We start from the raw sequence: 72,089 nt of genomic DNA on the forward strand, positions 1-72,089 counted from the left end.
TAATAAAACAATGATGGTGGCAAACAGGAATACGGCCCGCCCGATGGTAAGTAGTAACCGTAGCCCATGGATGCCTGTGACGTCAGCAACAGTGATTTTACAATTGTCGCACCTGTCACCGTGGTGAAATTGGGGCCTGGTGTCGTAATATAGCACCAGATGTACTGTAAATCATAATTTATGACACAGTGCACAAACGAGCATTAAAATCGTATTGGAAACAATAGGATATTAACCAATGGCTTGCGACGGTTATTCCCACTAGTTAGTACCTATAGTCTGTATCTTTAGGTATTTAAATACATTTATCTAAATATATAAACGTGAAAGACCTGACTGACTGACTTAAATCAACGCACAGCCCAAACCGCTGGGACTAGAAAGTCCAAATTTGGCAACTAGATTCCTTATAAGGTCTAGGGGTCCACTAAGAAAGGATTTTTCAAAATTCAACCCCTAAGGGGGTTAAAAAGGGGATGAAAGTTTGTATGGGGTTAAAGTTTTCTTTTAAGCTAGGAATTTGATCCTTCGTAAAAAGATACATTATTAAAATACAAGAAAACTTATTTCAGCGTTTTTGAACATTCATCCCCTAAGGTGGTGAAAAAGGGGTTGAATGTTTGTATGGATATCAAACATTTTTTCGAGTGTGGGACTTGAATCTTTGTATTTATGGATATTATTAGAAGACAGGAAAAGTAATTTCAGCGTTTTGTAAAATCCATCCCCTAACAAGGTTAAAAAGGGGTTGAAAGTTTGATTCCAATACAAATGGTTTTGAAACTTCTTAGAAAGACATAATAGCCGACTACAAAAAAAAAAGTAATTGCAACGTTTTTGGAAATTCAACCCCTAAGGGGGTTAAAAAGGGGATGAAAGTTCGTCTGAGGGTGCAAATTTTATTTTAAGCTAGGAACTTGAAACTTTGTAAAACAGTATCAAATTCAAATACAAGAAAACTTATTTCAGCGTTTTAGAAAATTCATCCCCCAAGGTGGTGAAAAAGGGGTTGAAAGTTTGTATGGATATCAAAAATTTTTTCGAGTGCGGGACTTGAATCTTTGTATTTGGGGATATTATTAGAAGACAATAAAAGTAATTTCAGTGTTTAGTAAAATTCATCCCCTAACAGGGTTAAAAAGGGGATGAAAGTTTGTATGGGGTTTAAGTTTTCTTTTGACTTGGAATTTGAAACTTCGTTAAAAGATATATCATTAAAATACAAGAAAACTGATTTCAGCGATTTTGAAAATTCATCCCCAAAGGTGGTGAAAAAGGGGTTGAAAGTTTGATTCCATTACAAATGGTTTTGAAACTTCTTAGAAAGGCATAATAGCCGATTACAAAAAAAAGTAATTGCAACGTTCTTGGAAATTCAACCCCTAAGGGGGTTAAAAAGGGGATGAAAGTTCGTCTTCAGCTGCAAATATTATTTGAAGCTAGGAACTTGAAACTTTGTAAAAAGGTATTAAATTAAAATACAAGAACACTAATTTCAGCGTTTTTGAAAATTCATCCCCTATGGTGGTGAAAACGGGGTTGAAAGTTTGTATGGATATCATACATTTTTCGAGCGCGGGATTTGAATCTTTGTATTTGGGGATATTATTAGAAGACAATAAAAGTGATTTCAGCGATTTGTCGAATTCATCCCCTAACAGGGTTAAAATGGGGTTCAAAGTTTGAATCCATTACAAATGCTTTGAAACTTCTTAGAAAGACATAATAGCCGATTACAAAAAAAAAAGTAAGTGCAACGTTTTTGGAAATTCAACCCCTAAGGGGGTTAAAAAGGGGATGAAAGTTCGTCTTGGGGTGTAAATTTAATTTTAAGCTAGGAACTTGAACTATTTGCAAAAAAAGGTATTAAATTAAAAAACATAAAAACTAATTCAAGCATTTTTGAAAATCATCCCCCAAGGTGGTGAGAAAGGGGTTGAAAGTTTGTATGAAGATCAGATATTTTGTGAGTGCGGAACTTGAATCTTTGTATAAGGGCATAGGCACCTATTATGAGAATACAAGAAAAGTAATTTCAGCAACCAACATCAAAATTCACTTGACTTAAAACTTGCTAAAAAAGAAAGTACTTAATTTCAACATTGCTTGGGTATGAAAATTATAGTACTAAAGATGTAAAATGTTGAAGATAAGATTCCACGCGGACGAATTCGCGGGCAACAGCTAGTGTTATTATGTGACGAATGTTGTCAAAAGAAATGATTATTAAGATAGCAGTCCGAACTACAGTATAATTTAGTTATAATGTCCATTTGTGCATCTGGTTGCTAGGCACATTTATAGTATTTTTACCCCTCAATTCAAACACTGAAATCCAATGTAAGGGATCAATTTAATAAGGACTCTAGCGTTATATCTAAATAAATTTGTACATAGTTATTGCTATAAATAATTTTGCGATTGTATACAATATATATAATTATCATAACAATTTTCGCGTCATAAGTTTGTAGGCGCACCACACGAGCTGAATGCTTACAGAAACACAGCCTGAATTTCCATGGTATTGATATTCCTTGTCGAAAATTATCTGGCGGTGCAACTTTTCGCACAATCTGATTAAATTGACAGTGTGGCCTGGCTGGACGTAAAAAGTATATTCAAGGATGAAAATTGATGCGTCCAAAGTTAAAACGGCCGTTTTTGTTTTGAGGTCCTAGTTCGACGAATCCAGCAACATAAAAACTAGTTTGATGTATTCAAAAGGTACTTAAATACACAATACAGTACGTAGCGGCCTCCTTTTTAAAATACCTGTCGTTAAATTTAAATAATCACGATTATTTAGCAGTGGCGCTAGTGTGCACGTTGATGGGCTCTTCTGAAATTTATTTAATGGGGTTGGCCGGTGGAAGTTTTTAGCAGATGGCGCCATCATAGCTTGCCCCGTCAATCCCTAGAATTGTGTCAAATTTTTGGTTTTTTTAATACCCTGCCAGCTCTTTAAGCCAAATCTCATAGAAAAAGGGGCAAGCTATGATGGCGCCATCTAGGCAAACCTTTGACAGTTGCCAACCCCATTTTAGGGTCATTTGCCCTTAGTACGTATTTTCTGAAATTATTGTTTTAGACTGATCTTTTTCCAAACACTAAGTATTAGAGTATATATTAAGTTCTGTTGTAAATATTGATATGCTTGTAGGTATATTTCAATTGTCAAATCATTTGTCAATAATAATTGATATATCTAGTCGTCCCTAGTCCTCTTATTAAATAGCGGCAGTGTAGTTTGTCCATCTGACTACGTTGTCAAAGTGAAGTGCGAAGTGGTACAGACGTAGTGCATAATTGTTTTCCATCGTATTTTCTCGGAAACGATCGTATTTGTCATGCTGCTTCAGTCTTCCTCAGTACTTTTTGTACCGAGACTGATTGAAATGACACGTTCGTACGTTTCCGTGAAAATACGATGGTGAATAATTATGCAAACCGTACAGAATTAAATTTCTAGATTGTTAACTGATAACTTTGAAAGTTTAATTTATTTTTTCTTATTACCTTAGTGCGAGAGGGAGATATACAATCTATGAAATCATCTGATTGTAGTAGTCCCTATGGCCAACGACTTCCATTCCTTGAAAGCAGCAAATTAAAAAGAAAATTACAAATTACAATGAATATTTCTTTTGAAAATTTTCTGACATAGTTCCTCCAATACATTATGCCGTAATATTATATATAAATTACGCTAATATTGCCTAATAATAATTATAATGTACATTTTGGGGCAAGGACTTCATAAACATGAATTATTTCTCCGCGTATTTGGAATTCACGGCCAAATCTGAACAGTCACCCAAATATAGAACTTTTGACGTATAGGTAACCATGTGGGTACATAATATATATTATATATAATAAAGCAGACCCTAACACCGCATTGACTTATGACATTGTCAAAATAAAACAAAACATAAGTGGAGATATAAAATACGGTAGGTACTTTTATTGCTTTTTGGTGATGCGGTAAGTGTAATATAGTGAAATTATTTTATCAAAAGAATATGGCAATGTCCAGTTTCCATCACGTTATTATAATTTGAGAGTATCACGAGACTACTATCCTCCGAGCCTCCGGCAGTGAATATACGTATTCCGGAGTCGTAGCAGTGCGTGTAGATGGCGGGAACTTATTGAACTTGGTGTGTAACTATCACTGTCAGGCGCCAACGCAGTTTAATACAATTATTCACCTAAAACATGCCAATGCCCATTTCCATCATAATTTTATTAGAGTAAGTATCACTGCCAGATGCCGGCGTAGTTGCCTATAAGGGGAGCCGGTAGTGGGCCGCCGGCAGTGAATATACGAGTTCCGGAGGAGTCGTAGCAGTGCGTGTAGATGGCGGGGACGTATTTCACTTGGTTGAAGCCGTCCGCTTCTTCATCTGGGAACTGAAAAAAAAAAGTTATTTTTGCTGCCTTATAAATTGGATACAGATGTCTACATGTCACAATTTCGGACACACGGAAGCACGCCGCAGTCGGAAACGGACACTAAAAAAGTCCGGTCTTATAAGAAACTCAGCCTTCGGCCTCGCCCAACCTTGACTATGGTTTTTATTCCAAGCCCTGCTTTACTGCAGCTCAGCATTTGGCCACGCTACGGAAACACAAAAAGATCAGACGCTGTTACTTTTAGCCCCAGGCGTAGCGAGGATTCCGGCCTCGCATTTGGACACAAGTCCAACCAAATTTTTGACCTGACCCCTGTCCCGAAGACGTCTCTCGTATTCCATTGCCGCTGCGTTCCCAATGGCACAAACGTATTCTCATCCGACGATATGTCAAAAATGGTTGATTAAATTTATCTTGCTAAGTGTTTGTTATCAATTATAGATAATATGACAACTTACCACATATCCCCTGGAAGCCCTGAGCGTGACAGTTTTGGACGAGTGTATGTGGCTCTCTAAATATTTCGCCGCTCGCATGTCGTAGAACATTAGCAAACCTGTCAATGGAAATAATATTTTGACAAGAATTAGTTTTGGTCGTAGCTGCTCGAGGTTTCGCTCTGTAATGAGTAAGAGCGAGTATTTGGGGGATTGCCAAAAAGCCAATCGCCATTGCATATTGGTTATATGTTTATATTGTATCTGATATTGTTGAGTGTAGTCTTACCTAGACCAGTCCCAATGGTGAGCATGTTGCCTCTAAAGCTGGCAGACCTGATCCCGCAGCCGTTGTACCGCGAAGTTATCTTCCGGACGGACTGCAGAGTGCGGCAGTCCAACAGTAACGTGTAGGATTTGCAGCCTATCGCGTAGATGCCGCTTTCCTAGAAAACATAACACAAATTCATACAAATACGTTTAAAATAAAAACATAAAAACTTAGTTTTATGGCTTTTTGAAACTATAATGCAAAACGTAATTCAAGACCAAAAAAAGTAAGGCAATGTTGCCACTTTTTACTAGCGCATCTTGTATTTATGTAAAAATAAGTAAATAAAAGTACTTTTTTCCATCGTAGTAGTAAAATTACTAATAAATAAATAATCTTAGCGTGATTATTTATCAAAAGGAATTTACAATTTTACAAACAAATTATTGTAGTGGCAACATTGTCTCACTTTTTTTGGTCTTGAATTACGTTTTGCAGTTTAGGACCCTTGACTCAATTAAATTAAGAAAAAAGTGACATTTAAAAAAATGCTCAGTTGAGCGTTTCTTTTATTTTTTGCCATTTTTATTTATTATGACCTTTTTTGCCACTTTTGTGTTATTTCTACTCAGAATCACGAGCTTTTTCGATCCTAATGGGATAATAAAATGATCCAGAGTTTTTTTTCCTATTGTGTTACCATTTCCCCATACACTGACTAGAAATAACACAAAAGTGGCAAAAAAGGTCACAATATATAAAATGGCAAAAATAAAAGAAACGCTCAGTTACAAGGTAAAGTATGTACCTGTGTGGCAAGGCATACAAGGTCCTGGCACGAAGGCAGTTTCCTGGATAAGGTCTGCTTGAAGGTCTCTGCGTTGAACACGTGGATGTAGCCGTTGAGAGTCAAAGCGGCGATTTCGCGCCAACGGGGGTTAAAGGTTAGCGCGCGGACTTTTTGACCTGAAGAAGAACAAATGTAGAATCATTTATTTAAAAAACCTAACGCAAAACCCGTACACTCTACCAATATGCTTATAATGCGCCTTTTTTGCAAAATGAATATTAGCATCCGATCCCCATGAAATAAGGCCGTAAGTAATTATACTGTGAGAGTAAGCAAAATAGACCAATTTTGCTGTCCCTACCCTACATTGATAAGCTGTCGCTACTAAAAAGTACTTTCATATTCAAATTGGTAAAAATCTGCTGCTTTGTAATTTGCCGGTAATTAGATAGTAAATAAGTAATGTTAGTATCTGGAATATACGGCGCAACATGGTGGTGTTACCGGAGCGGCACTCCCTGGCGACGACGGGCTGGATGTAGGCGTGGCTGGGCGCCGCCTCGCCCTCCGCCGGCGCGGGCGGCGCGCGCCACAGCGCCAGCTTGGAGTCGCGCGACCCCGTCACCAGGAACTCGTCGTCCAGCCAGCACATGTCCAGGATCTGGGGAACAGATTAAAACTTAAAACACATCACGCAATTCACAGTCAGCAGCAGAAGTGGCTAAGCGAGTAACATATATTAATATGTGCATCGAATTAAGCCTCTACGTATATTATCTTAAGTAAATAATCCGAGCCCGGAATTTTCGCGGCAAAACAAAAGACTGTCGCGATCTTACTAGAGTTAGAAACATTTCTTTATCGATATCGATAGCGAAAACTCCGGGCTCTGTACATAATATTTGTATTACGCTTACCCAATCTTTGTGCGCTTCTCCGACGCAAACGGGGTCTAACGTAGGCAAGCTGTAGATGGCGAGTTCACAGGAATTCTGCGCTCCCGTCGCCAGCAGTGTTCTATAACAACATTATTGCCTTTAATTCATCTATTCATATAAAACAATTACAAAGATACATAATTATGTACAATAAATGCGCCAAACTGGAGTAACCAGTTTATTGACGCGCCGCGCTCAACTCAGGTAAATGTTTACAATCGTGACTATTAAGTATTCTATTGTTAGTAGAAAAAAAAGCATGCAATAGGGTATTATACTGTATTTAATAGTAGTTTGTGTTACAAGGGATCAAAATGATACATTTCCGTTAAGGGCGTACATTGAATCCTGAATGAAGCGATGGATTCTACAATAGAATCCCGAACGTAGTGAGGGATTCTAAAGTAGAATCCTGAGCATAATGAGGGATTCAATTGTTAACGCCCTAGGGTGGATTTCATCACAAAAAATTTCACCATACAAAAATATATTATTTTTTAATGTTTAATTTAACACGATTCTAGCTGGGTAAAGTAATAGGGGGCTGTATATTGAGGATATTTATGGTATTTATACAATCATTTGTGGCTTATATTTGGAGTTATCGCTTTCGGAAAATAAAAACGCAAGATGGTGATGACAACCATGGTATGGTAATGACTCTTTTATAGACGGTAATGACACTGCATGTACGGTAATGACGATTTGGGAACTAATTTATATATGTATTAAAAACGTATTAAAAAAACAAAAACTTTTTTTAATTGTAAGGCTTTAGAACTTTAATAAACATTACAAATAACATGTTTTTGAACATAAGACTAGCTACATAAATTATTTTTAGAAAATTATAAAAAATACATTTTATTCATATAAATAAATATATAACAAGTATTTTTAGTGTATAATTTTAAATAATTTATATTCCGAAATAGGCAATTTATGTATTCATTTATTTTTTTGGGTTTTTTCAATGTTAAATCATATTAACAATATTGTACTCTTATTATCAGTTTAAACCCGCATCTTCTTTTATCTACTTCTTTTAACTTGGTATTTATATCATATTATAAAATTGATGGCTTACCAATGAGCATAATTTTTATGATATATTACTTTTTTTTTTGATAATTTGATTCATTGCATAAGATTGTATTTTTGTTGTTTTATAAATTAACTTTAAAAATAGCTATAATTATTTAAATCCATATATATGTTGTTTAATAGCTAAACATTAATATATAATCAGTGTTTTATAAGTTGCAAGACCCCTACTTGTAATGCATGTCATAAGTTAAAAGATGTTAGGTATTGGGTCCGGTGACTACCCAATGGTATAATTATTAATTGCTGTAATTATATACATCAATTAATATAATATTATCAAAAAACATAAGGCCATCACGATAGAGAGCCAGTACCGTAGCCTATGGTCGCTTAAAACTTAATATATATTGCTTGTTTAAATACTTTGTTTTAACACGACTAACATGCAATTACAGACTCTAAGTTGCACGATTTACATTATTAGATTATAAAAAATAACATTTGTATGTTCTAAGTGACCTAAATTTTGCCTACTTCAGTCAAAATGTTATTTAAAAACTAACCATCCTCTAGTGTGAAAGAAATAGTTATATCTTCTTCTACATTTATTGTACATTTATAAGGTAGTGTCGTAAATAGCTATTAGGGTTCATGTATGTGTTTAATTAGTCTCTACGTTTAGGTTACTATTTTTACTTTTGTATATCATGTTTTACTTTGTGCTCGTATATTATGTCAAATGAATTGCGTGGAATGTTTTATATCTAGTTATAAGTCTAGAAATTCATGCTCCTTTCATACGTGCTTAATATTGTACCTATTTATAAGTCTAGGATTCGTGCTCCTTTCATACGTGCTTATAATTAACGAGATTGGCAAAAATATACATTACTGACTCTGCATGATACACCCACTAGTTGAAGAAGGTACCAAACGGCCTTGTGTTTTACTATATAAGGCAGAGCCGTTTCGTGGCTTATTCAGAGATATCAGAGACATCAAGAGAGCTTCACTCATACCAGCCTGAACACTCTCCAAGTGAATAAATCAAATATATGTGTTTTCATTTCACACAACACATATACCGGTAAATGAAGGTATAGCGGACTTCGAGACAGCACAGCGGCCAGCGCGTTCCAGCGGCGAGTTTCTACGCTTCTCCCAACGAACCCCCATCACGAAAAGCTACAGTCTACACTCCACAGTTTGGTCCTTTTGAAGCCGGATGAAGATAGAAAAACGTACGCGCTGAGTTTCAAGCGACATAGCTTAACTCAGACATCAAGATAGAAAAACGTACGCGCTGAGTTTCAAGCGACATTGCTTAACTCAGACAGCAAGAAAGAAACAAGTACGCGCTGAGTTTTAAGCGAACGTTGCTTGACTCAGACGGCAAGAAAGAATAAAGGACGCGCTGAGCCTAGAAGTTCGCTTCGGTTTAGACCCAAACCCTATACCTTTCCGTAACCCATTTACCGGCTTGCCGGACGGACCGTGCAGCGTCGTAGGACCACCTCCGCTCACGTGTCCTGGCAACTTTCGTTGCAAGTGTCACATGGTTGATACCCACACACTGCTTTCGAACGTTCTAGGCATAGCACTTTGCCATTGCGGGAGATTCAGTGCCACGAGGGATCCACGCTTAGGGCACTGACGTTGCGCACGGCAACGGTCAGTCATAGGCATAGGCAGGTCAAGTTAGGGACCCCCCGCGTGTGTTAAGTGAAGTGGTTCCAGCCAGAAAGATGTCCGAAAAGGAAGCAAGGAGCCTACGACCACGCACCAAGGGCCCACCCCTTTACGGCTGCAGATTGCGCAATTGAAGGCGCAGTCTCGCGGCGGCAGTGACGCGACCGTCGAAGCTTCTAAGACAGGGTCCGTCACTGCAAATTTGCGGCCGCAGGTTGCGCCACTGAAGGCGCAGTCTGTCGGCAGCAGTGACGCGACCGTCGAAGAACGTACTAGAAGTTGGGTAGAACGACAAGCTAGGTCACAGCACGAGGTCGCGAAAGAAAACGTTAAATTCCCGCCGCCGAAAAAGACCGCGCAGCCGCCGCCGCGTGCCGCCGCCGACCGGGCTAGCAGACCGCCCCCGCGCGTTTTAGAGGTACCGCACGGTACCTACGCGCCAATGTACCATAAACCGCCGGAATTACCTGCATTCGGCGGAGATATCACCGAGTGGATATCATTTAGGGCAGAGTTCGAAGATACGTCGCCCATGTTTAGTGCCGTCAATAACGTCAGTCGGATTAGGCGCGCACTTAAGGGCGAAGCTCGGACGGCCGTAAAATCAATAATGTACACGGTTCAGGATCCGTACGAAATAATGGAAGCGCTGGAACGGCAGTTCGGCGACCCTGAGGAGATTGTTCTTACGGAAATTCATAATATTAAACGCATGCCGCGTTTATCCGAAGACAATTCGAATATAGCCTCATTCGCCGCGCATGTAGCGAATGCCGTCGCCACCATTAGATCCTTGCGTCAAGAGAAATACTTGCACGCGCCTGAGCTCGTGAATAAAATCGTGGATAAATTAAATCTGATAGTGCGCTATGAATGGGCCAAATACTGGCAGTCTAACGTAGAAACACCCGGGTTAGTAGCAATTTCCGAGTTTCTTAACGAAATTAGTACTGCGGCCAAGCGCATAAACCGATATAAGCCGTCCAACAAATCACGGAATGCAGTGAACGCGGTTTCCTCTGCGCGCGAACCCAGAAGATCGAGCCAAGCTCTCTCTAGGTCTCGCGACCCCGCGTTCTACCGTGATGCGTATGATAGATCGCGAAATGAACGAAACGCGGTTTCTTCTGTGCGCGAGCCCAGCAGGTCGAGCCGCGCTCTCGCTGGGCCCCGCGCCCCCGCGTCCATTCGCGACTATAGTTCGGGTTCGGAGTCAGATTTCCGCGAGTCATACACACGTGATACGGGAAATAGATCGCGTACTAATAAATCGACCGTAGCTCAAGTAAAGCACCGCGATGGCAATTTAAAGAAAAAGCCAGCGTCAACCGGAGCTAAGCCCAAGCGACAGATAGCGTCTGTCTCTGTCTCGCACGAAGCGTGCGCCATATGTAACAACGGCAAAGAACACGAAGTTAAGGAGTGTTCGAAATTTCTAGCCGCGACCATACCTGAGCGCTGGGACTTGGCAAAGGGAGCTAAATTGTGCTTTAGATGTCTAGGCGCGAATCACCGTAAACTTTTTGGATGTAAATATGTCGCGTGTGGCATGAATCAGTGCGAAGCCGGACATAGTAGACTATTACACGGTTTAAGCGCGGCCAGGTCCGCGAACGGTAATAGTGCGCCGGCAGCACGCAAAGCAGTACTCAATGTTAAACTGCCGCAGACGTATCTCAAAATCATGCCAGTAGAGGTGTCGGGACCGTTAGGTACCGTCCAAACCCTCGCGCTACTCGATGAAGGCGCGGCAATGACGTTGATGTTACATGAAACTGCGGATAGAACCGCACCTCGTGTGCGCGGTGAAACATTAGAGATAGAAGGCATAGGCGGTGTAGTACGGGACCCAGATTCGTATGCGTTACGAGTCGCAATACGGGGTTTTTGTAGTCGACATATGGAAATGATGGAGACTTACACGGTTTGCGATATAGGTTTAGGAGCGCAGGGCGTGCCGCGAGACTTGGTAGATAAATGCGATCATTTATCTAAAATCGCGGACGAATTAAGTTACCCCCCCGCAGTACCTACTATCGTGATAGGCCAAGATAACTGGCATCTCATCATTAGTCGGCAAATTATAGACGGTCCGCCTAACCTCCCAGTCGCGAGTTTAACCAGGCTAGGATGGGTTTTGCATGGACCAGACCGTACGCGTCGCGCCGCGGTACAATTTGTTGGGCACGCAAGGCCTAATACCGCGGATGACGAGGCCTTACAATTGATGAAACGACATTTTGACATAGAGTCATTAGGCGTTTCACAAAAATTACCTCGGGCCGACCCCGACCAACGTGCGCTAGATTTGTTAGAAGCCACCTGCGAAAAGATACCGGGGGAGCAACGGTATCGCTCGGGCTTACTTTGGCGGTCAGATGACGAGAAACTCCCCGATAACCGAGCGCAAGCACTGAAACGGCTGTACAGTCTAGAACGAAAGCTAGACCGCGATGCGAAACTTAAAGCCGAATATGCAAAGCATATGAATAACTTGCTCGACAAAGGTTACGCGGAGAAAATGAGCTCGCGACCGCCCCCCGAGGCACCCCGGACGTGGTACCTAGCCCACTTCCCAACTTTTCACCCGCAACGCGGGAAAATGCGATTAGTTTGGGACGCGGCCGCAACAGCTTATGGACGCTCGCTCAATAGCGCGCTGTTAGCTGGCCCCGACCTGTTAGAATCACTTTTCGGCGTGTTAGTGCGTTTCCGCGAGGGTAAAATCGCGGTAATAGCCGACGTCAAAGAGATGTTTTTACAGATCGAAATAATTGAGCAGGATCGTGATGCGTTACGTTTCGTTTGGAGGGGAGAGGACCGTACCTCCCAACCGCAAGAATATAGGATGAAGCGGCTTATATTTGGTTCGGCAGCGTCGCCGACAACCGCGCTATACGTCAAAAACGAAAACGCAAAATCGCATAGTAAAGAATTTCCGATCGCAGCGGAAAAAACAATAAAGAATACGTACATGGACGACATGTTGATCGCCCTCGATACGTCTGAAGAGGAAGCGAGACGCGTAGTAAACGAAGTTTACGAGCTGAATATGCGCGCGTCATTCGAGCTTCGCGGGTTCGCATCGAACCATCCTGCGGTAATTGCTGACGTAGTTAATAGCAATCAGGAAACGTCGCTGTTAGGCGCGAACGACAGCGAACGTACCTTAGGTTTGAAATGGAATCACAAACGTGACACCTTAGGTTTCAACGTAAACTTTCGTAATACGCCCGAAGACGTACTTAACGGTCAGAAATTACCTACAAAACGACAGGTAACAAGTAGCGCGATGTCGATATTTGATCCGATCGGTTACGTAAGCCCCATATCCGTCTTAGGCAAGGCGTTAATGCAGGAAATATGGAGGACAGGAATCGATTGGGACTCGCCTATACCCGTCTCACTCGCACCCGTTTGGCGATCGTTCATTGATAACGTACAACAATTACGAGACTTAGAGATTCCGCGACACGTGCCCGCATTTAATAGGGAGGCATATATGCATGTTTTTTGCGACGCGAGCGAAAAAATATATGCCGCGGCCGTGTATTTAGTTAGCATCAACCCCGAGGGGACTAGAACCTCCGCGTTAGTGGCCGCTAAGGCCCGCGTTTCACCTCTCCGGGTAGTCAGCATTCCGAGGATGGAATTGCAGAGCTGCGTACTAGCTACTAGATTAGCGGAAACCATAGTCAAGGAGTCAGATTACGTAATAAAGGACAAGTATTTTTGGTCTGACTCTAAAACGGCGCTCACGTGGATACGTTCGGACCCACGTAGGTATAAAACGTTCGTAGCACATAGGTTAGCAGAAATCGAGAACACTACCACCCCCGCCAACTGGCGCTGGGTGCCTAGTGCAGCTAACGTGGCTGACGACGCGACTCGTGGAGTACCTGCGCAATTCGGAGTGAACCACCGATGGTTCATAGGGCCCGATTTTATACGTAAATCCAAAGAGCATTGGCCGACCGAAAAAGTGCCTACGCCCGTCGCCGATACGGGCGAGGAACGCGTTAATAAACTCGTATGCTCAGTAGGCGTCGCGGAGAATAGGTTTGAGTACCTGCCGGAGGTGTGTAGGTTCTCAAAGTTCGTGCGATTAGTTCGCGCCACCGCTAGTATTCTGGTTGCCGCCGAGGTTTTCAAAGCCGCATTGTTCGCTAAGAAAACAGATATAGAGATAAATAAGGGGCATTTAGATTTAGCAGAGATATTGCTAATCCGACGGAGTCAACATGCTGCATTTCCGGAGGAAATGAAGCTTCTGGAAACTGGGCGGCCACTCCTGAAGAAATCTCCGCTATACAAAATCGCTGTACAACTTGACAAAAACGGAATCATCGTACTAAATGCTAGAATCGATAAAAACACGCATATGCCTGTTTTACATGCGAAAGAAGATTTCGTCAAGTTATTAGTACAGCACTTTCATGCACTCTACAATCACGGCAACCACGCGACCGTCATCAACGAGTTGAAACAAAGGTACTACATTATCGGGCTGCGCGGTAGCATTCGCTATATAACGCATAAATGCCAATGGTGCAGAACCTATAGGGGAACGCCAATCAAAGTTCCCATAGGTGACTTGCCGCCAGAAAGGCTAAAAGTGAATCAGCCGCCATTTACCGCTGCAGCCGTAGACCTGTTTGGCCCCATGCACATAACGATAGGCCGCCGCCGCGAGAAAAGGTGGGGTGTATTATACACATGCCTCACAACTCGCGCTGTACATCTGGAGCTTGCCGCCTCACTTTCGGCATCCTCCATGATACTGTCGCTACGCCGAATGATAGCGCGACGCGGCACGCCTACGGTTCTCTATTCCGACAACGCCACTAACTTCCACGGCGCGGAAAGAGAACTGGCAGAGGCCAAAAACACGCTGCCCGACAGTCTCAAGCCCTTCTTGACCGAGCGAGCCATAAAATGGAAGAAAATTCCACCCGGCAACCCCTCCGCTGGCGGTGCCTGGGAACGGCTCGTGGGCAGCGTTAAAACCGCATTAAAAGTAGTACTGAAAGAAAGAGCACCCCACGAAGAAGTTCTACATACTTTACTGCTAGAATCAGAGCACATAGTCAATTCCAGACCGTTGACACCAGTGAATCCAGATTTAGACATCGAAGCCCTGACGCCGAATCACTTTCTAATCGGTCGATCAAGTGCCATGTCGCCACTGGGTGTCTTCACAGACGCAATTATGTCGCTCTCTTCGTGGAAAACAGCGCAAACGCTAGCCGACCAATTTTGGAGGCGCTGGCAGCGGGAATACCGACCCAGCCTCCTCCCCAGGCCTGGTGCTCACCAAAACGTGAGAAAACTGCATGAAGGTGACGTAGTCATCATTGCGGATAGCTCCATGCCACGAGGAACGTGGCCCAGAGGCGTAATCGCCCAGCTATTTCCTGGCCCAGATGGTCATGTGAGAGTGGCCATTGTTCGCACACGCGCAGGTGACGTCCGCCGCCCAGTTTCTAGACTTATCCCCATTTACTCCGCGCATGAAGACGGTGTTGACACACGTGGGGGAGACTGTCGTAAATAGCTATTAGGGTTCATGTATGTGTTTAATTAGTCTCTACGTTTAGGTTACTATTTTTACTTTTGTATATCATGTTTTACTTTGTGCTCGTATATTATGTCAAATGAATTGCGTGGAATGTTTTATATCTAGTTATAAGTCTAGAAATTCATGCTCCTTTCATACGTGCTTAATATTGTACCTATTTATAAGTCTAGGATTCGTGCTCCTTTCATACGTGCTTATAATTAACGAGATTGGCAAAAATATACATTACTGACTCTGCATGATACACCCACTAGTTGAAGAAGGTACCAAACGGCCTTGTGTTTTACTATATAAGGCAGAGCCGTTTCGTGGCTTATTCAGAGATATCAGAGACATCAAGAGAGCTTCACTCATACCAGCCTGAACACTCTCCAAGTGAATAAATCAAATATATGTGTTTTCATTTCACACAACACATATACCGGTAAATGAAGGTATAGCGGACTTCGAGACAGCACAGCGGCCAGCGCGTTCCAGCGGCGAGTTTCTACGCTTCTCCCAACGAACCCCCATCACGAAAAGCTACAGTCTACACTCCACAGGTAGACATTATATAGTGTTAGAAGACATAGAGAACGTTTTTCAAACATACAGCTTAATTTCATAATGAATTATAGCAAAATAACTAGAAAAGTTTCTGAAAACCGTCATCACCATACACATGAAATCATCACCGGTCGTCATTTTTTCCCGGTGATGATGGGTATGGTGTTGACGATTTGAGAGATTCTTGTTTTTATTTCTACAATACGAATAATAGTAGTTAATGTCTATGCTACACAATGAACTTCATGTAGTTTGCCATTCATTTCAGTAATTATTTCTAATATATCATTTGTAACTTTTTTAAACCAAAGCATAACGGTGATGATGCTCTGTTGTGACTACGTTTTACAAATTTGTTCGTAATATTTCTCACGATTCAATGATGTGACTTTATAGTGAAATCATTTTTGGCATTCTATATTAAAGTGAAAAATAGGGCAAGGACCTTTAGCGGTATTTCGTTGTTCATACACGGAGATAAGCTCACATTGACATTACCATGACGGTGTTGACGAATATTCGTGACAAAATTTTAAATATTTTTAAATGTACTTTCTCGGTAAAGGAATTATTGCATATTTTTTCATGTGTTAAACAACAACATGGAAAAGATATAAGTAATAGAAAAATCGCAATCGTACGATAGGTATGCTATAATTTTCACTGCAAACAAAAAGGTTCAGATTTTTCCGGTAGACGGTGATGATTTTAGACACATAAAACATTTTATATAAAAAAAACTATTAAGTTATCGGAGATGGTAATTTAAGGAACATGAAGATAATAGTTCTTAAAAACATATAAAAAAGTTGCAACTCGCACAACCTACTAGTTTTTTTTATAAAGACCGAACCATAAGTTTTCGCAGGATTTTGAAATCCACCCCCTAGACGAAATAATTTTGATACCGTGTGACACATACTGCTTTTCACATCAACTATGAGGAAAATAAAAAAATCTTAGTGTTGACACAATCTGATGCTCAAACAAATTATTTAAGCTAAAAAAATAATGTGCAAAAAAATTAAAAAATAGTGTGCTAGAACAGAAAAGTGTTACTTTGATCCCTCCTAGCAGGGAAGAAAAGTGCCACTTTGATCCCTCCTAGCAGGGAAGAAATAGTTATTTGTACAACAAGAGATCAAAGTTTGATATTTCTTCGAGTGCTTATTTTGAGTCCCGTGCAAGCGAAAGATTCTATAATAGAATCTAATTTAGAATCTTGAGCGTAGTAAGGGATTCAAAAGCGCACGAGATGTAAATAACTTTAATCTCGTGTAGTACACAAAATTTTTCACCCTAAGCAGTGAGAACATACCTAGAGGGACAGAGATAATAGAACCCAAGTATATCGAACTTGTATTAGACCCCGCATGTTGAAATGTCTATAAAGGTCACTTGAATGTCATTTTGTCTCACTCAGTGAGCAAAATCGCATTTTGCTCACTGAGTGAGACACAATCAGTGAGCAAAATGCGATTTTGCTCACTGAGTGAGACAAAATGACTCAGTGAGCAAAATCGCATTTTGCTCACTGTTTTTAAGAAGCAAAGTACCCTTGTTCGAGCTGCTGAGGTGAAAATTATTTTACACCATCCATGAAATAAAGCACCAGATAATTATTAGAAAAACATAGATAGGAGTTATTTTTAAATACAAGTTCTATTTAATAAATCGAATAGAAGTATAAAAAGTATGTGTGTTGACCGTGACGTCACGATGTAATGTTTCATATAATTTCCATATTAGCAAATCGTTTTGACAGCTCTAAAAAAGTAACTGATTTGACTAATAGGAAAATACCCTATTATTTATGTTAGAATGACATGATATAGACATTTTACGCCGTTATTTACGTATATCTTACGAGCTATAACTGCTTACTTACTTAGGTAGAATATATTTCGTCTTTTCCCCGATATGGTTTGGTCCACTTTGATATTCTATTCACGTTCGTTGGTAGAAGCTATTGTAGTTAAGTTAAGTTTTGAAGCGGCGATAACTAGATTGGCAAAGTCTGACTATGTCGCCGTCTAACCTTACCTGGAGGGGTTGATCTGTAGCGCGTGTATGCCGGTTTGATGCTCGGCCCCGGCCCAGGGCGCTCGCGGCCGTAATGTGGGTATGTCATCTAAAGACCGTGTGCGGACGTCGTATACTTTCAACTGCAAAAAAAATGGGTTTAGATGGATATACTTAAAAGTTGTACATACCCACGCTTTCACTAGATGGCAGCACCGTGACGAGAGGTCTTTTTGACAACTGCTGTCAAAATCCACCAATAAAAAAAACATGGTTAAACATGATTGGTGGATTATGACAGCTAGACCTCTCGCCACGGTGCTGTCATCTAGTGAAAAACTCGATCGCGGAAACCCTCATTATAGTCAGACTAAAATAACATTGAAATTGAACAGATCTTTGCAATGACCGAGTGTAGCTTGGATAGTATTCTAAGTGGTTGCTATAAGTGATTGTTATATTAGGGAATGCAATTTTGAAAACGAGACTGGAGATTCAACGTCTCGTGCGAAAAATCTGACTAGAGATTGTATGTTTCGAGATCTCTTCAGTCAGACGATTGAGATCGAGATTTCTCGACGAGAGGGTGCATCAAATACTACCCTAATTTTAGTGTTTACATAACATACCTTGTTGCATTTGGTCCCGAAGACAACCTGTCGGTCTGAGAGCCATTGTGAACAAAACACCTTGTTCATATTGCCCAGGTTGAGAGGGGTCTCTCGGAACAGATCCCGAGTGAGCATGTGGCGGGTGGCGTAGAGGGGATCCACGGATCTAGGCTACAAAATCGGCGCCTAATTAGTTTCCTTATCCCTTAAGTCATAATTAATTGAGGTTTTGCATTTATGGAGTTTCTCGGAAATTACTATAACAATTTGATAGGATTTAGCGTATCCCTACTGTAATATTATAAATGCCAAAGTAGCTATGACTGTCTGTCTGTTTCCTCTTCATGCAACCATTGAACAGATTTAGATGAATTTTGGATAAGATACGTACACAGTATTTGTTCGTAAAAATACTATAAAGCCAAAAATGTTGGCACATTTTGAGCCACTATATTATTTTATTATTCTGTGGTGAAGTAACATAAAATTCACCACGTCAAAATATCAGATAAAGGACTGAGTTTTATAAGAAGGCCATGCTTGGAATAAAGTCGTAAAATAAGGGGCCTGATTGCAACTTGTGTTTCACAGAAACAGACATCCACTAGCCATTTGGCAGGACGAAATTATTGCTAGAGTCAGACCAAGAATAGTCTGCAGCGGATTTGATAGCCCACGCAGTGAAAGTGTTATTTTAAACGTCAAACTTCTATGAAATTATGACGTATAAATGACACTTGCACCGCGTGGGCTATCAAATCCGCTGCAGACTTTTTTTGGTCCGACTCTACTGCAGGCAAAGAATGTCAAGCATAGCACTTGATAAAGGGGGGTCTACAGAAGAAGAACAAAGCTATACCTAACATGTCAAAACAATTGTCTGCACTCTGCAGAATAATTAAAGCTAAAATTAAAATAAATAATTTAAAATTATTTTTCACTACTTTTGCCCGCGACTTCGTCTGCGTGGAGTTAGTAATTGTAAAAAAATTATTTCATAATTAAAATAATACATAAACTAAACATAAAACTAATTAAAAACTAAACTTAAATATAAATATAAACTAAATAAGTATAAAAAATTGCCTACTGAAGCCCGTCCCGGGCTGCCCCCGACGCAAAGGTGCCCATCACGCTCGCTGCATTGCCGCGTTGGACTGCGATGGACAGCCTTTGCATCAGGAAAAACCCGGAGCGGGGGTCAAGGCCTCTTTCTAGCAGGCGACGACCCAGCTCCCGGAGGAAGGACATACCCTCAGCGCACCAGCAGCCTGAGGTCTCGACAGCGAGGGGGACGAATAAGTACCCGCTTAGCGCCGAGTATTTAGCTTTTTTAAGGGACGCCGCGTGCTCAGCAGCCGCTCCTGAAGACCGTATTGTGCGGCTAAGATGCGAGGCGGCGAAAGTACTGACGCACGTGGCGTCCCATAATAAGCACTTACCTCTTTCCCACGGCACCAGGGTCAAGCCGTCAGGCCTTTTGCCGTCCGATCGGCTGAGACCTGGCGGCTCAAGCATGCATGGGACATTAGCTAACACTAAGGCTCTTCTAATAATGTCATTAAGAGCATGGTGCCGTGGGAACCTCCCAGCGCAACGGCAGCAGCTCAAGGCATGGTGACCGTTGCTCTCCACAGTGGAACCGCAGATGCATTGGTGTGGTTGGCATACGTCACAACCTAAGCGGAGAGCAACGGCCACACGCATCGAGTCGCTGTCTAGTAAGGTGCCTAAGTTTGGGGAGGGAAGAGCGTGTAGCCAGGCTCCAGATTCAGGCCTGGAGGCAGCGATTAGCCTGGCTCTGTCAGAACCAGCAGCGGTATGAATTAGACTGTCGAGTAGTCTCTTTACCACGACGTCATCCCATAAACGCTGGCGGTAAGGTTTGTCTGGTACTGGCGCATCAGAGTTCAGAGTCTTCCAAGCCGACAAAGCCTCGGCGGCATAGGGTATTGTGGCCTTGGCACCATCTAAAGGTAAAATTTTAGTGACAAGGTCCACAACCCCGGCCGCCGACGCAAGGAAGGCCGGAAGGCTTACATCTCGTGAGCGTCGTATACCCAGTCCGCCATTGCGAATAGGTAAAGAGGCCTGGTCCCACTGGTCATGGTTGAGGGATACATTTAAAAGACACTCAGCAGATTCTTTTAGTGCCAGGTCGAATGAGTCCATGTGTGTGGGGTGTAGCCAAGTAGGCACTGTGCGTAGGAAGTAGGTGATTCTGGGGACGGCGAAGCAGGATCTTAGCAAAGTCAGAGCTACATGTGCCGAGAGCTTTCTAAGCCTTTCTCTTGCTAATAAGAGAAGTTGTTCTCTTGTCTTAAAAGCTCCAGGAACAGCATCGGGAAATATAGGGGAACCCAAGAGGTGAAAGTTAGTAATTTGGGTAGCTTATTAGGGTTCCGTACCCAAAGGGTAAAACGGGACCCTATTACTAAGACTTCGCTGTCCGTCCGTCCGTCCGTCCGTCCGTCCGTCTGTCACCAGGCTGTATCTCACGAACCGTGATAGCTAGACAGTTGAAATTTTCACAGATGATGTATTTCTGTTGCCGCTATAACAACAAATACTAAAAACAGAATAAAATAAAGATTTAAATGGGGCTCCCATACAACAAACGTGATTTTTGACCAAAGTTAAGCAACGTCGGGAGTGGTCAGTATTTGGATGGGTGACCGTTTTTTTTTTTTGCTTTTTTTTGTTTTCTTTTTTTGCATTATGGTACGGAACCCTTCGTGCGCGAGTCCGACTCGCACTTGCCCGGTTTTTTTTTATCCATTCTGCTTTTAACGATTCCCCATACACACTTCCACCCCCTTTTCACCCCCCTGAAAGGGTGATTTCTGTGATAAAAGCTACCCTATGTCCTTCCTCGGGACTCAAACTATCTCCATACCAAATTTCAACTAAATCGGTTCAGCGGTTTAAGCGTGAAGAGGTAACAGACAGACAGACACACTTTCGCATTTATAATATTAGTATGGATTTGTAATTTTCCAATTTTCTCGCAACGTCATTTCAACAACATTTCCGCGAATTCTTCTATTTTAGGTACGAAAAGTCAAGGGCATCTGCGAGTTCATGCACCAAGATTAGATAATACTGATAAAAAATAAAAATGCATAACAATAAACTGCAACAATGTCACTTCTATAAATATTTTGATAGTGATGTAAAGATGTGAATATATGTGATGAGTCATAAAAGCAAGTAAAACATGTGATGATGAAATTGTAATGACTAGATATTTTACATAGCCTCCCCTTTCAAAAGAAGATAATAGAAGAGCAAATTAAAGACATTATTCATCTAAATTTGTTTCATTTCGACGCTATGATGTACCTCTGTTACACTCTTATTAGAGATGCCACAAATATTCGGCAACTATTCGGTATTCGGCCTATTCGGCTACTTTGCCGAATATTCGGTATTCGGCCGAGAGAGGGGCCGAATATTTGCTATTCGGTATTCGGCCCAATTCACTATTCGGGGCATCTCTAACTCTTATACTCTTGTATGTAATCTTAGTTTTAAGTTTATCACGAATAAAATGCTTGATTCTGATTCTGCTGGCCGCAGGCCCATTCTAACAAGATTTGGACTTGAGATGGGCTGAATATGAAGTTTGCTCACTACAAATGTTCAGCCGAATGTTCGGTTCAAATCTTACTGAACCGAATATTCAGCCGAATTCTACAGTTGCATCTATAACATTCTAATAAACCATTCGAAAACACTTCAATTGCCCACATTAGCAGCTAAAAAGCGTTAATCGCTTCTTAGACATTCCCTAAAAATAAACAGGTCAACAGGGGGGATAAATATTATAAAATTGATGTTCAACACAAATAAAATACCACCCGCTTAAGAAGATACTGAAGGAACCACATCAAAATCAGTCTTAACCTAGTAAGACCACAGCCACCCAGGGCAATTTTTGTGCTTTTTAATTTCCAACATGATTCTATTTCAAAACTTGAATTGAATTTGTACTTGTAGAAGTACGTGGGGACTTACGGGGACATAAAATGTATGAAAACTAGTCTCAGGTACTAGTGTGAATGTGTTGTCTCTTCCACCTATTATGCAGGAAATAAATTTCTTACCTCCGGGGCTTGTATTTCTCTAGAGCGGACATAGTCCACAAAGTTGTATGAGGTAGTGAGTATGCGGTGCTGTTGGAACGGAGTCTCCTCCTCACTGTCGCTGTCCGAGTAGCACACAAAGTCTTCTGGTTTGTCAGGGCGGCTTACCCTGGAATTATAATGATTCATACGAATCTTGAGTATGTCCCTCAGAATGTGAAAGAATGTTTTTAGTATTAAATAATAAATAAATAATAAAGTAAGTAGGTAGTAAATTAAATGGGGATCACTGTACTGCCCCTCTGTAATATCAATTTATGAAATAAATATATTTAGAATTTTGAAATAGCGTTATTTAAATATACATGTTAAAATATAAGTATGATTTAGTAAAAGATGTTTAAAAAAGTGGTACATGGTATTTATAAATGTAAATCCAATCTGGCTTGTTCTTCAAACCAAATTAAATATTAGTTTGCTGTACAGTACATTAGGGTCATGGCTTTTATATAGATTTACCCTAATTTTATCAATTAGACATTATTAACTAGATAAATAAACAGGCAGAGCAATGACCTGTACAAACAATTTGTTTGAGTTCATGAATAGCAGCAAAAAACCTACATTCTCAGAACGTTTTTTAGGTCAAACGGAAGATAAAACACCACGAAATTAATGCGTGTGTGTCAAGAACAAATTACCATATCATTGGCTGCCTTATCAATTCCTTGGCCTAAATAGGATCATAGTAAATTAAAAAATATATATTTAAAAAAAGTTGAGGACATTTCAATGGCAGCAAGTTATTATTTAATTTATTTACCTCAACATTCCAGCTTTTGCTTTGCGTTCTTTTAATCTTTTAGGAATATAGCAGGAAGGATATCTCCCTTCAATCGCCCGACGCACAGTTTGTGCCATTTTAACTACAAAAATCTTGGTAACTAGGAACAATTAACACCGAAATCCGCACGCTACACTATTTATTCACTTTCGTTTTGTCCTGTTGTATACAGATCCATAAATCGACATTGTCCGCACAGCAATGGAGTCCGACCATTTCTTTCACAAGTCACCACTATGACACAAGGAATTTATTAAACATTTTAGTAACCAAATGTTATTTTGAATGTAATTATGAATCAAAATAAAGATATTTTCAAGAGCCACGGATTATTTGCAACAATAAATACGCTGACGGAAAGCAGGCTGGCTGTCAGTCAGTCAGAACAGAACGAAAATTGTTGCCAGTAACATATAAAATATCACGGTCATGAATGTTCATTTTTATGAAACATAATTATTCAATGAATATTATAATTATGTAAATTATCCTTCTGTGAAACTTACAACCACACTTAATAATACCTAATAGAAAATATATGATCCTTTTTTTGTTTGGTTATAATCTCGAATAAATGTTAGGTTAGCTGTGATGACCAACAGATGGCGCTTGCAACATCATTTTATTCATCATGGTAAAAAATTTCCTTCACTCTTCACCCCCAATTTAGGTTCGGGCACAGAATAAATAATAGTACTAGGTACAGAAGACTCACTCTCTAACAAAACGCGTCTGATACGATCAGGACAGATATGGCCGTTAGGTGGCGACAGCGCCACGCGCGGCTTATGGCTAGCCACCAAAATTGGTGTGGAACGGATGTACTTTTAGCTACCTGTTGCAAAGCGACGAAATCGCGGAGTGAGCCACGCCTGGTTCGGGCCGAGTATAACTGACGACAAGGACACAGCAATACGTAGAAATGAGATGGAGATATTGGAGATATCTCCATAGTGTCTTACGCATAGGTTTATAAGGCATAGATTGAGTGTTCGTACATCCCTAGTGAAGCCATTTCAAGTGCGACGTCACGTCGCACTCGTGTCACCGTATTCGATCGGCCCTTAGGGTTAGTAAGGTCATTTAGCATGCACTTTAGTCTCAGGCGATGCCGCTTGGCACCATTGTTCCTTAGGTCAAACAAAGTTGATTTGGCCCGGTAGCCAGGAGATCGTACCATGCAGACCCCCCAATAAGGGGGGGTGAAAGGGTCGGCTCCTCAGGTCCAATCTATGCTATATTCCTTCCTAGTCTTAGCAACTAGGGCAAGTTATATATCATTGTCGTATAAATTAGGGACGAGGAATTCATTTTTGAAATAGTTATATTCATAACAAAAAAAAAATTTTTGTACAAAAACTGAAAATGTTATGTATTTTTTTGTGACAACTTTGGATGTTACAATCACAGTGTGGCGATTTGCACTAAATAAAAATATGGACGATGTAGCCCATGTATTCTTTATTCTGAAAAATATCACTTTATAGTAGGCATTCATACATTTTTTTCGTAATAAAAAAATAATTTATAGCGCGTGGCGGTAACGATTTCCATACAAATGGAACTATGCCCAAAGTCAAAGATTAAAAATGTTTACTAAAACACTGAATTTGGCATTTTAAAAGTTTAAATATAATGTTTTAATATTTTTTTCATGCGTTTTTGCCCTGTTTTGGTACAAATTTGTTGTTTTTATTTTTCTTCCATACAAACTTTCTCTCCCCTATTTCCCCCCCTTAAGGGTAGATAGTTTTTATTACTAACTTATATCTTTGTTAATTAATCGATGTTCAAATTTTCAGGTTAAAATGTTTAGTAGTTTAGGATCTACATGTGTTTGAGCTAAAGACATTTTATTTCATAATATCCCATACATTATAATATCTAACGAAATTCTGCTTACTTCCAGACATCATACAATCTAAACCCCTGAAGATATGAAGCAGAAATTTTCAACATCAATTAAATGCAGTTTGAGATAAAATAAAATTTTATAAAATCAACCCTTAAGGGGGGAAAATAGGGGGGCGAAAGTTTGTGTGGAAGAAAAGTAAAATCAATTAATTTGTACCAAAAAAGAGCAAAAACGCATGGAAAAAATATTAAAACATTATATTTAAACTTTTAAAATGCCAAATTCAGTGTTTTTATAAACATTTTTAATCTTTGACTTTGGACATAGTTCCATTTGTATGGAAATCGTTACTACCGTGCGCTATAAATATTTTTTTATTACGAATAAATGTATGAATGCCTACTATAAAGTGATATTTTTCAGAATAAAGAATACATGGGCTACATCGTCCAATTTTTTATTTAGTGCAAATCGCCACACTGTGATTGTAACATCCAATATTGTCACAAAAAATTACATAACATTTAAATTTTTTGTACAACACCATTTTTTTTTGTTTGAGAAGGTATAGTAATTATTTCAAAAATGAATTCCTCGTCCCTTAATTATACGAAAATGATATATAACTTGCCCTAGTTGCTAAGACTAGGATGGAATATAGCATAGATTGGACCTGGGGAGCCGACCCTTTCACCCCCCCCCTTTTTAGGGGGTCTGCATGGTACGATATCCTGGCTACCGGGCCACATCAACTTTGTTTGACCTAAGGAACAATCGTGCCAAGCGGCCTGCATCGCCTGAGACTAAAGTGCATGCACTTCCATACATTTGTCTTACTTACTAACCCTACTACCTGGCAGTACTCAAGGTCACGTCGGTTTGTGTACACCTCCCGTTTAAAAATCAAAAACACAGGAAAAATGGTTGTTTGTGCATTGAATGGGTGTCACAACGCATCATATCATAAAAACAAACCGACTTACATTACATTTCACGCGTAAGTATAGAGTTTAATGTGATATTTTTACGTAATCGTAACCACAAAAATCCAATGTTTCGTCAGCCGCCATTTCTTATAAATGTTGCCAGTGTAGTGAATATTTTTTCCTCAAAATGGGACATGACGTTTACATTATAAAATGAATACGCTTAATTGAAGTTCCTTGTATAATTAATAATTATATAAAAAATATAATATATATTTTTAAATCATTCATTATTTTATTTCAAATTATGTAGTAATTTCATGCACATTTTAAATAAAAAATTGTGAAAATGTATAAATTTTTTATTTAAACCTTATTTCACAAAGGACTCTAATGCAAAAAATCCTTAAATAAACATAAAAAGCTTTTGCTATTAAATCTACACACAAATTACTAATAACCAAGTGTTAAGGATATTGTTAAATCCCCACTTTGAGGGAAATATCTATATACTGGCAACACGTTTTTGTATATGTGTGTGTGTTGCTGAGCGTAAAACACGAGCCTCCCACGCACACATCGATCGTGTTTCGGCTTCACTTTTGGCATAGTCTAATAAAACATGGTCTTCCATTCCCAGAGTGACACGGGGCTACGTCACAACAACATGGCCGCTATATATAGCGCTATCGCATATTATCATATAGCGCTGTCGCATGATGACGTAAGCCCGTGTCAGTTAGGTGACCTAGAAAAGACGGGAATGGAGTACCAGGCGGAGTATATTATTATACCATGACTTTTGGCAGGTTAGCCGTATGGGGACTCTGTCTATTCTATGCGTTATTAGTCTGAGGTCTTACGTATGGTGGTGTCCCTCTCGCCAGTTACTTACTAACTAAATTCAGGAAGGTGTACCTAAAGGCTTTCCTTCGAGAGTATAAAAAACTAGAAAAAAAATTTTTTTTAGGTTACCTCCCCTACACGTAAAGTGGGGGGAGCCCCTAGCCGTAAGCGATATTAAATTTGAATAATGTACCTTTTTAGGTACCTACATAATAGAAAAGTCTGTTAATTCACTAAAATTCCTGACATTTTCGTATTCCGGGCGCATTCCTGACAAACTGTCAAAATTCCTGACATCTGGTAACGCTATATGTGGGGTTTCGTTGGATAGGTCTTCTAGACAAATAGGGGTCTTCAACAGTTAATATTCGTTCACTGGTCTTCAACAACTATTTTTTGATAGAGTATTTTGAATTCCAGCGAAAATGATCAGTTAAGCCGTTTTTGAGTTAAGTACCTACTTAACGTGAAAAGTCTTAATTCTCTTCTTTGTAAAAACTAGGTATGTACCTATGTACCTACTCCCTTTTCCTACAATATGATATTTACTCCCGTTCAAGGCTGCCTAATTGTGATGGCCGGGTAACTACGGAACCCTACACTGAGGGTCTACCGCGAACCACGTTCGACGTATTGCCTCTCTGTCGCACTTGCAAATTCGCACGTAAGTGTGACAGGGAGGCAACACGTCGAACGTGGTACGCGGTAGGCCCTAAAAGCATGGTCCGATATGCAAGAGCATTAGCAGCAGCATAAAAACCAGCCGAGAGGCTGGTTTTTATTAATCTGTTACAGGTAGGTATCAAAAAAAGTAAAGAGAGTAAAAGATATGTGTACATACGAGTAGGTATACCTACTTATTCATTCGTATGACCCATGTTGACAGTGTATGATCAGTACCAATAAATAAATCTATCTATCTATGTCAGAAGTCATTTTCATTCACTACACTAAACAATGACTGAACTGAACCTAATGCAATTTCAACCCGTTAGCTCTGCTGATACAATTTAAATTAAGTGCTTCAGTGATTAAATAAAATTATAGTTAGGTAATACAGCAAGTACTGTAATGTCGCTATTATGTTACTTTAGTACACTTCATTTAATTAATCCGTCGTCTCGTGGGACGTATACTCCCGTGAGGCAAGTCCGCGTTTAATATGAAAATGTCATTTACATAATGGTAGGTACTTACCTACTAAAGGATGCGCAATCTCAAGCCTTCGAGCCTTTGAGCGATTCTACAGAATTATAAAGTCTAGATTTATGTTATTAGGTACTAGGTAGAGTTTCTTTAAATATACAAGGCAAACGTGGAGAAGAATCGCCTGATGGTAAGCAATAGGGAATATTAGGCAAAGCTCTGCGTAGGTGGCGCCACTAGCACATACAGTAAACAAACCTCATTGACATCATCAATGACACATCATGCTTCACTAGGTCAATCACATTGCCTACCGTGAAACACGACAATCGAAAGTTCGGTTTCTGCCCCTCTATCACTCTTGCTTATTCGATCGATAGAGAGGCAGATAAAGGAATTTCAATTTTCGCGTTTCGCGGTACCTGTAAACAAACCGCCTTGGTGCATCAATGTCATAGTGAAAACTTTTCAAAAAGCTGTTTAAGGCCTAGTATGTATAAGTTACTCTATGGTTTATTAAACAAATTAGTGCTGCACTCTGGCGGCAGAACATTGCAGTAATACTCCCTATTACCTACCGCCGTGGACATATGCAACACCAGATGGGGTTGCAAGTACCTTGCCGGAGTTTAAAACGGGGGTACGCTCTTTTTTTGAAGGTTTGAAGGTCGTACTAATACAACCCTGCATTGCAGGTGTCCATGGACGACGGTTATTGCTTACCTTAGGCGATTCGTCTGATCGTTTGCCTCATATAATGTAATATAAGAGAGTAGAGACTGCAAATTCCCACAGTCAAATCGTGTAAACTGTTTTGTGGGACATTGTATTTGTATAAGCTGTAGACTTTTATGTTAATAAATAAATAAATAATAATAATATATTTTAAAAAATAACATTTTCCAAGGATATTCTCAAGCCGCATCCAAGTATGTGATCCGCGTCGTAAAATGTAAATCCGGCGGTCATGGTTCACTTACCTGCGCGGTTGAGTTAATAACTTGTTTATGTCGCAGTTTAAAGACGGTTTTAAGTTTAAGTATGAGTGAAGCCAGAGGAGCGTAATTTTGTGAGTTGGAAGCTGCGTAAATCAGCTGGAATAAGTTTTAGGCAAAAATTTTATTTTTGGTACAAGCTTTTATCGCTGACTGTTCGTTTTACCACAGACAACTAATACTCACCAAGACCAGGGGTGCGAAACTCATGACTTCGGTCAAACTCGGCTCCGCTCGGCTCAGCATTGCTCCGAGCAATTATTAGGGTTGGCACCACTTGACTTCCTTTTGCGTGCACGACCACAGATGAGATAATCACTTGATTTTTTACAACCCTAAATAGCCGAAAGAGATAGTGCCATATATTAGAACAGCATGATTCGACCCTGAACCGCTGTCAAACTTCGTTTTTGTAGGAAGTTTCCTTTCTGTACGGTAGTAACTATTAATTATTCTGTGCCGAGACTCTAAAAAAACCCCACACACACAATTATGTTGCGTTGTTTTATCACAGAGTTCCTATGGCCACCTCCTGTCTCTATCAATTTTTGGATTTTTTTCAAAATGGCGGAGCTATAGGGGTTACAGATGGTTTGGTTTAACCGGGCCCTTAGTCTCGCCGACCTAAGTAATTTCCAACATGAAATTTTATATGCATTGTATTATGAAAGGGTTACTCATATCCCAATCCTAAGAACCTTACTACATCAATACACAAATCCTGATACTAACACATCATATTACCACAACACCTTTATACAAGAAACAACTCTATTGCTTTAAAATATGGTCGCATTTCCCAAAACATATCAAAATAGGTACGATGATTTGAAAGTAAATAGTCAAAATTGTCTGTTCTCTATGGCCGGAATACAAATAGTGTTGTTATTGGAAGTTAACGGTAATATGCGAGCGTGTTTTACGGTTACTGGCAACACTGTAGAGGCTTCGGGCGATTCTAGCGAAATTCACGGTTCGGTGTCGGTGGCAATTGTTAGAGTCTCTTAAGTTCTATTTCTAAAGCCCGCTCCACACTCGCGCACGTGTGTGGAGGGGGCTTAAGGACCTTTGTATCTCTTTCTGCTGGTGCTGGTTGTCTTAAAACTTTTGAAACTACTTATAATTTGTATGTCTCTCCCATCACGGAACAATGGTGTTCCGGACCTTTGGGAGGCGTGCGCGGAGCCGAAGCCAACACGTAGAGGCCCTTTTGACACTTTAATGAAATGTAAGGGGTACACCGAGCGGAGGCTGCCCTTGCCCGTGTCATGGGACGCACGCAGAGGCAGCACCCGCCAGGGTGTAAGGACTATTGAGAGTTGATGGAATCTAAAATGAACTAGGTTATTGGGTGAAAGCGATGGACTAAGAACTGAGCTATGGGGTAAAAAACCGGACGCCTGCCTAATAAAACGGTATGCAATTTTATTTCCGGCAGACGGTGACTCGCCCTCACAAGATGGGCCCCCACAAAAAGCGACATCTAGGATGGCTCAAGGGCAACACCGGTGTGAGCGGCTCAGGGGTGTCGAGAGGTGTGCGCCGCTTTCTACCCAGTACTGTTAACAGCCACTGTGCCAACTCGCGTCTTATGCATATTTCACTTCCACCCCTGGAGCTTATAGCTCTAACGAATCCACTCTGGCCGGCCGGCTAAGGCAAGCCAGAGGTAGAGAATCCTGTCCCACCCACCCTCCTTGCGGGTAACAGAACTCTCCAGGAGCACTCGGGTACGTGAGGTCGCTAATCCCAACAGCTCGCCACAAGCTGCCCTGCGTTGCGCCACAAGCTGCCCTACTTATAATTATTATTATTAAAAGCCTGTTGTGTCCCCACTGCTGGGCAAACGCCCCAGTTCTTTCCATTCCTCCTGGTTTTGAGCAAACTTCGGCCATTTTTTTTTAAAAGGAGTCTAGCTCGTCTCGCCATCGTCGACGTGGCTTATAATTAAACTCAACTAAATCCCATACACAAGCCGGGCATTGCCCGTATCCAAAATGTCCTTATTGGCTCGCGGCCAGGCCCGCAGTGTCCTGATTTTGATGCTAACGCCATCACTATAGTCCAAGAGAGGGTTTGTAAATTGAAACAATGAGTTTTTGATTTGATATTGTTTTTTATAGGTAATATCTTCGAGCAACACCGGCTTCCGACACATCGGAAGGGAGGGGCCCAAGCGATATCTCACCGTACAAATCTTTCTGCCATTTTTCGCGGGGGGAAAGGTGCACACAGTCGCACTTCTCACACACTTACATACAAAATCCAATCTGTAATGACGACACAAATACATAGAAAATGACTCACGTCAAAGACAAATCTTGCAAATCTCGATCTCTTTTTGTGTACGGACGAGTGACAAGTGTCACAACACGCACACTAACACATTTTCGTTGAAGTATATATGTTATTGTATTCTGAGAGATGAGAAGTCGGATTTGTCGCTCGACCGATCCGCAATTTGTACTGAGCGAGCAAAATCGATAAATCCAACAATTACATGAGACTAAAATATAATAATTGTGTTTGAATGTAATTAAACGTATGATATGTAAAAAAAAATATTACATGTGAAATGTAACACTTTCTTTTTGTAAATTTGATGTCCTCGACCTCTTTTTATAACAAAAAACCGAGCAAACAGGCATTTTTGTGCAGCAGTGTTCACGCGCGCGTCTGGACTCGGTCTAGTGAAAAATCCAAGTGCAACTAGTTTTATTACCCGCGCTAGATTAGATTGACGCGCTAATCGTGTACCTCGGCAGAGGGGAAATAGTGCGAATGCCGCCTCCCTTCCGTGTTGCTCGAAGGGTAATATAGTGACTGTAGGTCCTGTTCCTGTTATACAGGCAGGCTAAAAAATAACTGCATTCCCGTTGCCAGGGAGGTTTTGGGATTATACTCAGCAACTTTTACTATGAGACCAACCCCGAAATCACGAAAAAAAATTGGCTGATTCATACTCGGAGTAAATATCTATGGAGCGGCCATTAACAGGCGTTCCCCTCTGCAAAAAGTCCGCGGCCGCCGGTCAAGGAGGTTATATAAAACTAGTTGCCACACGTCATACGCCATTCAGCAAACGTCAGTCTAAGCGGAATGATAGGAGCCGAAAATGCCGAATTGCAGCGTTTTCTCGTTCAAAATGAGATCGAAAACGTCTAGTCTACAAAAATAACACGTTTCTTATCATATGTAGGTACTATTACATCTAAATATTATCAAATAGTGCATTAACTTTGCAAATAACTAAAAAACATTGTCAATCTGACAGTGATACCAGTGATATGGTATTAGATCTAATTTAGGGTAATTCTAAAGAAGACTTTCTAAATATTATTTAGGTACGAGTAGAATTTCTAATAGGAAATATTATGCGAAACTCTGCATAGGGGGCGCGACTACCACAATCCATCACAATCTGGGGGTCCGCCGCGGAACAAGAAATATTAAATTTCGTTATCTAACCTCTCTATCACTATTGCATATTTGAGCGATAAAGAAAAAAGAGAAAATTTTATAGCTAGCTTAGTGCTACACTCTGGCGGCAGAACATTGCAGTAATACGCCCTATTTGCGTTGCTTTTTGTTATATAATTTATGTAACACATTATTTTTATATAACACCTTAGTTTCATATCAACCTAATCTATTTAATCAAATAAATAGATCTATAAGAATAAAAAAAAGGGGGACGGGGGATCAAAAAGTAGTCGAAAACATCTCGCGTGATTTGTGCACAACCCCTAAATAACGTAAAATTACCGATAGACTATTTTTTGAAAATTAATTTTTCCTTTAGTTTCTACATATAGCTGGTCAAGCAGATCTTGCCAGTAGAAAAAGGCGGCAAATTTGAAAAATGTAGGCGGGAAGGGATATCGTCCCATAGAAAATTTGAATTTCGCGCCTTTTTTACTGACAAGATTTGCTTAACCAGCTATATATTTTTATTTAACATGTCAAATATTTTATTAATTTAAGGTATTTACGGCTGAAATAGGCACTTTTAATTTATTACTCTGGTATCACCGTACCGATATTAGTGATGGGACACTATAAAAACCAATATCGGTAAAATCGATATAAACATAATGATTAATATACAGATGGTCATGATGCCTAGCGAACACCAGCCATATCGTACAAACCTCAAGGAGTGATATTCCTAGGCAGATTATGATCTGCCTAGTGACCACCAGCCATATCGTGCTAACACTGCTAACTTCAAGGTGTGATATTCCTAAGCAGATCGTGAAACGCCGGCATGTCATGTTCTGACTAGTGATCACCAGCCATACCGTGCAAACCTCAACATTTAGGCATATCGAATAAGTAGGATGTCCTACATTTTAGCAAATGATAACCATTGAAATGGCTTGACAGCCTACTTATAGTACGTGTTTGGGTAGCGTATGATTTTAGTACCTACCTAGCACCTACGCATTCTGCTCCAAATGCCACATAGAATGCAGCACTAGCAGTGGCATAAAATACAAAAGGCAGATTATTAAATGGCGGAGTTTCATGATATGCCTAGGAATATCTCGATATGCCCGATTTTACGATCTACCGCCGATATATATATTAGGTCCTTACCTATGAAATTGGCGTTTTTGTTCATAGATATAAGTCTGATCCTAGTTTTTTTTTTTTTACAAAAGTACATACACAATTACAATAAAACTACAATATGATTTCGCCAAACTGCTTGACAGCAATTAATTGTTATTTTTTATTGTTAAGTGTTCAGAATTAAGCCTTGAAAATAGGTCTTTTCATGTGCTGTCGGTTCGAGTATTAAAATTACTTATATTTTTCTAATGGTACCAATTTTCAAGAAATGGAGATATTGAAAACATACCTTAAAGGTGTCAAAAATTACTGGAAAAATTTTGTTTGGTTTGAATTAGCCATCAAAAAAATATCCGCAAAATTAATTGTATGGAAATTCGTGTTTCGTTGAAATTCTCCGAACAAAACGCCAATTTCATAGGTAATGACCTAATACTAATTATCCCCTACTCAATATCCCCTAAATGACATCCTATGGCCGCGTTCCATCTCTGTCATCAGATCTGCATGCTCAATAGTATATTGCATTGCTTTCAGAAGTAAACCAACATGTAAAATATTAACTAATGAATTGATAATAAAAAATCATTCTATATCAGCTTGCAAGATTCGCCCTAAACAAATTGACAAACTATTAGAACAACATCTAAAAACAATACAAAAATTGAAAGTTAGTAAAATGCTGGTAGAAAGACTTGATATTGTAATATTATTATAATTGATAAAAGCAGAAATTAAAATTCATTGTCAATAAAATATCGACAATATTATCGGCGCGTCCCTCGCACTATCTAGGTTTACTTAAAACTGACGTCATCTCGTTCACGGACAGGGTTGTCTGTGTTTGTTCTTGTACTTGTGTGAATATAGTTTTTGCTAGTGTTTGATAATTTTGTCGTGTGCGTGTGTAGCGACGCATGCTAAAAATGCATTAGTGTTAACATTATTTGTGTGCGTTACCTCGTCCCCCGCGCCAAAAACGACAGAATTTTTCAGATAGAAATTAGTGCGCGTCTCTACTCCATAGATATTTACTCCGAGGATTCATACATTTTGGCTGGTCCATTTACTATGGGAGGGTAATTTTTTTTTGCGTCAAATTATTTTATTGTCAAGAGACAATGATCATATATTACTGGTCAGGCTTTACAAGAAAGATGGACTATGAGTATAGTCAGACCGTAAAAAGTCTGCAGCGATTTTGATAGCCCACGCAGTGCAAGTGTCATTTTAAACGTCAAACTTCTATGAAATTATGACGTATACATAACACTTACACTGCGTGGGCTATCAAATCCGCTGCAGACTTTGTTTAGTGCGACTCTAAAATTCTATCGATGTCAAATCACGATCAAGTTTTTATAACTCGAATGCCGCTCAAGGGAAATAAATATTTACCGTAACTCGATAGAGATAGTTGTGTGCTGTGTGTGTTTGTTCACTGTTAGGGCCCCTTTTGATAGAATCTGACGGAAATGTCGAATAACTAGGATAATCTTAATGTGGTTAGCATTATTAAGCACATTTAGACCAAGATAACTCTGCAGCGATATTGATTTGCATTTTTCTGTTTGCTCAACTGTGAATGTCATGTTTGTGATGTCCGGAAAGTAGGAGATCCCACATTTTTTGATAAAGTGAATATTTTAGGAAATAACCGCCTCGAAAGAAACAAAATGTGCGTGAGGATATTTTTCGTGTCAACCCTATGGTGTGGGATGTTGTTGGAAAGGTCTTTCAAAATGAATAGGGGTTTTAGAAGAATATTCTTTGATAAAGTAAATATTTTGGGAAATAATCGCTTTGAAAGTAACAAAATGTGTGTGACAATTTTTTTATCGTTTCAACCTTATAGTGTGGGGTGTCGTTGGATAGGCCTTTCAAAATAAATAGGGGTCTTTAAACAACATTTCTTGATAAAGTGAATCATTTCGGAAATAATCGTTTAGAAAAAAAAAGGTTTTTCCTTCTAACTTTTGAACCATCTGTCCAAAAAATATGCAAAAAATCACAAAAATAGTGCTTAAAAAATTCAATCAAATAAAATTAAAACAAACTTGATCAGTTAAGCCGTTTATGAGTTATCGCTAAAAGTCTTCCGTTCTTATTTTAATTAAAAGCCTGGCTACCCTTATTTGTGACCGGATTTTCGCAGGCAACCCTATGCCATTGTATTTGCAATAAAGTTACCATCATTTTGATGTATAATTCAAGCGTCAGACAGATGAGTGCAATTTTTTATCGCACCTCTTTAAACACGGCAACCACATAATAGTGACCGGAAAAAGATAGGCAACATAGTTGATTTATGTGTTGTACAAGTTGTATACTTTCCATTGAAACTTATTTCGTTCGTCAGACAAATCGGTGAAAATTTCAAAAAAAATTTTTTTCAAAAATTTATTAAAAATAGCCTTGACCATATTTCTTTAGGCAACCCTATTTATTTATGTTCTGGAACACATTTTCTTTCATATTTTCATAGTTTCATCCGTCAGACAGATTGGTGAAGGTCGACCATATATGTGCATGGGATCTCCTACTAGGACTTCATACGAATATTTAGACAAACACGGGCGGCGTATACATACGCTAAGCGAACATGCAACGCAATGTGAAGTGCCAGCAATACGAAATAAGAATAATTATAACTTAAAATTGGCATTGATTTTGATTATGAAATTTGTGCCAACTTTTTTGGCCAGATCGCACTTTAGCAAAAGAGAAGAAGAAGAATAAGTAATTATCGAAAAATGTGACAAGCGATCTTGATATGCAGAATGCAGAACATAAGATTAGGATCTAACGTACCCTAAAGTTAGAACATTTACATGATTTATGTTACACTTACGTGTTCTAACTCCGAAGTTAGCTAACTGAACTAACTAATAACCTAATGAGCGTAAAATTTGCGAGTTGGCACCAGAGCGTCGTCTTTCTTGGCCAACGTGCTTGGCATGCTTGCAGTAAGTTCAAAATAAGACTTGACGACAGTCACTGGCGGCGCGGCGCGATTCGGGAAATGAATTAGAGATTCACTAGATATGAAATAATAAAGATATGTGACGTTCCACCGGAAAAAGTACCATTGCCCGGCTGAATATTGGAGCGGTGTTAATAATAGCGTAAGCGCCAGCCGCCATAAGGTACCTTTTGTCGTTCACGTCACATATCTTTACTATTTCATATCTAGTGAATCTCTAATTCATTTTCCGAATCGCGCCGTGGGAGTTAATTCTAATTTTACAATTTGTTATGGTTTTTAACTATAGTAGTCTGTATCTTTAGGGCTTTAGGTACCTATTTCAATAAAAGTAAACAAACAATTTGTACATTTTCGGGTAGTTATAACATTTATTGGTTAACCAACCAAATACAAAACCGCCTGGATCAGTCACTCAACGATCTGACTTTAACCTACATTATTTGATCATGTAATGTTTTCATCTACCCTCAACTGGATTAAGAAGCCATCGGAGGGTAGATTTTGTTTACTCTTATTTAAATACCTATAGATAGGTACAGACGTTAGGTACTCTAAAATAAATTTACCAGCGCCAACGGCCCAACCATCCCAAGTTACACGATATCCGTAAAGCCGCATTTGCTTCGCGATATTCAGAACACCTGACAGCGAAGCCTTACATACACCCTCATAATAATGTACACACATTGTTGCTTATTCCAACGGCGTAAGGCGTAGGATTGTATAGATCTTTTTGGAGGTTAGGTGCCAGTCAGCAGAATTTTTTGGCTTACGGCCAGTGGGTTGGCAACACGCGAAGTGCGACTGAAAAGTTACGGGGAGGCGCATAAGTAAATAGTATTAAGTAATTTGGTATAAGGGGCTGTCCATAAATTACGTCATCGATTTTTGACGATTTTTGACCCCCCCCCCCCCCCCTATAATCATTCAAAAATCATGCTTCAAATGACCCCATTTCCTCCTACTTCATGCTACCGTCATCCGATGTCCAGACCCCCCCCCCCCTAATTTGAAATGACGTAATTTATGAATAGCCCCTAAGTTAGAATTTATTCATATATACCTATGGTACAAAAACAAGTCAAAAAACAATAAATAAAAATAACTACTAAATACTTTGGTATAATACTTACATCACTACACCTTATAAAACAAAGTCCCTCATTCGTCTGTCTATTTGTGTGTTTGTATGTTCGCGATAATAAACTCAAAAACTGCTGAACGGATTTTCATGCGGTTTTCACCTATCAATAGAATGATTCTTGAGGAAGGTTTAGGTTTATAATTTGTTAACCCGTGCGAAGCCGGGGCGGGTCGGTAGTTATTCAATCAATTTATCAATCAAAATGTTTATTTCAGCCAAAAAATACATATACATAAAAAAATAAAATACCAATGTCATATTAAAATTAAAATATACTTAAAAATACATGTTAACAAAAAGTAGCTACCGTAAAACGGGGTGAGTAGGTTTCGCGGGGAGAGTTGGGTTATGAATGGGGAGAGAAGGGTTGAGAGGGGATTTTTAGGGCTACTGCTACAAAAATAATGTATTCCAATTTAAAATGGAGCTATACTACCTAATACGCATAATAAAAAAAAATCGATCCAACAATCTTCCAAAATCACCTTTGTATGAAAACCCCTCTCACCCCAAATAAGAGGCACTACGGGATGAGGTGGGTTTTCCTCTTTATCGTCAAAGTTATGAAATGGAACTACCCAAAATAAAATAAAAACTAAAATACAAACGTCCGGAACACTTATTATTATACATCATTCAGTTTTCATATGTAAAAATAAAATGTTATCGAGGTTTGAATTTCAGTTTTGACCTACTCACCCCAATTTACGGTACTACGCTACGCGCGGTATTTTATTATGGAATTTTTCGGTCAAAATAGCTCGGGGCTTAATAAGCACTTACAGCAAAATCGTTGCTCTCTTGTTACCCGAATACTTAGTTATATAATAACAGCCTGTTATTTGTCAGAAAACTGTAGGTGATTTTTTGAAATCGCATTTTGTAGATGTAGGAATTAACATTGATAATGCTTCTATTTTATATATATCTTCTAAAAAACTTAAAGAACTCTAAAGAAAAAAAATTACCTCCGACCTCTCGCTTAAATTATTTTTACGGCACTTTAAGCCGATTTCAATTATTCCCGTTTATGACGATAATAATTTCCATTTTCCATTAGGGGTGAGCAATGAGCTTTATTATACCACCTGCGGCTGCGTCATAGAAAGAAAACATTGCTATGGAAATTAAAAGCTCTTATTTAAATTGAAATGTCCGTATTCATTGAAATACGTAAGCTGTTCACTGGAAAAGCTTTTTATATCAGTTGAGGTAGGTAGCTTAAGAATTTTTTTATATACAATATAGCAGGAAAAATGGATAAATTCACTGCTTTCAAGAATCTGCTAAAGCAGAGTCGCTTTCTATATAGATTTTTTTACATTGACTCACCTGTTGATTACAAACTAATCTACCTTAACCTACGTTAGATTGTTAACTAACAGTTGACATATACATCGCTATATCTATAAAATTGGTATCAATATCATAATAAAGCTTATTTAAACAGTTGACGTCAAATATCAAGCATTTTTGCACCTTATTTCAAGGCTATAAGACCCAAATACGCATCTTTGTTGTCGACCGAACCATAAAATCACCAATACAATCCAACAATACGCGTACATTACTCCGACTCAGTCGATTTTTGCAGTGGGTTCTTTTGTGGTGCGCCTCATAATTTTTATTTCTATAGAAATCCGCCAACTTTGTGTGTAACGTTCGAAGTTTGAATCCCGGATATCGTTAAAGGAAAGTAGGTTCGATAAATTACTCTTTCTTTGTGTTTATTTGGCTAAAAGTACCTACTTTAAAGATTTGTTTTTTTTTTTCAGGGGCCCATTTCTCGAACGGTATCAGACTAATATTATTAGTCCACGAACTGTCAAATCGTATGGGTTGCCATGACAACACACTAATAATATTAGACTAATATCGTTCGAGAAATGGGCCCCAGTCCGTAACTGACTATAATAACTATATAATTGTAAATACTAACAGCCTTAGTCAAAAGATGTATTATTTATAATTATGTAAAAACGGGTAAAATGTAAAACACGTTCTCATATTTTTTAAAGCTGTAGTAATGCTGTAGAAACTCAAGGATTCGCAAGGATTCATTAGAATAAACTGAAAAACTCAGTAAAAGAAAAACTTTCAAAGGAAATTCTAAATTGCACTCCACAAATTAATTATTAGCACCGTCATTTGGTTCGTTAGGTCTAGAATTTATTATTATCATCTACCTATTTGTTACGTATGTAGCGAATGTATAATTTAATCTTAGAGGATATAACCAACGGAGACGCCATGTCTAAAATTTTCGGTACAAATTAGTCTGCCGTTTTTTGCGGGGGAGGGGCACATCAAATGTATAGGTACGTCATGTCAGATAAACGTCAGTCCATACATATGGTTGACATGTGGTTGATCATTGGCCGCCTATTTTCGACAGAGGGGAACGCCTGTTAATGGCGGCTCCATTGTTAATTACTCCGAGAATTTAATAGATTAAATTAAATTCTGTAAAATAAGTCTTTTCAAATCTATTTATCTCTATGAAATTGAGTGAAGGGGCGTGTTATTTTAAAGATTATGAACGGTATAAGATATAATTTCTAATTTCTTATCTTATTTTGATAGTAATCTAATAAATAATAATACTTTCTCATCCTAGGTCTATCTTCTATCTCTTAGTTAGAGCAAGATGGACTATGGGACTGGAATTTATGTCAAATCAATATTAGAAAAATAAAATGCCTTAAGTTCGAATACAGTTCCAGCTTTAACACCTAACATTAGCACACATTATCATTATAATTACCAAATTCCATTGCCCTAAAAAGCTAATCAACCGAACATACCTACATTTCTACGTTTTTACATTTTAAATTCAACTATATTTTCAACATAATAAGGTTCATTTCAGCTTTTAAATACCGGTATAAAAAGGCACAGCTCTATTCACCCGCATAATCACCAAGTGGCATTTGACCTTTTTTTCAACGTGTCAGCCAGAGGCTTCCAAAGAACCAGATTCTCTTACTCCAAAATAGCTTAAGCGTATACCATTTCTATAGGCACTTACGCTCTTTTAGTTCCGTATTACTATATAAAAACAAATTGTTAATGCGGTTGGAAAAGCGCTGCCGGTGAAGGTTAGTTGAGGAATTGTTTGTGGCGAGGTTGAGTTTATGTTTTGCTGTCCGCAGATATAACTTTGTTGTGCTATTTATATGTGTGAATGAGGGTATGACAACTATGACAATGTTTATTGACATGTCAGTAAGCTTAACCTTAGTTTAGTTAATTATGAAGTTTACTTTATTATTATTTGCGCCTAATAGGACCTCGGGCGACCAGAGGGCTGGCCAGTGTTTCGCACAGCGTATTAGCATAGCTATACAGTGAGGAAATGCGGCCAGCCTTCTGGGCACCCTGCCCGTTGACGGCAATTTAGGCCAAATTTTTGACCTGAGGTTTGAGGTTAAGTATTTACTATTTAGTATTAAGTTTTATTATGTTGTTTTTTTCTATTTAATTTAATTTTAATAAAAAAACTTATATTATCAACCTTTCTAAAGTTATTCTTATAAGATAATTATAGTATTTGACGGGTCCTTTAGGTCCTTAGCACGGGAAAATAATAAAATTAATAAACCATAATGGCTGCGAAGTCAATTCTGTTATTTTATTTTACTCGATTTTATTAACTATACTTATATTAACCATAGTCCTTACTAGCGACCCGCCCCGGCTTCGCACGGGTTACACAAAACCTTAACAAATTATAAACCTAAACATTCCTCAAGAATCACTATTGATAGGTGAAAACCGCATGAAAACCCGTTCAGTAGTTTTTGAGTTTATCGCGAACATACATACACACAAACAGGCAGATGCGGCGGGGGACTTTGTTTTATAACTAACGTGTAGTGATTTATTAGGTAATAAAGGTACATTAAAATCAGCACAGATAATACTTGTAGGTCATCATCATCTTCCTCGCGTTGTCCCGGCATTTTGCCACGGCTCATGGGAGCCTGGGGTCCGCTTGACAACTAATCCCAAGAATTGGCGTAGGCACTAGTTTTTAAGACAGCGCCTGCCATCTAACCTTCCAACCCAGAGGGCGAGGGGAGCTACACCCGTAGGTATACTTGTCTAATAAATAGTCAGCAAAGCGCTTGTTGCAAGCGTCCATAGGCTGTATACACAGGCTTGTTCGCCATCATCATCGTATAACAAATTTCAAGTCAAAAATTGCCTCCTAGCCAAAACTTCCAACTCTTTTGGCAACAACCTCAATAGGTCAACTCGTAAATAACAAAATTGCAATACCGGGGCCGGTTCAGATATTACAACTTGATACGGTTCTGAACTGGTTTTGACACGTCCTTGACGATCATCTTGGTCAGGGATCTCCAAACTGACCTGAGGGCCATATTGCGCCTCAGAAACTGTCGCGCGGGTCACCGTCGGTTTTTGCGCCGGGGGACGGTGACGGTGTTGCTGCTGTTAGAAACAGTTCCACTCTCAATGAATGCTGAACCCCTGGAGCCTGGCTCCCTCGGGCCGGACAGTGGGCACTCGCTTTGGGGGTCCGCGGGCCGGGGTTTGGAGACCCCTGTTCTTGGTGGTGGGCGTGAATTTTGATGTTGATTCATGCTATGGTTAGTAATAGTAATCGACCCATTCATGTACATTTTTTTTATAAAAATTAAAACATTTCTTGAGGCTGAGATATTTTATGTTTTTACGCTCTCCTGTAAAATTTGGTCTGAAGCACTTACTGGGTTTTGCTATGGGACAGCCGCAAGTACCCCACAAAATGATGGATGACGCAATCGATCAGCTGACCTTGAGGTCGTCGACCTTTCCAAGTGGGCCGCAAGGACGGGGGTCGAGGGTGGGCGATGGTGTGTGGGCACGTTTGCTCGATATTTATATGGGGTTTAAAGGACCAGGTGTTGGAAAGTTTACACTGATATCAAGAATTAATGTCTTTTGTCAAAATTTTAATTATTGATAGCTTTTATCGCTGACTGTTTTATTTTAACAGACAACTAATACTCATCACGACAATTTTAAAAAACCGAAACACAATTAGGTTGCGTTGTTTTATCACAGAGATCAGCTCGATGGTACCATAGCAATATTGCATTGTCACCCAACTTACATGTGTATGTAAAGTTTCTGCTGGTGGGTCTAATTTACCTTGCAAGATTTGACCCTAACATACATTGCAAGTAAAATAAAAGCTTGTAAAAAACAGACTATACTTTATATTTAACTCTATCAAATTAACAAAATAGTATTTTATACAATCGTGATATAATAGAGAGCTTTTCAGTCGAGTACCGTGTTTAGGCAACGAAGCTTGCTGAATTACCTAAGTGAGGTACGAGATTGAAAAGCTTGATTATATCACTATTGTATACAATACTTTTCCTACGAGTGAACAAAAATAATACTTTAAACTAGTTAGTAGAATCATACAAACAAACCAAACCTAAAGTATACAGCTAAGATACGCGAGCAGCCGCGATACCGGCCCGGCGCGTTGATCAACGACACCTTCTCGTAACTCATGAGGCCCTGGTACTTGCTCCGCGCTAAATTCAATTTTTAGACAGTTGTTTTCTCGATTTTGGCCACCGTAGCCTATGGAGACTAACAAGCAACACTAAGTGGTATTCTTAGTCTATGGATGTTGCTATATTAAGGGTGTCACATGCGCGTTTCTGACTTATAAAGCAATTGTTTCTACTATACAACCTAAAATATATAATTAATTTGAGCTATGGTTTTGTTTCGTCCTGTTGATCGCGGCGAGCTGTGATTGGTCAATTTCATTATAGTTGACTAAACCGTATCGAAATGAATATTATAGTTGAGTTGGGAGCCCATACATTAAAAATACCCAATTGCAGTTTGGTATACGAAATTTTAATTCAAGAATTACAGTCGACGAGTAGAAATAGACCCATTTTGGATGAGGCCTATGTAATTAAGTGTTAAAAAAAACAAGACTCCTTACAGAACCCAAAACTATAATTAATCGAAATTTTTCTCGATACCGCACATCTCAACCCTTATGGGGGTGGAAGGGCAATCGATGGCCCTTTGGATTCTGACCCACATTCCTCTATCGTCAGATGTCTTTATTACACCCGTGTTTAGAACAAAAGGCCGTGAAAATAGTTTATGGTACTAAGTGATGTGAAAAATAGTGAAGAAAGTAAATGTATAGGCATAGCTCACTCTATTCGCGAGTGTATTGCAAAAAAAAATTACGTAATTAAGCGCAGTTAAGAAGCTGTGATTAGTCTTAACTTATTTGATTCATTTGTGTTACGAAAAATAACTATGTAAATTGTATTGTATTGTACTTAATTCGTACACATACAAGTCTATAGCATACGCTAACACACTTTCATGCATCTAACTTAAATAGAAATGGCTTAACTGTCGTAACACAATGGAATCAATTAATTTTAGATTAATTACAGGTGCTTAACTATGTACATTTTTTTTGCAATTCACTCAGGGTAATGAGATATAATATTAAGTGTAGGGTGTTACCACGATGCCATCGATCGGTTGGTGTGGTAACACCCTAAGGGTTACACACCAGACAAGTACGTGCGAAATGCACTATAACGGAATGACATCAATTACATGTAATGGGGTTGGCAACTGTCAAAGGTTTGCCTAGATGGCGCCATCATAGCTTGCCCCTTTTTCTATGAGATTTGGCTTAAAGAGCTGGCATCCAGGGTATTAAAAAAACAAAAATTTGACACAATTCTAGGGATTGACGGGGCAAGCTATGATGGCGCCATCTGCTAAAAACTTCCACCGGCCAACCCCATTCTGATATCAGTGTACGTTCGGATTGGCCTGTGCATGGCATATGTACATTTTTAAACTTTATTGCAACGCAATAAGACCTAACATAAATCAGATTAAATTGACACTGTTAACTTAGGGGCTGTCCATAAATTACGTCATCGATTTTTGACGATTTTTGACCCCCTCCTAAAATCATCCAAAAATCATGCTTCTAGTGACCCCGTTTCCTCCTACGTCATGCTACCATCATCCGATGTCCAGACCCCCCCCCCCCCCCTAATTTGAAATGACGTAATTTATGAATAGTCCCTTAGTACTATATACTATACGTAGGTACGGTGAATACTCATAAAATCCGGTAAAAGCCAACGTTCACATATTTTCTCGTAAAAACTGAATTCCCAATCAATTGCTAATTTACGTAACGTCACATCTTATTTCAACTTCTTTTTGAAACATCAACTTTATTCCAACTTGACAAGGTTGTTTTTTCAATAACAAGGATAATGAAGGTACGACTTTGAAAATGAAATGAAAAATGCAGTTCCCTACGTTTAAATCAGCATTACATCAAGTGCTACGGGTCTACGAGTGCTACGGCGTAGAGGGCCTACGTTTGACTGTGCTACGAATATTAATGGGGCTAAGTAAATTATTTTTCATCACACTCGCTCAGTAAATGTGGAATTGCACGCAGGTTTAGCGGGAGTTATAGAAAAAGCGTTCTCCCTAGGGAGTTATGAAGTTTCTAGTGCCATAATTAACAGTTTTTTGTCTTTATACTTAATTTTTGTATCGCAAGTGTGATGAAAAACATTGTGTGTAACTCGGGGCGTAATAATATTGCAAACTCGAGTCTATAAATCGCTCCGGCAAGCCGTCGCGATTTAACTTACTCTCGTTTGCACAATTGCACAATGTACTATTTCATCACAGTTGCTCGAAAAATACCTTATTTCATGCAGGTGTACTGCAGGACAAAGACCTATATTGTTCCCGCGGGAGTTAAGGATTGTGAAAAAAGCTATAACTCCCTAGAGAGTTATAGCTTTCTTTTAAATATGTCACTAATTCATACGAACCATTTAGGTTATAAGTAAAATACTTTGTTTAAAGTCAAGGTATAAAGGAATTTTGCTTTTAAAATACCGACGTTTATTTTTTAATATTTTTTTTATGCTTAAAAATATTTAATTTGATTAAGCCGTTTAATATGGCTGACGAATGTTGAAATGTCACCGTATTTAAGAATGATTTCGCTTAAAATTTAGTTTTTTCTTCGCAAGTGTGATGAAAAATATTGTGTGTAACTCCGGGGGTAAAATATTGTTACTCGAGTCTTTAATTCACTCCAGCCTACGGCTGTCGTGAATATAATAGACTCTCGTACAATATTCCACTTACCCCCCGCGTTGCACAATGTACTATAAGATCGCTTTGAACGTTGAGCAAGTTTTAAATTTATGAAGAAAAGTTTTTCATTTTATATGTAAGTAGGTATACGAATAGAAATAATTCATGTATGCAGTGCTGAATATGATTTCATAAAATGCTGAGTGATTGGCACCAAATCGGGTGCTGAATGCATGGACTTTTTTTCTCGTACCAGTATCGAAAAAGCTCGTGATTCCGTGGAAATAAAAAAAAAACACAAATCTAAAATCCTAGTTGGGGGTGCAATTTTACATAGAAATGCATACATCTGTAATACCATGGTCAAATACGAGTATAATAAATGATAGTCATAGTCAATTTATTTAAAATATTTTAAATTTTACATGTCAAATTATTTAGGCATTAGGTATTCAGTTATTACCATTCAAATTAATTAAGTAATCAGCAGGGATCGTACATTTTCCAGCGTCTTTGGTGCACGAAGTGTTGTTAACGGAATTGGTATAAATAATTTCAACCCTAATGATTAATTAGCGTTTATTACGTTGATATTAACCTTAATTTACCATTTCAGTTGAAATTATCTATACGAATTCCGTTAACACCACGCGAATCGATTTGGTGCAGCGGAGTGGTGTTAACGGAATTGGTATAAATAATTTCAACCCTAATGATTAATTAGCGTTAATTACGTTAATATTAACCTTAATTTACCATTTCGGTTAAAATGATCTATACCAATTCCGTTAACACCACTCTGCTGCATCAAAAATGCTGGAAAATGTACGATCACTGGTAATCAGCTTAATTAAAATTACAAGTATATTATTATACTTTTGACGCATTATTCTACCCGCTACTATTGATATTGGCAGTCAGGCGCCGAAATATTGGAAAGCCATTTGGGTGTCATTTGCGGACATAACGGCGACGCGGGCTTTAATGAATAATATCCGAATTCCATCGTTAACGACCGATATAGCATTTATAGTGAACTGATAATAGGTCATACTGAGCAACTTTTACCAGTGGGGAGACACTCAGGCCTATTCGGATTTCGAGATAATCACAAGATCTTGAGACGATTTAGAGATCAACTAGATCTACATTAGATATCGACTAGATGTGACTTGGATATCTAAGTCATAACTTGTCGAAATCGTTCAAGAGGACCTCCAGAATCGCGGAAACATCAAATTTGACATACCTTTCTTACAAATATCTTGAAAATATCCGTATCGTAACTTGTTGAAGTTTAGTAGAAATCTAATTCATTTTCCGAATCGAGCCGACTGACTGACTTCGGCCAAACTCGGCTCCGTTTGGCTCAGAATTGCTCCGAGCAATTATTAGGGTTGGCACTGCTTGACGTCCTTTTGCGTGCACGACCACAGATAAGATAATCACTTGAATGTTGACAACCCTAAATAGCCGAAAGGGATAGTGCCATACATTCGAAGGGATAGCATGATTCGACCCTGAATCGCTGTCAAACTTCGGTTTTGTAGGAAGTGTCCTTTCTGTACGGTAGTACTATTAATTATTGTGTGCTTTTACTATGGGACCAACATCAAAGTCACGAAAAAATAATTGGCTGTTTCATACATTTTGGCTGATATTTTTAGAGTCAATTTTTTTTCTCGCGATTTCGGGTTTGGTCCCATAGTAACAGTTGCTCAGTATTACCTATATATGAATTCTCATATCGTAAAATATTAAAGGTTATTAAAACCTTGTATTGAAAACCGCGAAACGATAACCCACAAACTTTGCTGGTTCAGTCATCTACTCATAAGGGAGAGGATCGGGCTGTCAAGAGTGTTCTTGGGACGATACCTAGATACCAGCGATACCTGGGCCGACCCCAGGACGGCTACCAGTCCGGGGGTCGGCCCAGGCATCGCTGAGAAGACAGTGTGACGGCCGATCTGCTTCAGCTTCGCGTCAGTAACTGACAGGAAGTTGCGCAGGATCGGGACAGATGGCACGCTCTCGTTTCGGAGGCCAAGATTCTTTTTGGATAACTGAGCCAAAATAGGAAGTTAGTTTATTGAAAACCGCACCTGGGACCTTAAGCACAGTAACCCACTCATCAACCGATCTAATAGTCCAATATTATTACAGTAATAACTGGCGAAACACCTAATAACACAAATCTGACACCTATTTCAAAAGGTCCTTTATCCCACAGTCGGACCTATTCTCAACCTTGTCACAATTTAATAAAGTGGAGAGTTGTATGTTAGTGTGTATTGCCAAGGCGTTTGCGACGTTATGGCGTAGGAAATAGGAAATATATCGTCCGTTAGGTTTATTCGAGGCTCGCGTGATGTGACGCCGTACTGAACGTTGGGGTAGGGCCAGGAAACGCATTCACTGCCAGCCTGCCGTATTCGAACTTCAAGATATTCACAAGAGACGACACGTACTAGGTCCATTCTAGATACGTTATAGTTTAGATATCAACTAGTTCTCTTTTGCAACGCAATTTGGGCAACCAATGTCACTTTTACGTTAGATAGCGTAAGATATCTATTAGATGTGAATTGGATCTCTAAGTCATATCCTGAGGAAATCGTTCAAGAGTATCTCCAGAATCGCGCAAATGTCATATTTGACAGGTTAGATCTTAAACATATCGTTATCGTATCTTGGTGATGTCTAAAAGATATCTAATAGATGTCTATTTCAAAATCCGAATCGGGCCCAGCGACCCAGGCCGTGTAGCCAACATGCCAATCGCTTACGTTGCGTACCGATCGAAACGCAACGGCCACTGTCGCACTTATATGGAAGAGTGGTAGAGAGACACAAAGCGTTTCGTTGTCGTAACGATAGCGATTCTCACCTTGGCTAAGCCGGCTGGTTGTTTGTTTGTAGGCGGTTTTCGTAACATTTTTTTTATGTAATAGTCAGCAAACGAGCAGACGAGCCACCTGATGGGAAGCGGTTATCGTCGCCCATGGACATAAGCAACATCACAGGAGCCACTTAATCGTTGCCGACCCTTGAGAACCCTAAATACCCGCTTCTTGAATCGAATTGAATGAAGAATCCCATGTCGTAGCGCAAAGGAAATACCTCAGGAGGCAAGTCATTCCACATTCTGATGCACGTTCTGGGAAGAAACGAGCGAGATGCCCGCTTATTCTTGGTGTGCCATGTATCTAAGAAGTGGGGATGAACTTTGCTCCTTTGGCGGGACACATACGGTCACATACGGTTTTCCCGTGTCATATATCATATCATGCTGGCAGTGTGTTGTGAGTATTTGAAAACGCGCAGTTGTGTTACAGTTCTAGACTCTGGGTCCTATCTCCTCTGCAGAGTCAAAAATTGTGTACTTGGCCTTAAAGGCTAGTGCACAACAGATATTACGTATGCAAAAAGCACGCAACTGGTTTAGCGTGGCCCATACTTACGCATATCAATGTGTAAAGATAGAAAATTACAGTTAGTAGCAGGTGCAATTTACCTTCGATTTACACACACTCTAAATCAAGGATTATGTAAACCCTAGCGCCGTCCCGTCTAGTCGCCACGTCTCAGAGAGCTGGCGGGGCGGCGGCAGCGGCTGAAACCCTAAAACGTCGCAAATATGATGCTGGTCTTACAAACAACCACATATTTGCCGCGTTCGCGGTAGAGACCCTGGGGCCGTGGAGTCGTGACTAGCAATGTACAAGTTGCAGAACATTCTCAAAAATTCCGTGACATTCTCGGGAATTTCCGGAAACTTACACGAGAATTTAAATTAAATTTCCAATGAGAACATTCCCGACGAGAATTATCAAAAAATGTACTATTAGTATTATTTTAATAAACTCGTAAATAAGACAGTCAGTTAAAATAATTGACGTAACGGCGGTAACGGCGGTGTCCAGCGACTTCCTGAATAATTTTTATGGTTCGTAAAATTTTAAGTTCTGAGAACATTCCGTATGGAAAATTTCGCAACTTTGGAAACTTCTCCTTGGTGCATTGCTAGTCGTGACGCTCAGAATCTTTTTCAGGGCCTAAAAAATGACTTTTTGAAACCACGGGTGACCCTAGGGTCTGGGCTGGCTCATTCCTAGGCCAAAGAACAGGCATAGCTATTCAGCATGGGAATGTAGCCAGCCTTATGGGCACTCTTCCGCAGGGGACAGATCTGGGGGACCTAAGATAAGTGGGTAAGTTTTATTTGTTTATTTATTTTATTAGTTTTAATTTATTTAGTTTATACTTAATTTTAATAATGGTTTATAAGTTTTGTCATTGAATAAATCTTGTTATGTAAACTTGACTTAAATTCATTAAGAAACCAAAGTTTAACACACATAAGAGTACGCACAAATGTATACCGTAAAATGGGGTGAGTAAGGATTACCAGGGCATTAGGGTTATGAATGGGGTGAGAAGAGAATGGTAGGGGGGTGAGATGGTATTTTTAAACCAGAGTTATCACATTCTTACGTAAATACTTTATTCTTTTGGGAAGTCAAGCTATTGTATTTAATATTGTGTCAATTCTAGCAATTGTCCCATCTCAATTCCTATCCCCCCTAACCCCGACTACGGGGTGAGCTGGGATTTCCTACTATTTTGTGTTTATAGCTGAATCTATAAAATGAAACGTTGCAGTTGGTGTGCGGTCGGCGTGCAGTTCCCAAACAAATTGCAGTCGGGTTGCAGTCCGTCTGTATCGGCCCTAAATAAAACAGTCAAATGTGTATTTTTTTTTTGCGGGAATTTGGTTCCATTTGCATCGGGCCGTAAGCCTGTTTCATGGCCCCACAGCCCCTGGAAACCCCATATCGCCGTGAACTTTGCCCTTAGTTGAGAACTGTAACTTAACGCGCCCTCACCGCAATGTGATAGAAATGCTTGTTTAGCACTAGGAAGCACTAATAGAAATAGGTACCGTAAAATGGGGTGAGTAGGATTCGCGGGAGAGTTGGGTTATGAATGGGGAGAGAAGGATTGAAAGGGGGGTGAGATGGTTTTTAAGGCTACTGCTACAAAAATAATGTATTCCAATTTCAAATGAAGCTATAGTAATACTCATAATAAAAAAAATCATACGAGGGACTACGGGGTGAGGTGGGTTTTCCTGTTTATCGTTAAAGTTATGAAATGGAACTACCCAAAATAAAATAAAAACTAAAATACAAAAGTCCGGAACACTTATTATATACACCATTCAGTTTGCATATGTAAAAATAAAATGTTATCGAGGTTTGAATGTCAGTTTTGCGCCTACTCACCCCATTTTACGGTACACCACTATTATGTCATACTTGACACGCACGCAAAGATGCTATCAATAGAATGTTTGATCATGCCTGAAAGAAATAGAAATAGAAATAGAAAATATTTATTTGGCATAAAAACATACATTAGGTACAGCAAATTAAATAAGTACAAAAAAAACGTACACCAAATAGGATGCCGCTCAGCATAAGCAGTGTCTGTAAGACACGGCGCTGGTTTTCAGGGCACCCAAAATTAAAACTAAAACTTAAAACTAATACAGAAACAGATAGAAACAGAACAAGACAGACCACGGGTAAGAAAGAAGGAGAGAGAGAGAGAGAGAGAGACGACATTTATTTCTCATAGTCGTCATAGTTCACAAATATGTTTTTTTTTTTTTGTTTTTTTGAATATGTCCGCTTAGTTATAACTGGTTATAAACTTTGTTGGGTTGCGAGTAAATACTGTTTTAGGTTGCACTTAAAAGAGATAACGGATTTGCAGTTTTTGATTGGTGGCGGTAAATTGTTCCAACATTTCGTTGCAGCATATCGGAAGCTGCCACGAAAAGCGGACGTGCTGTGTTGCGTAACGTTAAGTTTGAGAGCACCTCGTACATGACCTTTCGAAAACATAAGTTTTTCAAAAAGATAAGACGGCTGTTTATCGCGAATGATTCCAAAAAGCAATGAAGCAAAGTGCAAAGTACGTCTGGCAGCCATATTTAACAGATTATTACGGTTCAAAAATGGTGTGATGTGAGAACGGCTAGGAACAGAGAAACAAAAACGGGCACAAGCATTCTGAATGCGTTGAATTAATACCGAAGTACGCGCCAGCATACACCCCCCAAAGACTGCATCAGCGTAACTCAGTTTAGACAGAATAAGCGTGTCACACAGGTTTATGCGTAAATCGACGTTAATAAAATCACGGACGCGATATAATACTTTAAGCCTATAAAAACAGTTGCTGACTAGTTCTAGAGCATGTTTTTCAAATCGCATATTACTGTCCATAAGCAGGCCTCGATTTCGAGCTATAAAAACGCGCTCTAAAACATCGCCCGAGACTGAAACCTGCGGAGGCGCTAGGTCACGCAGCAGTTTATCAGGACCAAACATCATCAGCTTTGATTTACTAGAATTAAGAACGAGATTGTTTGCTTTACACCACTGCGCGATTTGATCCAAGTCCAAGTTCAATTTACTCACTGCTGAGGACATTTCGTTGGGCTTAAATGGTATATAACTTTGTAAATCATCGGCATATTGATGATAGTTGCAATGCTTTATATTGGTAATGATATCAGCACTATACAAGATAAAAAGCAACGGGCCTAAAATTGATCCTTGTGGGACTCCACGTATAACGGGCAGCGGACTGGAGATCGAGATTGAATCATTTGAAAGCGTTTGGACATTGTCCGTATCGGATGTCGGATGACCTTTGGAGAGAAATAGCTGCTAGAAAATGCTGAGTGGCATCAAGTACTTTGAGTTTTGCACTAACGCTTTCTTTTGAACAACGAATAATAATTAAATGTATCTATAAAAAATATGAAAAGGCACTTGCTACTAGTTGTATCCGACTACCGACATCATATCTGACAATGTAAAATAAGTTTTTGGCAATAATTTCAATTTTGGTACAAGCTTTTATTGCTGACTGTACTTTTCTTACGACAGACAACTAATACTCATCGAGACAATTCTAAAAACCCCTAACACAATTAGGTTGCGTTGTTTCATCACAGAGTTTCTATGGCCACCTCATGTCTCCATCATCAGATCAGCTCGATGGTACCATAATATTGCATTGTCATCCGATTTATACATGCATGCAAAATTTCAGCTCAATCGGAAACCGGGAAGTGGATCAAATTTAACTTGCAAGATTTGATTACAGACCGACAGACACACAACGGTCAGGTGACTCTAAATAAAAGCTTGTAAAAACGCTCTTAGGGTCGTGCAAAAAAATCGGACTTAAAATTTTATGTATTTTATGACTTCCACCAGTTCCACCTTAACTCATAGGTACTAATAAATTTTTCCACCCAAATAGCTACCATATTTTTTAATCTGCCTGCTGAGTTCTTACGAAGTTCGTTTCATATTAGAAGTAAGTTTTACGGTGGGGAGTTAGGTTCAGGGTCCAATTTAGCCGTAATAGCCCAAATAGCCCGAATTCCGGGCTAGGCTATTGGATGAATGCCTCGACTTGTGCCAAATGCTCTTTAGTTCCACGTAAACACTCGAACCTTGCACGAATTTGAGTGGCTATGTAATACACATAATTATAGTGTATTTTTTGAAATATTAAGGGCCATTTTTCGAACTACGCCCGGTCTGGCCTAGTGGGTAGTGACACTGCCTATGAAGCCGATGGTCCTGGGTTCGAATCCGGTACGAGCATTTATTTTTCTGATGAGCACAGATATTTGTTCTTGAGTTATGGTCGTTATCTATGTATTTAAGTATTAATAAGTATTTATATAGTCAAATTGACATTCTAAGTCGAAGTCAAAGTCAAAAGTCAATTAATTTATTTATTCTATGGAACTTGCTAACTATGTAAACAAAAGTCACTAGTAAATTCGTCATTCTTTGACAATTTCAATATGGCGGTTTGTTTACATAGTTAGCAAGTTCCATAGAATGACATTTTATACATACAGGGTGATTCAGGAGACGTGAGCAGGATTAAAACTGCGCATATCGTTAATTATAAGCAAAAAGAATAGATAGTATAGAGGGGTCCTGTCATTGTAAATTTTGTAGTCACTGTAAATTTACTGCCATCTATCGACACACGACTAAAACTCAAAATGAAAACGTATAAAGTTATCAAAAAATGTATATATATGGATAAATGATTTTATTATTTTATATCATTTTGATGCATGGTCATTCACTGATATCTATGTGTTAAAATTGTTAAATATGAAACGGTGTCGTCACGCCATCTAGCCGAGGATAGGCTAAAGGTGTGTGCGCCATCTATTCGAGAATGACTTTTACTTGAATTCCGAGGCACGTTTTTTCCTTAGACTTTATTCGTCTTATACGAAGTTACATATGTCTTTGTTATAAGCAACTGTTTCGTATCAGTATTAGTGAGTTTAACGTTAATTTTCTAGTCGTGTTGAAAAAAAAAGTTATTAATTTTTTTACGACATGCATGGTCACCCATAAATTAGAATACTAAACTACCGATATTCTGTGTCAAATTGAATGCCATCACTGTCATCACGGTCTGGTTACTTTTGAAAACTCGTATCTCACTCAAGTTTGACAGTTTATTTTCTTCGTAATCAAAATGCCATTGCGGTTAAAGAGGTTTTATGTTTATTAATTAGGTCCTGTAGGGTGACCATGATTGTTGAGAATTAAATTTGCTCTCACCAAAAAGTTAAAAAATAGGAAAAAGTGTGGTTGTTTCTCCTAAATACGACGGTGATCGATCAATTATCAGTTACTGAGTGTGCAGGATTAGTCCTGCTCACGTCTCATGAATCACCCTGTATATTTACTTAGAACCTACCCTTATATATTAAGTGCTTCAAACACCACAGAGGATTCTATATTTATGTATTGTCAGGAATGGCCTCCTGGCTCTCCCTAGGCACCATTATTCGGCACATTATTTGCTTCGTGTACTTAAATAATAAATATCGATATTTAATCATTATCGGTCGTTTCATAAGTCTCCACCGTTTTACCTTGGGGAATCCCATTTGCCCTCTGGTATAAAATGTATTCTATTTTAGCTAAATATTTTATTAAAATACGGCACACATGCCTAATATGTAATTATATACTATGAGTTCATTAATAACATTACAGCATTTACAGATAAGGGTCGCTAGATGATAGTGATCCTAGTGCGAAGCTGTAATCCTGGGTTCAGTTTCTACTTTCTGGCATGCCAAGGTCATTTATTTGTGGGATGATCATGTATTCGTTAACGTGTTATGGATTTTTTCTATTTATTGAAGTACTTTTCCATGCTGTGGGATTCAAATATGTTTATTTAAGAGCCCATCAACGTGCACACTAGCGCCACTGCTAAAATAATCGTGATTATTTAAATTTAACGACAGCTATTTAAAAAAAGGGGCCGCTACGGACTGTAGCGTAGTTTAAAAAAATGGCTTATAAAGAATGAATTCTATTCTCTCAAGGATTTCTTTGAATTATATTCTTCATGAATCATGATACTGTCTACTCTGTATAGATAGATATAGAATTGAATAGAATAATATTTATTTGAAAAAACCTTGTTAATAATAAATATCAATATCAATAATTCATATATGCTATGTATGTGTATAATAGTTATGTGTTTCTTAGTTTTAAGTGTCCATTGTATACCCGAGTTGGGTTACCGTTGAAACTCACATGTACTACATAACACCTCTGTAACACGGTTGTACAATAAAGAACTATCTTATCTTATCTTATCTTATCTTATGTATTGTGTACCAATTTAAGTACCTTTTCAATACATTAAACTATTTTTTATGTTGCTGGATTCGTCAATCTATGCGCCCAAAGTTAAAACGGCTGTTTTTATTTTGAGTCCATAGATCGACGAATCCAGCAACATAAAAACTAGTTTGATGTATAAGGTACTACTTAAATACACAATACAGTACGTAGCGGCCCTTTTTTTAAATACCTATCGTTAAATTTAAATAATCACGATTATTTAGCAGTGGCGCTAGTGTGCACGTCGATGAGCTCTTAACCTTTAGCCACCCATACGTCAAACCTTGCCAAGCAAAATGAAATTTTATTTTGTCAACACAAAGTTCAAATTAGAATGGAACAGGAGACCTTTTTATAGGTCTCTGGGCGGCTAGAGGTTAAACAATCCAGTTAAATACAGACTTATAGAATAACTAAGTAATTATCCTCAGTGACTTTATCTGTTTGCAACTTGATCACACTTCGATTCAAAGTGTCAACCCTTCGAATCCATTGACCCCTATACATAAGAAATAACTTTAAGTGACCTCAAAAGACGATATTGGCAACTAGGATAAAGAAATACAATTGGAATGATTTACAAGAAAACCTGTTAAGGACTGCCAGCATCTTCGGTACAATGCCGCGGGGGGCCTTTTTTAGATTTATTTTAATTTAGATTAGTTTAGTTTTTAATCTTAGTTTTTAATTTTAGGTGGTTATAATTTTAGTTTTTAATTTTAGGTAGTTTGTAATTTTAGTTTTTAATCTTTTTGTTGTTACTCCTTATACTGTATTATTTTTGCTGAATAAAATACACATTAAGGACTTATACGTATAACAAAAGAGCCACATTTATCATAGTGCTAGCAAATATTTCCCCGTCATCCAGTCCAGAGAGCGATGGCCTGAAAACCTGAAACTACGCCGTTAGCGACCGGCCCCTACGGTCTGTCTGGGTGAATATAGTTGTATCTACCTAAATATTATTTTTTAATCTTTCTTCTTTCTTTCAATTTAAGAGCTAGGCTCTTGTCGGTGCAGCGTGATGAAGTTGTCTCCACCTTGGTCGGTCCAAAGCCAGCCCCTTAGTGTCCTGGTACGACACGGCCCCTACATGCTCCTTTACTTGGCTCATATAACTCTTCCTTGGTCTTCCCCTCCCTCTCTTTCCATTTATTTTCCCTTCTATGATGTTTCTGATGAAGTGGTCGTGTCGTAGCAGGTGGCCTATCATTCTTCTTATTTTTTAATAGTTGCTCAAAAAGTGCTACTTTACGTATGTAGCTGTTTAGCGTGCGCAGAAAGTTGGTTTTCGCGAACTAGTGCTTTTCACTTACCTATATATTTTTTAATGTATAGGTACTTGTTCCAATTCATGATACTTATTGAAGAGTGTTAATATTAGTTTCCTTTAAACGTCGTAATCAACATAAAAATGTTAATGTAAGAATACGAAAAATATACATATTATTTCATATTTTATTACTTACCTCTTCATTATTATAACACGTTTATTTTTTAATATTGAATATTGAAAAACCGTTCTTAATAAGTTGTCTGAATGGAACGGACTAGCTGCCGAAACGCCTGTCAAAGAAAAGGCGTTTTTTCTTACTGCAAGCATGTTTTAAGTTTCCCAAGGCAACATTCGATATTGTTTTTATAAATATAATTCCTTACTTGTTGTTTTCTTATTTTTTCGCCACTGTATTAAAATATGTCGTTCGATACACGTGCGGAAATGTCATTCTTCACTCGTCCCGAGTCTTGCCACTCTCCTACGGTTCGTGGCAAGATATCTCGGTACTCGAGAAGTAATGACATACTTTCCGCACTAGCATCGAAATGTACTATTACACTACATATGGTACTAATTTACCGCCCTAGTGCGGTAACTAAGTGCTAGTTACCTCACTAGGGCGGTAAATTAGTACCATTACGTGCGTATGTCGAAATTTAAAGGGTCCCGTTTTTACCCATTGGGTACGGAACTCTAAAATGATCGTATGTGAAAATCCTTAATACTTATTAAGCTTTACAGTGATATTTAAAATTAATTGACTAGGTAAATATGTAATTGAAATTTATCAATAACATAAATAGAACAGTCAAACATCAACCCCACTTACATAATTTATTTGCAAAAACTTTAGGAAACTTCAGGCATATACTTTTCCGAAGGCTCTTAACCTAAATGTCTGAAGTTGAGCGGCCATTTTGAAAATAATGTGGAGGAAAATTGGGCCATATGTTATGTACGCATTATTTAACTTTTCGCCGCCGCTCCATTTGTATGCAAATAACTTACAAGGTTAATAGCTGAAATGAAGCATAAATGACCCGAATTTTCATTTAGGAAAACTAAGGTGAGCTGACCAAAATGACATTTAAAAGCTATTAAATGGTTTTCACCACACCATTTCGCAAAGCTCTATTAAATAAAAATAAATAAATCATAATGGTCAAAAACTGATAAGAAAGTTGTATTTTATTCACTATTGACAGAGTAATTATATGCAAATTTTGAGTAGTTCCTTCGTGTAGGCTGGTGCCGCTGGTAAGATTGACACCCGTTGGTGTGTGGATAAAATACAAATTTTTCATTACTTTTCTAAGAATAAAAAGAGCCTTTACGAGTTTGTGCGGTGAAAAATAGTTTTCTAAATAATTCCACCCCGTTTCTAGAAATCGGAGAACAACAAAAAAAAAACATAGATCCCGACGGATTGAGAAGCCCCTTCGAATTGTGAAGTCGGTTAAAAAACAATAAACACCAAACTCAACGGTGCAGGAAGCAGAATAATTTAAACGACACTTAACATTCACGGCACCTTTACCCTACACCGCTGGGGCTCGGAATTTATGGCAATATCAGTGTCTTGCGGGCGCAAAACATATAAATTTTAAATAAAATGGTGACTTGCTTTTTTATCGACTTATAGCTACACATTAAATACATGACAGACATGGCGCATATACTTTGACAAACTTTAATCAGGCGTTATTTACCTTGCAGAAATCCATATCCATTAAAACAAAAATATTGGGTACATAGTTTGCTAATCCGTGAAATAATAACGTGCTAGTCCATCAGTGCTAACCCGTGCTAAATCAGTGCTAAATTAATGCAATAAATGTATGTAATATTTGCATATTTTAAATTTATTAATGGCATGGGTTAAAAGAGCTAAACTATTCAGTTTTTTATTAATTTGATTACCTAAATTTTGATGCCAAACCAGCCAAACGCCTCATACACATAATATTGTTATAAAAAGTACACGATCAAGCATTAGGTATGATCAAACCAGCTTCGCCTTTTAACTTCATTTGCCATATAAATATAACCCTTTTAACAAAGACACTAGGTTCAATTTCGTATGTATTATACTGCAGGTTTATCTATGCTGCCAATACCTTCATAAATCTGAAGGCGAGCATATTTCAGCGTAAGATTTAATAGTAGCGTTTACTTGAACACGGTTATGATTTAGCGATCGGTCGCCATCTTTTTCCGTTAGGCTATTTCCTTATTTTATTGGAAGTGTGAGAAGTAAAGGGTCGGCAACGAGCGTGTAACACCCCTGGAGTTGCAGGCGTCCATAGGCTACGGTGACTGCTAACCATCTGGCGGCCCGTATGCTTGTTATTACAGAATATCCTATAATTAAAGTTTGTGAATTCGGCTAAGAAATACTTGTTCAATACAAATAAAGAGCATGAATTCAAGGAATGTATTTATATCATGATTTTAATATTGATAACATTTTCAAATAACGTTATAATTCAACATGCCGTAATTCTATAGGTAGTGTATTCAGACCACGTCTCGTTTTGTTGTTATCTCCGAGCGTGCAGGGACTTCATTGTGAAACACGCCTTTGGATAATCAAAATTATTCAATTCAATTCATTTGTGGGTCAAACAGATCACTGTGTTATGTCTTTCCTGTAGACATACACAAGAGTTAAGGGCTATAAAGGTTAATTTTCTTATTTAACCCTTATCCACGTGAAAAGGTCCTCCTTTTATTTAGAGAACTATGATAAAATCATTGCTTACATGCCCACAAGCTGTTAACTATTGCCCACAGGAGAGAAAACTAGCGTGTTATCGCGAACAGCACATTTTTCTCTCCTGTGGGCAATAGTTAACAGCTTGTGGGCATGTAAGCAATGATTTTATCATAGTTCTCTAAATAAAAGGAGGACCTTTTCACGTGGATAAGGGTTAAATAAGAAAATTAACCTTTATAGCCCTTAACTCTTGTGTATGTCTACAGGAAAGACATAACACACTGATCTGTTTGACCCTTGTATCAGACATCATAGTCCATAGAATAATGTTAGCTACTTACAGACTACTTAGTGTTAAAACATGCTATACCTACATATTTCCTCTAGACTCCATGTGAATGGAGTTCCAGTGCCTCCATCAGACTGCACTAGCTGCGTATGACACCAGATTCTTTTTTTACACCTCTGGTAGGTCTCGAACCTGCTACTATTTGAACACCGGGCCAATCGCGCCAACTGAGCCTCGGAGGCCTACCAGATGTGTGTTATGTGCGAATCTTTCCAATCCTTCCTTAACAGTGTTGGCCGAAAGTTAATGCGAATTGAAAATGTTGGCGATTAACCATTATAAATTGAACCTTAAACCGTAATAGTCCGTTACGGTTTGAGGTTCAATTTATAATGGTTAATGGCCAACATTTTCAATTCGCATTAACTTTCGGCCAACACTGTTCCTTAATGCTTAAACGCCTTAGGGTGGCGTATAGGAACACCTCCCGTAAGAATATTCTATTTTAAAAAAAAAATGCAGGTGGTGAGCTAACACCATTACCATTTGATTGGACATGGACAAATGTTTATGTTTCTAAAGTTGCCAAAATGGCATTCCAACTTAATTTTTAAACCGACACAACCCGCAGTTTCTTAACCGAAAGAGGTTATTGTTTTGTGTGAAAGTCTGGAAAGTGGAGTCCATGCTCATTTCTCCACATTCGACCATTATGCAATTAATAGCATTCATTGCATTGTTATTAAGGTTTTTGTTCCTGAATGCGGTCCTAGGTTGCAAGTTCCCATTTTTCAGCTAAGATAGAACAATGGAACGCCGCGGCAGGTGTGTTTGACGTACCTACCTACACGTTTTGTGTGCTGGAAATATGAAAAACCGGGCAAGTGCGAGTCGGACTCGCGTATGAAGGGTTCCGTACCATAATGTAAAAACGGCAAAAAAAAAACGGTCACCCATCCAAGTACTGACCCCGCCCGACGTTGCTTAACTTCGGTCAAAAATCACGTTTGTTGTATGGGAGCCCCACTTAAATCTTTATTTTATTCTGTTTTTAGTATTTGTTGTTATAGCGGCAACAGAAATACATCATCTGTGAAAATTTCAACTGTCTAGCTATCACGGTTCGTGAGATACAGTCTGGTGACAGACGGACGGACGGACGGACAGCGGAGTCTTAGTAATAGGGTCCCGTTTTACCCTTTGGGTACGGAACCCTAAAAACTAACACTAATCTTAGCTACAATATGTGGTATGTTCATACTCAAATAAAATAAACTGTATTTCAAAAACTACACGTATTTTTCTTGATGTGGAGGAAACGTTTGCTTAAAATTAGCTGCAGACTGCATTATTTGCTGCATGAAACGTCAATTTTAACTGAGTGAGCTGGAGTGAGCTAGCGCCTATAGCGTCTCCGTTTCAGTCGGGCAAAATTTGCTTTGTATGTGTGTCTAGAAACACCTACTTGACAAATTGTTTAGTTAAACTTCTATTTTATTTCTTCCGGATTCCGGGTGAGATTATAATTTCGAAATTTGTTAGAGAAAATAGCCGTTCTATACGTTAAAATAAGTTAATTCTACAACACTTACAGATTTTACTTACAACGATCGTATTGTAATTCTCATGATTCGTATATTTCAATTATTCTAAAAGAAAATCTATAGTGTTCCCTTAGGCAATATATTATTCTCTCAATCCCTTTCTTCATCAATATGTAGATAAAATCCCGGCTCCACATTGCGTACCAACTATTAAACCCTAAAAAGAACTTACAATTTCCGTCATAAATATAATTATTTACATATGTGTGCTGTGTTGTGTCGTGTTATATATAAATACACAACAGACACACACAACAGATTTGCAAGTTACAGAAGCTTTCTAAAAAGTTTGAAAAGGTCTCGGAAATTTCAAACAATTTCAACATGATGAAATTTTGGATCTTTACTAGGATTATGCTTAATAATTCAAATTTTAACTGGATTATTTTTAACAATATATTATACAAATCGAATAGGTTTACATTTCGTTTCTAAAGCCTCCCAGGGTGTGCACTTAAACCCGTATTCAAGTCAAATAGTAGTCCGTTTCCCGATAATCGTCGTATCAGTTAAATAACTGCAGAGCGGCGCCGAGCTAGCCAGACTGGCTGGCGGGGCAGCGAGCCAACTCCTTGGCTGTGCCGCTACGTAGCAACGCCTTCATTGTGTTTGTGAACTGACTATGAAGACCATGAAAAGGTCTAATAGATTAGTTCAGTCAAGGAATTTAATTCCTACCTATTTTGTACTAACAACAAATTACAAAATGGGTAGGAATTAGGTCTCTAGCGACTTTCATATTGATTGTCACTGTGACAAATGGTCGGAATATAAATTCTTTGAATTTACACTTAAAAAAAACTAGCACACTCGAAAATCTCAAGTGTATATGTATTTTAATAAATATGTTTAGAGGTTATTTACCACTTGAAAGTGCAAAAATAGGTAGCGAGTTCTTGCACGACGCTCGATTTTTCTTATGATTCTAATTAGGAAAAAAATGGAAGATGAGGGTCACTAGTTATGTAATTCTAATTTACATTGCAAATTAAAGTGTTAATAAAATAAATGAAATCCGACCACCCCATAATAAAACCACCAAAACAAATGAGCTTAATTTTTTTTTTCGAAATACTACAACACGCTCATCTTATAATATTTAGGAAAACCTATAAGAACGTGAAGCGTGATTCAATATTACTAAACTAAAATAAAACTCTGTAAAAAAGCGCTTACTGTGACACCCCTGTAACTGCAAGTGAACATGTACTATGTTAACAGTAAAGATTTTTCGTTTTATAACGAATGTGGAATGTTGTTTTCATTTAGCCATTTGTTAAAATTACTGGTTTAACACAATTACCAATTCGACTTGACCTTAGCTATGTACATAACTTCACACGATATAGCAATAAGTATGTAAAATATATACGGACGAGTGTTTTTACACATTTTTATATAGTTTTACCGCATGTGTGACGTTCCACAGAAAAGGTACCTTATGGTGGTCGGCGCTTACGTCTTGTAGCACCGCATTAATATTGGAGCGACGTTAATAATAGCGCAAGTGCCAACTGCCTCGTACCTTTACTTGTGGAACGTCACATAGATTTGTTTGTACCTATCTATACAAACCTATAGGAATGTGATTGTTCCAAATCTTATAACTTAAATATGAAACACATCCTGGTATCCGATTCAGCTTGGAGACAAAAGTACTTTTTAGGGTTCTGTACCCAAAGGGTAACAATAACAATAACAATAACAATATTTTTATTGACAGTAAAAGTTTAACAAGCACGTTACAGTGAACCCCGCACTAGGCATGGCCTGTATCGCGGGGGTCATGATCATCACGAGTTACCAGTGATAAAAAATTATAAATGTATTAAACATAAGAATAGGAATTAGGAAAGAAAGAGGATGTGAACTAGTGTGTTTGTAAGCTTGTTGTGAGAAGGGAGTGGAAAGTGTGTGAATGAAAATCTAAGAATGTAATGAAAAAAATCGGGCAAGTGCGAGTCGGACTCGCGCACGAAGGGTTCCGTACCATATAAAAAAAAAACAAAAAAAAAAGCCAAAAAAAACAGTCACCCATCCAAGTACTGACCACTCCCGACGTTGCTTAACTTTGGTCAAAAATCACGTTTGTTGTATGGGAGCCCCATTTAAATCATTATTTTATTCTGTTTTTAGTATTTGTTGTTATAGCGGCAACAGAAATACATCATCTGTGAAAATTTCAACTGTCTAGCTATCACGGTTCGTGAGATACAGCCTGGTGACAGACGGACGGACGGACGGACGGACGGACGGACGGACGGACGGACAGCGAAGTCTTAGTAATAGGGTCCCGTTTTACCCTTTGGGTACGGAACCCTAAAAACAGTAAAAACGGAACCCTATTACTAAGACTCCACTGTCTGTCTGTCTGTCACGAGGCTGTATCTCATGAACCGTGATAGCTAGACTGTTGAAGTTTTCACAGATGATGTATTTCTGTTGTAGCTATAAAAAAATATTAAAAATAGAATAAAATAAATATTTAAGTGGGGCTCCCATACAACAAACATGATTTTTTGTCGTTTATTGCGTGGTACGGAACCCTTCCTGCGCGAGTCCCACTCGCACTTGGCCAGTTTTTTAAAAACTTATGAGGTCATTGCGGTCGCTACATTCGTTTGGGAGTTATTAACGGTATTTGGAGTAAGTACCTACTATACTGCAAAACGTAATTCAAGACCAAAAAAAGTAAGAAATGTTGCCACTTTTTTACTAGCGCGTCTTGTATTTATGTACAAATAAGTAAATAAAAGTACTTTATTAAATAGTAGGAGTAAAATTACTAAGGAATAAATTATCTTAGCGTGATTATTTATCAAAACGAATTTACTATTTTACAAACAAATTATTGCAATGGCAACATTGACTTACTTTTTTTGGTCTTGAATTACGTTTTGCAGTATAATTGGACCTAAATGGGTAAAGCAAAATTAAATTTAAATATTCATTAAGCGTCACTTGCACCGTCCCAATAACCCGAGGTTAAGCGGTTAAATCGTTAACCCGGTGTCAAATTGTACGGGTAACCATAGTTAATCCAGATTTAACCGTTTAACCCGTGGTTAGCGGAAACTCACCTATACGTAGTCACTATCACTATACCTAAAACTTTATCTAGCAAAAACGACGGAAACTTCGATAGCTACGCATATTACGGCTGCTGAAGTGGTGGAGTATGTACACCAGAAGACCGGCTACACGCTGAGGGTGTTCCAGCTTCGATCGCGCCACTACGTGCACTTCAACTCTTTTGTGGTGCGCGTGCCGCGACCGCTGCAGGGGACCACCGAGTTCGCCGACTTCTGGCCGAAAGGTGTCGTGTTTCGGAGGTTCCGGGGCAAACTGCCGAATCCGACACAAGAGCAGCCGATGCAACGGAGCCACGCCGTTTTGTCGAATAAAATATAGTGTTTAGATTTAAGTTTATAAAATACATATGTATGTTAGTCTGTGAGGTATTTGTAATATGGGCCTTGTTGCCTGAATTAAATTTATAAATAAATAAATAAATAAAATATTTTCATTAGTTAAAAAAAAAACTTTTTTGTTTTGTTTGCAGTAATATCATCCCTACCGACAACAGTAAGGTATGTACCTACTTGGTACAATGGACCTGGAAATTGATATCTCCAAAATAACTGATTGTAGAGATCAAAGCGCTATGTATGCTAGTTTTAAGGTATTTATCTATGGGCCAATAGTTGCCTGAAAATAAATGTTTTCATTCATTTCATGTTTTCATTCATTCAAAGCGCGGTTTGCAGCCCACTGCCTACAAATGTGATTTCCGTAACAAATATTCTATTTCCCCTCACTATTTTATCAATATCATATAACTTATGAGAAACTATTCTAAAAGCATCCTTATTCAAACGGAAACAAAGTCAAAAATCCAAAGAAACGCTTAAGAAAGTTACGAGCTTCGAAAAACTGCGGTGACTTTTACTAACATATAATATCCAGTATACAGAGATCTTCCGTAACAAGCTACTTTGTTAGCTTAGAAGGCCAATATTGAATGGACGGTTGTATTTGTGACCAATTTATAAAAACCCTTAGGAAACAGCTGTTGTATTGTCAAGAGAGACCTTGATACATTGGGCATGGTCGAACGATCGTCCACTGTTTTTTGGTCTCCATAAACCAATAGTTGCAAAGCTGTAAAAGCTTTTGCTTTAATGGCCAATTGAAGCCGTCAATTCTATAATGAGCCCCCGTTGCACTGGTTTTCGTAGATTAAGGAGTTCTTTGTTTACTGGTTGGCCTGAACCTTGAACTGGAAAAGGTTTAAGAAGATAAGGGATGTTTGACGATTACTTTTCTTAAGTAGGGTCAGGTTCTGCAAATGATTGCGTGTAAACAAGAAGAACAGTTCGTCGTACTTCAGGCCTACATAAAAGACCTTTCATAGTATCTTAGTTTGAACTTTTTGGAAATACAGCATGTTTCCTTGCCATTGATCTCTTGGCTCTTTCGATATTAATTCATAGCAATTGAGTTGAATCGTAATGTAACATATAACTACTAAACTGTCAATTCGTAATTTCTTCTTACCTAGTTACCTAATCTCTCACTTTAGAAAAAAAAAAAATAATAAAAAAAAAGAAACATCGCGAATAATGGCCGATCTCTGGCCTACATAATATACCTATTAGAAGTTCAAAAGACAGCCTTGCCCACATAGACCCAAGTACTTACGTTAGTAGTCCAATCATAATACTCGCGATAAGGTATAAAAAGGAGCTAGCTATATTAGAGGTATAGGCGCTTCACAATGTACCTACCTGGGAAAAGCTCTACGATATTTAATTCCAATTTCTTCACAATTTGTGACTGTAAGAATAGTTACTTGGTATAAAATACGTTTGAAAAGTGTCGTTATCTCCGGTCACAGCGGGAATCTTTTTCACACGAAAAATTTACCCTCAAAAATGGCGATTGCAAAAAAGAACGCTTGCGAGGAATACAGTAGTAATAAACAGCAGAAAATAATGAGTATTGTGGTCTGGCGCAGCGAAAGAAGCGCACACTTTGGATGAATAAAACAGTGTATTTTCTATGTTTTGCAAGCGTTCTGCAAAAGTGTTTCGACCTTTATGAACTTGCTGGGAATATATTTGGCCTCGTTTGTACATAAATTGAGTTTAAAAATACTTAGTACGTTTACGCGACTACGGTAAAGCCCATAGGAAGAGTTATGATATGATGATGGCTTATCAGTGTGTGTATATGTATGAATAATGTAATAATGTATGAGTCGCGTGATAAAAGTCGTAGTGTTTAAACTGCTGAAACTCATTTTAAACGTGGTTGAGGTTGGTCAGTGTTTCCTAGCTGGAAAACTGTTTTGGGTACTACAGGGTGGGCAGTGTGGACGAAACTTTAGCAAATGATGTAGGGATATATGTATCTCTTCTCCTTCCGATTCTTGATTACGCCGACATATCCTATCTTGATCTCACAGAAGATCAACTAAATGAGCTTGAGTGAATTTAAAATCTCTGCATTCGGTTCATATTTGGGTTGCGCAAAATTTGACCACGCTTCTCATTTTCGAATGCAACTCAAATGGCTCCCAATCCGTTATCTGAAAAATGTAATTTTTGACACTGACAGATCTAGTCTATAACTAATCCAGATCTAATTCATAACCTGTTATTAAAATCGGAATACGCCTGACAGTGAAAGTAATACTAAATCTATTCCTACGTAGGGTCGACGTTAAAGATATGTTTACATTTTTTGCCTTATTACAAAGGAATAAGGTGCAAAAGAGTAAACATATTTTTGACGTCGACTGTACTACAGAAAAATTGAAAAACGTAAATCTTAATGCGGCCGTGCTGCGGCCCTATACAGGGTGAACTAATCCTGCACACTCAGTAACTGATAATTGATCGATCACCTTTAGGTGAAACAACCACACTTTTTCCTACTTTTTACTTTTTTGGTGAGGGCAAATTTAATTCTCTACAATCATGGTCACCCTACAAGACCTAATTAATAAACATAAAACTTCTTTAACCGTAATGAGTAATGACAGTGTTTTGATTACGAAGAAAATAAACTGTCAAACTTGAGTGAGATACGAGTTTTCAAAAGTAACCAGACCGTGATGACAGTGATGACATTCAATTTGACACAGAATATCGGTAGTTTAGTATTATAATTTTACGGTGACCATGCATGTCGTAAATAAATAATCACTTTTTTTCAACACGACTAGAAAATTAACGTTAACCTCACTAATACTGATACGAAACAGTTGCTTATAATTTACGAAATGCGCCGTGTTAGTCCTGCTCACGTCTCCTGAATCACCCTGTATGTAAGTGAAATATTATGTTTTCCTTTCATATTAACATGGGTACTCGTAAACCAAGCCAGTAAAAGTGAAAGATTATCAGATACGAGCCGCTTAAGAGATTTACGGCTAACCGACTACATAAATATCGAGTTTCTTTCTTTCATTAATGCAATATTAATATTCTGCCTTAAAGCTTGCGATACTCATATAATAGTCACACCCGAAGATATTCGAGTTAATTTGGGACCACAGTCAGGAGGTTTTGGACCATATATCTCTTGACAATATTTGCAAAGACCTAATAAATAAATTAGTCACGACCATAACATGATCCGTTAAGGCTAGAAGAGCGTTTAATTAGGCAAGACTAACCTTTAAATCATGATTAACGCGACGCTTCCCCCGCTGAATTACCTTTGAGAAAGACGGGGACCAAGCGATAAGAGGTCAGCATATTTTTATACTAAAATCAACCGAAGACGCAAAGCAGAGAAAATATTCCAAGGCTTGCGAAATGTGACATGCAACGTTCACTCCACTTGTTGACAGCGTCTGTGCAGCCCAAATGTCCACTTTTATCAAACATATGGCAGAAACTACCTATGTCTCAACACTCTCAACGGTGGAACCGCTCACTAAGCACCATACTGGGCTGGCTGAGATGCAGGACCAGTATCGCTGTTATACGCACCACCAACATGTGCATCCGAGGCACACGCCACCGCTTTTAGTCCACTGCCAGAGGTGGCTTTGGTCGGACGGTGGAGCTTTGGGGCACATTTTACTGCTCTCGCACCGAGGCTGGTGGCTGCTGCTGCCGCGTTAGGGCGATTGCTGCCCAACATTGGAGGGCCGGACAACCGATGCCGGCAGTTGTATTCTGGGGTACTGCGCAGCATGGCCATGTATGGAGCCCCTTTGTGGGTTGACGCACTCACCACGCAGAATAAAGTCCTCTTAAGAAGACCTCAGAGGGCTATTGCGATGAGGGCAGTGCGGGCTTACCGCACAGTTTCGTGGGCGGCAGTGACGACATTGGCGGCGGATCCCCCATGGGAGCTTCAAGCACGAGTCCTAGCTGAAGTATATCGCTTCAAAACCCAACGGATGACGGATGGCGAAGTCCCTTGCTGGCAGGAGTTAGAGCGTGTACGTGCCCTGGCGCAGGATCACATGCTTCTCCAATGGGACGAAGACCTAGGGGCATCGCCTTACGGCCGGGCAACAATAGAAGCCATTCGTCCCCACTTGGACCATTGGGTAAAGCGGCGCCACGGGGCTCTTACCTTCAGGTTAGTGCAGGTCCTCTCTGGCCATGGGTGCTTCGGAGCGTACCTGCACCGGATTGGACGAGAGGAGTCTCCAGCGTGTTACGAGTGCGGCGCACAAGTAGATTCAGTGCGCCACGTGCTTGAAGAATGCCCCGCCTGGGAACTCAGCCGAGCCGTATTACGCCAAGAAGTGGGAGCAGCCGGCCTAGCCAAGGTTACAATCGCTATCGCTTCGACAACGAAAAGCATTATGTCTCTCTATCACTCTTCCATATTAGTGCGACAGTGACAGTTGCGTTTCGATCGCTACGGAGCGTAAGCGATCTGCATCTTGGCTACGCGGCCTGACCTGTCACTGCCAAGCGTTGTATGGGCGATGCTTGACAGCGAGAGGAGCTGGAGAGCTGTAGCCTCTTTCTGCGAGGACATAATTTCGCAGAAGGAGGCTTCGGAACGGGAGCGAGAAAACGATCCGGAAGCGCAGCCGCTCCGTCGACGCAGGCCAGGAGGTCGGCGCAGACGTTATGCGCATCTGCTACCTCCGCCCTACACTGAAAAAAAAACCTGGTACTGGTAACCAGAATCTGGTTAGCTGTACTATATTATCTTGTTGTATAAGTATGTGACGACAGGACACTTTGTAGACAAACCAGACCATTCTTGTTAAATTAAATTTTATAACGCGCCAACCTCAAACGTCGGCCCGGCCGAACGAAACTCGCGGATTGGACGACTTACCTGCTGCACCGCATGAGCCAATCACGGCTCCGAATCATGACGCACTGCGCGTGACCGACCGTATACAGATACGTTCTCGCCGCTCCCGCGCAGTCCGGCAACCGACGCGATACGATTAATATGTGTCTAATGATAATTTGTAAATCACTACAGTATTTAGTGCTTAATTTCTAATAAGTTTCCCATATGTACGTTACCAGTGCAATTACTTTCAATAGAATACACTTTTATTCAGTTATCGGTGTCGTTTTCACTTTTTTAAATAGCCTAGTCATCCGAACCCCGAGCTAGCTGGCGCTACAAAATGGCTGCCCAAGTGTGAGGCTATAGTGAAAAAGTGGACTTTTGTGCCGTGATTCATTAAAATAAACAATATAGTGTACTAAAATGCCGCCTAAATCAAGGAGAAATCGACGTGTGTCGATGCCGACGCGAGATGACCTCGAGCCCGCTCGAGAAGGTTCTTTCACGAGAGATGACGTCGCGACGCTTGTGGATTCGTTGCAACGGTCGCAAACCAACGCCTTCAGGGAATTGCTGGAAAGCGTCATCACAACCTCTAGGCACCCGTCGTCGTCTACTACATCGACACCGTTTCCTGTAGAAGGAGGAAATTTCTCTCGCTGCAAAGCTCGATTCGCTGGAAATGCAGAAGAGTCCATCGAAGGTTTTATTGACGCCATTGAAGCCTACAAAGATTGTGCAAACATCTCGGACGATAACGCCATTCGAGGGTTATCTATGCTATTAACGCATTCAGCCGCAGATTGGTGGCAGGGCATAAAACCGGAGACAACTTCATGGGCCGAAGTTTTGGACAGCTTGCGCCATACCTACGGCGACAATCGAGCTCCGCCACGCATTTACCGCGACTTATTTGCTACACCTCAAGGCGACGAAAATACTCATATTTTCGTCGCAAAGTGCAGAGCGCTGTTGGCAAAATTGCCGCGTAGCGAGTTGGCTGAGAAGGTACAATTGGATATGGTGTACGGACTGTTAAACAAACGTATACGTAAACGTGTTAAGAGGGAAGAGTGCGCAACGTTTAAGATATTGTTACAAAAGGCGCGCGCTGTCGAAGAATCGTTGAACGAGAGTTCGAACGATACAAAGGCCGCCGCCGCTTCCAAGAACGTGAGCTACGCCTCGCCGAGTCGTCCCGTCGCCGTGTCAAAGCCGCCGCGCGCTGCCGCGAGCGCGAGCGCCGCGCCGCCGTCCCGCGAGCCCCGCGCGCCTCCGCCGCGTCGTTTAGATGATAACAGTGATAACAATACAGCATCCGCGTCCGCCGCGAAATCTAAGTCGTATAGTAAGAAGTGCGGGTATTGTAAACGTTACGGCCACGTAAAAGAAGAATGTAGAAAACTAAATAAAGACTCTAGTGGTACGTCTAACGATAATAATAATAACACATCAGATGTTAATGTCTTACGTTGTTATGGTTGTGGTCAAGTAGGTGTTATACGTGCAAATTGCGAAAAATGTAATGCTACTTTCTGTACTGTCAACTGCAGCATGGATTCGTCCAATCCAGGGTTAAAGGACACTGGTAAGCAGACTAAGAAGCTCTCCCCGGTGAGTAGTACTCTTAACTCTATACCTAAAGTTCAAAATGATAAGCTTGACGAGATCTTTTTGTCTCCCACTGATTTTCGACATGCACTACCTGCAAATTTCTTTGATGACGGTTTAGTAGCAAAGCCGGTGATGCCCCGCGCCGCCGACAGCTCCCAGGACGACCCCTTAGTCGTTCAACAATCGTGCACACTTTTTGCAAAGTCCTTTATTGATAACAGTGACAAGCAAGTAAATAGTTCCCATAGTGAGGAAATGTCATTTTGCACCGTGTCAAATAATATTAGTAACATTCCTGTGCTGCCAGATCAGGTCATTGACGCCAAATCTAGGTTGACTACAGCTGATTTAGGATCAGCTGATAACAAGAATGGTCACAATATAACTAACTACAGTATGTCATCTTCGGGTCACAGTATAGATAATTCCAGTAACTCAACCACGCCTTGTGAGGGAATTTTATTTTCAGCTGTGGATTTTTCAGGGACAAACCAGAAGGATGAGGACTCCAAGGAGCCTACACCTGGAGCCCTAATGGACCAGAATGACTCTGAGGACCCCGTGTTGGATTTATTTGACACATATGAGGAATACACAAAAAGGCGTCAGCGGCCAATTTTAGGGATTGGAATC

The 72,089-nt window shown here is 39.3% G+C and overlaps 1 protein-coding gene and 1 long non-coding RNA gene across 2 annotated transcripts; one reads left to right on the plus strand and one right to left on the minus strand.

Moving 5' to 3' along the window:
• Window positions 1–3,944: 3,944 nt before the first annotated feature.
• Window positions 3,945–23,670, minus strand: LOC134798895 (DDB1- and CUL4-associated factor 12 homolog). The gene is made up of 10 exons (XM_063771285.1): window positions 23,257–23,670; window positions 22,455–22,602; window positions 18,367–18,519; window positions 17,759–17,880; window positions 6,835–6,934; window positions 6,422–6,578; window positions 5,936–6,093; window positions 5,146–5,302; window positions 4,878–4,975; window positions 3,945–4,416 (listed from the first exon to the last, which is right to left on the minus strand). Exons 1-10 carry the CDS (start codon window positions 23,352–23,354, stop codon window positions 4,264–4,266), a joined length of 1,344 nt encoding a protein of 447 aa, XP_063627355.1. The 5' UTR covers window positions 23,355–23,670; the 3' UTR covers window positions 3,945–4,263.
• On the plus strand, window positions 19,733–20,171 carry LOC134798590 (uncharacterized). Its single transcript, XR_010145227.1, has 2 exons — window positions 19,733–19,833; window positions 19,941–20,171. It is a non-coding gene; the product is annotated as an uncharacterized LOC134798590 (long non-coding RNA).
• Window positions 23,671–72,089: the final 48,419 nt, after the last annotated feature.

The sequence above is a fragment of the Cydia splendana genome, chromosome 17 (genome assembly GCF_910591565.1).
Source record: "Cydia splendana chromosome 17, ilCydSple1.2, whole genome shotgun sequence".
Lineage (NCBI taxonomy): Eukaryota > Metazoa > Arthropoda > Insecta > Lepidoptera > Tortricidae > Cydia > Cydia splendana.

Coding starts and splice junctions, on each gene's coding strand:
- LOC134798895 (XM_063771285.1), bottom strand. CDS start 23,354: ATGGCACAAACTGTGCGTCGGGCGATTGAAGGGAGATATCCTTCCTGC. Junction 18,520..22,454: donor GAGAAATACAAGCCCCGGAG/GTAAGAAATTTA, acceptor CCGATTTTGTAG/CCTAGATCCGTGGATCCCCT. Junction 4,417..4,877: donor GGGCTTCCAGGGGATATGTG/GTAAGTTGTCAT, acceptor TTTTTTTTTCAG/TTCCCAGATGAAGAAGCGGA.